General features: G+C 45.4%; 1 protein-coding gene across 1 annotated transcript; it reads left to right on the top strand.

Moving 5' to 3' along the window:
• The first annotated feature begins 355 nt into the window (after window positions 1–355).
• Window positions 356–49885, top strand: MDFI (MyoD family inhibitor). Its single transcript, XM_083509303.1, has 5 exons — window positions 356–868; window positions 1230–1334; window positions 34894–35121; window positions 46283–46555; window positions 48347–49885. Exons 2-5 carry the CDS (start codon window positions 1241–1243, stop codon window positions 48601–48603), a joined length of 852 nt encoding a protein of 283 aa, XP_083365429.1. The 5' UTR covers window positions 356–868; window positions 1230–1240; the 3' UTR covers window positions 48604–49885.
• The last annotated feature ends 10028 nt before the right edge of the window (window positions 49886–59913 follow it).

Raw genomic sequence — 59913 nt, 5'->3', positions numbered from 1 at the left:
CTGTGATTTGGTTTTCGAACGTTTTGGAAGTCAAACGGACTTCCAGAATGGATTCCATTTGACTTCCAAGGTATGGCTGTAATAGTAATAATTGTTATCATTATCAACAGAGGCTTAATTAATACAAGTAAAACACTGGTGTGTAGACAGGGATAAACTGCCCACCTACTTTTTTTAAGGCTGGCAACAGGCCTTTGATATGATTTTAGTCTCACTGTTGCTACTCTTTGAAAAGTTGGGTGTGTAAGCAGACACAAAAATTTACTTTGAAGATCTGCCACATGTAAATTAGGGTTCTGGTACTTCCCTCACAGGAGTGCACAAATCGGCTTCACTTTGCCCCTCCCTCTTCTTTAAAAAAAAAACCAAAAACTTTGCGGAAAGTGGGTTTGTGGAATTGTGTGCGCGCATCTGTTTACTTTTGCTGTTAAAAAACAAAAAAACCCAGCAACAACCACCAGAATCCTTAGCGCCAAGCAACTTATTATAGGTTGCCTGAACTCCAAATATCTCCTGCTTGAAGGAAACTGAGTAATGAAGGCTGAATGCAATTTCCTGTGGAAGAGGCTGGAGGCAGAGCTTACGGGGCGAGGGGGAGAGGCAGAAACTTGTCCATTTGCAACCAAACAGTGCAATAAAGGACAAGCTGCGGAGATAAAGGAGTGAAGCAAAGCGCGCCCCCCCCCCCCATTTCTCATGAAGTGTGTGAAAGACTCTTAATAACGGGGCAGAGAGCCAAAAGTTGTGCTTTGAGTTTGAGCCCAATTTAAAAGGGGCTGAATCGCTGGCAGCGAGAGAGAAACTTGTATGGAGAAGACAGTAAGATGACCCTCGGCTTGTGGGAGCGCCGTTAAACGATTCACCCAAAGTAAGTCCTTTTCCAATTCTCCACCCTTCCCCTATCGATTTATTGGGTGGGGGGCCGTGTTGGAGAGGGGGAGGGAGGGGAAGGTGTTGCTGAATTCCTGCCTGCAGCTAGCAAGGGGCGGAAAGGTGTCCAGAGCAGGCATTTGGGGCTGGGATTTCCTCGCGAAGGGGAATGGCCTTTGGGGCAGGTTGTGGGGCGAGAGGACCGAGGGCGCCTGGGCTGGCGCGGCGCGGTTTCTCCACCTAAACGGCTGATTCATCTCCATGGGAGAAAGAGCGCGCCTTGTGGGCCGGCGGTGGAGGGAGCGTCTTCAATGAGCTTCTCTCTGTGTATCTTTCTCTGCGTGTGGCGTCTCTCGCAGGGCTCAGTCCGATGTCCCAGGTGAGAAGCGAGCCGTCCAGCCGCTCTGACTCGCTCCATGGAGACCCCCAGGTGGATCCGGCGCCCTTCCCATCCCCCAGCGCAGGTAAGCACAGAGAGCGCTTGTTCCCGAAACTTACAAACTGCCTCGATACTTACTTGTAGTTGGGGGGGGGGGGCTTTTAAGCTCTCGTGGATTTTGTGTGTGCGTGCGCGTTTAGCTGTTGGCCTGATTCTAGAATGGTAAACTCCAGGGGGAGAAAAGAGACTTTTTCTTTTTCCCTCCCCCTCCCCCACTTCCCATGTCGAAACTTTGTTAGTAGGTATGAATATTGCAAAAAGCCTCCTGTGATCTGTGCCAGCTGGCCCCCAGTGTGTGTGTATGTGCGCGCACACACATCCGAAGTCTGGCAAGGCAGATTCCACCCCCCGCCCCCCATTACGCTTTGATTTACGCCGCATCCACTAAGGCGCTGGCCCAGCATGTGTGTTTGGGAGACTTATCCTTTTGTGTGCGCGCGCACACACACATACATGCATCGTGCGTGCGTGTGACTTTTCCTCCTCGAAGGCTGCACACAGGGCTGGAGCTGCGCGAGTCTCCCAGCGCCTTGGCTCCGGTTGGATGTGAGCGTCGATCTCTCTCCCCCTCCCCTGCAGAAGCGCAGGGCGTTCACGAGAGCGCGTTTGCTGGGGGCTTGCGTGCCAGAGGGTCTCCTCCTCCTCCTCCTCCCCTCCTCATCCAGCACGAAACCCACCATTTCCTTTTTCTCTCCAAAGCCTCTTTCTCTCGTGCGCCATTCTCTTTTTTGCAGGACTGTAAACACTTCGCAGGCGTTGGGGGCTGGGGTGTGTAGGGACCCGAGCTTCTCACAAGAACTTTTGTCTTCCTTCAGGCATCGCGTGTTGCTGGGCCAGGGGCCAACTCCTTGTGGGATTTGGTCTCCACCACCCCTCCCCTTTCCCCCACTTCGAGTCCTGATCATATTAAATTTAATAACATCCTCTAGACCGAGCTGCAGCCAGGAAAAGAGTTTTCTTCTTTGTTCCATCTAATCCTTTCAACAGATCTAGCTTCGGGCTCTGTAACTGGGGTGGGGGGAGTGGGCTGTGTACACTGAAGTTAGGAGTGTACATTCCAGTATCCCCTGCAGCAGCCTTGGCTGCAGACTTCATTTGAGGGAGCTGGAGAGGATTCAGCGGAAATGCCCCCTTCCTGGCACTGCTGACCTGTTGAGCTGCAACTGATTCACACAACACTGGAAACTCGTCTATACAAACACAATTGGGGGAATGTGGGCAGTGGTTGGGCACATGGGTGAATTTTTGGCTGTGCAGTAAACAAATACCAATTTTTCCAAGATGGCACTGTGGGTTAAACCACAGAGCCCTAGGACTTGCCTATCAGAAGGTTGGCGGTTCAAATCCCTGAGATGGGGTGAGCTATTGGGATGCGGGTGGTGCTGTGGGTTAAACCACAGAGCCTAGGATTTGCTGATCAGAAGGCTGGCAGTTCAAATCCCTGCGACGGAGTGAGCTCCCGTTGTTCGGTCCCTGCTCCTGCCAACCTAGCAGTTCGAAAGCACGCAGTGCAAGTAGATAAATAGGTACCGCTCCGGCGGGAAGGTAAACAATGTTTCTGTGTGCTGCTCTGGTTTGCCAGAAGTGGCTTAGTCATGCTGGCCACATGACCTGGAAGCTGTATGCCGGCTCCCTTGGCCAATAAAGCGAGATGAGCGCCGCAACCCCACAGTCGGTCATGACTGGACCTAATGGTCAGGGGTCCCTTTACCTTTTTTACTGTTTTTTTATTGTACCTGATGGCTGACTGATGGTTAGGTCTCAAAATAATTCATGATTTTAAGGGCATAAGAATTTAGGAAACTGCCTATATGGTTCATCAAGCTCAGCATTGTCTACACTGGCAGCAGCTATCCAGGGTTTCAGATGGGGAACATTCCCAGTCCTGCCTGGTGATTGAACTGGGACCTTCTGCATACAAAGCAGATGCTCTACCACAAAGCTACAGCCCTCCCCTCAAAACCCTCCCTTGAAGTGTTCGTAGCAGTTCATCTACACTTTTTGTTGATAGAGTACCATTGTTGTGCCTATGCTTTGCAGAGGACAAGGGGACAAGTCTCTATCCCAAGAAGTTAACAATCTAAAACCAGATACAGAAGATAAAATAGGCAGAAGAGAGGCTGGGATTAGCACAGAAAGACTATATGGTTACTTGCCTTGTGTGTGCTTTGATTTGGTTGTAACCCTGGTTAGGTAGGTCTGTATCATACATGCCAATTTTGTCCCCCCCCCCAGTGTGTTTTTCAAGGAGGCCTGGCCCTCTCAATATTCAGAGGGGGTCCAGCTCCATCCCCATGCTCCTTGTGATGTTGTGCATGGGATATAGGACGTCACATTGGGCCCCCTCAATCATCTTGAGAAGATGGCACCTCTGGTCTGTAGTATCATCATGTTTGTGTCATTTATATGTTGACATTTTTAATCTTCCAAACATTTCTGTCTTCACATCAACCCTGGGGGGAGATTAGACTGCGAGACTGTGACTGGCCCAAGGTCACCCAGGGAGTGGGGATGTGAATCTGAGTCTCCCCATTCCTAGTATGGAGTCTGAGGGAGAAGCTTGCCTAAGGCCCTTCCATTGAAGTCATGCTGGGTGGGGATCTGAGCTCCACCCAAACTTTGTAGATAATATGTTCTTCAAAAGTGAACCATGAAACCTTCGTAGTGACCTTTAAAAAAAGAAGGTGCGGTAAATTCCCAGCTTGTATTGGGAAATCAGGATGTGGGGTGACGTGATTGCATGACTGCCTCAACCTACATGGATTTCTGCCTGTTTTCATAGGAGGCCAATGCATGAGACCCACCCCCTTTGCCTTGTGTTTGTCCTTGCCCCTTCCATGCTCATGACCAGCGGATTGTAGGAGTCACTGTTTTAAGGTGGCAGCTTTTGCATCCCATGTCAAGTTTGCCGTGAATAGCAAGCACCTCAGGCATACAACGTCCTCCCCAGACTAGAGTCTCAAGTGGCTTCAATCCTCTGATCTGATCAGCACTGGGTGAAGATGTTCTTTTTTATTTCCCTTGGGTTTAAACATACTTTATGATGCCCTGAGATTCTGGAAGTTTTAAGACCTGTGAGAACTGGTAGTCCTGATGTACGTTTGTTATGCTGGTGCTACCTTTTGCCCGTTTTCATATTTTGTAACACAGTCGTACCTTGGTTTTCGAGCAACTTAGTTCACAAACAACTTGGAACTTGAACGCCGCAAACTAGATGTTCCGGTTTGTGAACTTTGCCTCCTGCAAAGGACGCTCCTGCAGCCAATTGAAAGCTACACCTTGGTTTCTGAACATTTCGGAAGTTGAATGAACTTCCAGAACGCATTCAGTTCAAAAACCAAGGTATGATTGTATAACTAAAGGTATTTCCAGCTGTGGATTGGAGGTTTCTTTGTTTTTTCCTCATGAGCCAACACAGTTACCTTTTAAAAAAAATGTTAGGTTATTGCCTTCACCTTTTAATTCCTAATTCTTCCCTTTTTGCCATCCAGATAACCTTTTTGTTGTTGAGCAGCAGGCAAATACAGTAAACAAATAAATAAGCCGTGGAGGGTTGGAGAAGAAGGTGTCCTCTCTTGAGCATGGCAATTGTGTGAATTGGCTGTGTTTTCCTTCTTCTCCTCCCTTCTGTCCCCCAAAGAATTAGAACACATCGAAGAATGTTTTCATTTCACGTATATCTTCATGACGTTGTTACAGTTTAGGATTTCAGGAACTTCTTTGTACCTTCTGGTTTGGTCCTTTAAGCTAAAAGTGCAGCAAACCCCCATCCCTGAAACTGAGCAGGGATGGTGTGGCATATGAAAAGGTGTTCCACCCTCCCTCTGGGGAACAGGCAGTCATAGCTTAATAGTAGAGCATCAGCTTTGTATGCAGAAGTTCCTGGGTTCGACCCCCAGTATCTCCTGGTAGATCTAGGAATGCCCCCTATCTGCAACCCAGAAGAAATGTTGTAGTTGGTGAGCTAGATTATCTAATGGTCTTGCTTAGCATAAGGCCATGATGTGTGGCTTCTATATTCCAGAGTGACTTGGGTAGGTTATGCTGGCACAGTGATCATTACCATCCACCGACAGTTCATGCAGGTGAGCAGTGTAGACAAAAGCCCTCCAGTATTCTTGTATGTCCTAACAGGATCAGGTGTACTGGAAGAGAGTACATGAGATCTCCAGGGAATCACTTCACAAAGCCGCCAAATGAATTTAGTAACTAAGGAGTAGTTTTAAACCTATAACTCCCCAGTTAAGTACTTGCATGTTATCTTCTGGCCCCACTTTCAACACTCATTCAGGGATTATTCTATATCACAAACCATTCCTAACCAAAATGAGTGGCAGCAGGCAGGTCGGAGCAAATAAGTGTACGCATATCAAAATCCTGTGCAAGAATAACCCAAATCCTGTAACACAAAGAGCAGAATTCTGTAACTTTGTCTCAATTATGCAAATTGAGCACATTTGCATTTTTCATATGTCTATTAGTCTTTAGAAGGGGTAAAAAACCCCAAACCCCTATACAGGAAACTAAGACTTGGCCTCCGACTACTGGAAAATATTCAGCAACTCCTCTGGCTTCTGAGATTTCACCAGGTGTTACTTACATACTTTTAAGCATATATCTTCAGTCACAAGAAATCTATGAGAAAGTTGCTTTAGAACACAAGAGCAAGCAGAATGGTTTGGGAAACAGAATTCCGGTCGGAGCACCAATTGTGGATAGCAATTCTGAAAAGATAATGACAGTCTCCTGAGTTCATGTATGTGTTAAATATACCGTATTTTTCGCCCCATAAGACGCACCGGCCCATAAGACGCACCTAGATTTTTGGGGGGGAAATAAAGGAAAAAAAATTTATTTCCCCCCCAGGTGCGCTGCGCTACACCAGGAGCTTGGGGCGTGCGGAGCTTAGTTGTCTGCAAGCCTCGCGCACCCGGCAGGAGGTCCCACCGGGTGCGCGAGGCTTGGGGCGGCAGCGGACTTCTAGCTTCTAGGTGCGCGCAAGCAGTCCGCTGCCGCCCCAAGCCTGGCGCACCCGGCAGGAGGTCCCACCGGGTGCGCCAGGCTTGGGGCGGCAGCGGACTGCTAGCTTCTAGGTGCGCGCAAGCAGTCCGCTGCCGCCCCAAGCCTGGCGCACCCGGCAGGAGGTCCCACCGGGTGCGCCAGGCTTGGGGCGGCAGCGGACTGCTAGCTTCCAGGTGCGCGCAAGCAGTCCGCTGCCGCCCCAAGCCTGGCGCACCCGGCAGGAGGTCCCACCGGGTGCGCCAGGCTTGGGGCGGCAGCGGACTGCTAGCTTCCAGGTGCGCGCAAGCAGTCCGCTGCCGCCCCAAGCCTGGCGCACCCGGCAGGGGGTACCCGAGGCTTGGGGCGGCAGCGGACTGCTTGCGCGCACCTAGAAGCTAGCAGTCCGCTGCCGCCCCAAGCCTGGCGCACCCGCAGGAGGTCCCACCGGGTGCGCCAGGCTTGGGGCGGCAGCGGACTTCTAGCTTCTAGGTGCGCGCAAGCAGTCCGCTGCCGCCCCAAGCCTGGCGCACCCGGCAGGAGGTCCCACCGGGTGCGCCAGGCTTGGGGCGGCAGCGGACTGCTAGCTTCCAGGTGCGCGCAAGCAGTCCGCTGCCGCCCCAAGCCTCGCGCACCCGGCAGGGGGTGCGCGAGGCTTGGGGCGGCAGCGGACTGCTTGCGCACACCTAGAAGCTAGCAGTCCGCTGCCGCCCCAAGCCTGGCGCACCCGCAGGAGGTCCCACCGGGTGCGCCAGGCTTGGGGCGGCAGCGGACTTGTAGCTTCTAGGTGCGCGCAAGCAGTCCGCTGCCGCCCCAAGCCTGGCGCACCCGCAGGAGGTCCCACCGGGTGCGCCAGGCTTGGGGCGGCAGCGGACTGCTAGCTTCTAGGTGCGCGCAAGCAGTCCGCTGCCGCCCCAAGCCTGGCGCACCCGGTGGGACCTCCTGCCGGGTGCGCGAGGCTTGCAGACACTCGCCCGAAGCAGGGGGAGCCCTCCCGAGGGCTCCCCGTGCTTCGGGCGACAGGCTGCCGCCCCAAGCCTCGCGCACCCGGTGGGACCTCCTGCCGAGGGCGCGAGGCTTGCAGGCATTCGCCCCATAAGACGCACCCCCGATTTCCTCTTCATTTTTGGAGAGGAAAAAGTGCGTCTTATGGGGCGAAAAATACGGTATACACTAAGGACCAAATCTACTCTTACACTATTTTTTTAAGCAAGAAAATTTGCTTTTGGGGGCTGGTAATTGGTACTGGAGAAGAGCTGGGGAAAAGGTGAAGCACCTATTTCTCTTCACCACCCCTGGCCCCCTGCACCAGCTTTCCTGTCTAAGGAGTTCTAAATGAGTGTTTTCCTCCATTTGAAACTCTGAGCTGCAAGTGAGGAGCTGACAAACAAGCAGGGGGTAAGCTGGAAGGTTTAAGAAAAGCCTAAGCACCTCCCTACTCCAAAGTGGCTTTTGCTTCTTAAAAAAGAACCATTCAGGTACAGTCACACATGCCTGTGCATAACATCTAATTTGGCCATAATGCAATATCGCAGACACTTACCAGAAAGAGAGCAAACCTTATTGAGCAAAATGTGTAGGTGTAGCCTTGGGGTGCAAGGCTGCATTACTACATAGGCTTACTCTCAAGCAAGTCTTAGAAGTAAGTCACTACAGTGGGACTTTCTGCAATGGCAGCCCTGGTCTAGCATTGTGTGTGAGACAGAAATCCTGAAAAGTCTAAAAGAAGACAAATAATAGCCATACTCTTAGCTATTCTGCATTCGTTAGTGCAGATGAAGTGGGAGTCATGGGATTGTATTGCAATAGATTCAGCCTGTCTCTTCCTTCGTAATCATTGTGTGGATGGACCTTCAACTTCTGCACTGCCTGGTCCTTCTTTTATTCAAGTCATTAGCTTCAAGCACTTAGTCTTGAATATACAAGGCTCTCTATCAAGCCACCAGTAGGATGGTAGTGTGAGAAGCAGCAAAGGGAGCTGAAAGTTGGAAAGCACTAAATTCTCCCAACAGCAGTGCTGGGGAACCTGTGGCTCTCCAGATGTTGTTGAACTACAACTCCCATCAGTCCCAGAAAGCATGGCCAATGGTTAGGGATGATGGACGTTGTAGTACAACAACATCTGACGGGCCTGTGTTTCCTCAGTCCTGTCCTATGCTGTGCTTTTCTTCACTCTAACAAGTTTAGTACAGATAAACTTTGCCTTAATTTCCAACAACTCTGTTTAGGAAAACTCTGGAAACCAGTCAAAAGTGCTTCACTAAACAGTTCAGCTGCCCACTTCAAAGTAGCTGATCTGTTATTGAGCTTTTTAGTCACTTTGTGTTTTAACTGACTTTCACAGAACTTTTATGTATTATGTTTATGTACTATTATTGTAGAATCATAGAATCACAGAACTGTAGAGTTGGAAGGGATCCCGAGGGTCATCTAGTCCAACCGCCTGCAATGTAGGAATCTCAACTAGATCATACATGACAGACGGCAAGCCAACCTCTGCTTAAAAACCTCCAAGGAAGGAGAGTCCACCACTTTTCACAGGAGTCTGTTCTACTGCCGAACACCTCTTACTGTCAGAAAGGTCTTCCTGATGTTTAGTCAGAGTGGCTGGGGAAACCCAGCCAGATGGGCAGGGTATAAATGTTGTTGTTGTTGTTGCTGCTGCTGCTGTTGTTGTTGTCAGAATCTCCTTTCTTGTGACTTCAATCCATTGGTTCTGGTCCTAGCCTCTGGAGCCAGAAGAAACAAGCTTTTTCATCTTCCATGTGACAGCTCTTTAGATATTTGTAGGCTGCTTATATTCTAAACTTCTTTGAGCACAAACATGTTCTTGTTTGAAATGCATTGACTATGGCTAATAAATAATGTCTAGACAACATTTGGACATTTCCTTGGTAGATGATGGCATTCACAGAAACATGTGAAGGCTGGAGGTTCCTTGTTGGAATCTCTGGTAACCTGTAAATACCTTTTATCTCTAGCATGCAAGATCCAAGCTTTGTGTATTATGTGTGAACGTAAAGGTGGTAGTCATCTAAGGCCTCATCTGCAGTATACATTCAAAGCAGTATCATGCCGCTTTAAACAATCATGACTTCCCTCAAGGAATTATTGAAACTATCGTTTGTTAAGGGTGCTGAGAGTTGTGAGGTTGTCCTATTTCCCTCACAGAGCTAGCTACACTTTTTAGAGTGGCTTAAAAGGTCTCTCTCTCTTCCTGGGTAACTCCCTCAGGATTCTTTGGGTGAAGGCACGACTGTTTATTGTGACATGAGACTGCTTAAAATATATAGTGCAGAAGATGGAGCTGTAGTAACCTGTAGATGGCCCAACTGAAATGGGAACTCACTGGATTTTGCATTTATGGGGGTATATCTGCTGTAAATAAGAGACTAGAGGTGAATGACAGGTTACTCAACACCAAGGTAGAAAACTTCAGATAGTGTTGAACTCTCCACTTCCATCAGTCCCAGTGAGTCTGGCGGTTCCCTAACTGTGCGAGAAGTGAAGTTACAGGGAACCAGGCAGAGGGCCTTCTCGGTAGTGGTGCCTGTCAAGGAAATAAACAACTATCTGACTTTTAGAAGACATCTGAAGGCAGCCCTGTTTTGGGAAGTTTTTAATGTCTGATGTTTTATTGTGCTTTTAATTCTGTTGGGAGCCGCCCAGAGTGGCTGGGGAAAGCCAGCCAGATGGGTGGGGGTATAAATAAATTATTATTATTAGGTATTATAAGAGTCAGTCTCTCATGATGTCTGGATGGCTACTCCTATTCTACACATACTGTATATGCCTCCGTTGGATGGATGCCTGGTCCTAGCTGTTAGTTTGTTTATTTATTGGAAATACCACTTTTCCTCACATAGGCTTGGATCCTCCTCACTAGGTTTTCTGTGATGGTTCCAGCTCTGGAGTGGAGTTCTGCTCATGGGATGCTCCTGCTAGTAGAAGTGGGAGAGATGCAGTATTCATCTCTGCAGACCTGCATGGATGCAGGGCTGTCAATCACACGGAAAGCCTGTGTCTGCAACACTGTTATCTGTGTAGGCTCCTGTTTCAAATATTCTGCTGAATGATACATGCTAACTGGGGCTGATGGAAGTTGGAGTCCAAAATGTCTAGAGGTCAACAGGTTGGGGAAGGCTGGTCCAAATTGTGATATGCACACATTTCCCCAGGAAACAATACACCTTCCTTCGGTCCACAGAAGTTTGTTTCATGGCTAGCTTCCTGCTCTTGCATCCCTCTTGGTGCCCGATCTAATGGCTCTGTGGCTTCCCACTTCTGCATTAGCAGGGGGGTGGGGCAGTGAGCACTAACTTCTTGTGGGCATAAACAGCAGCTTTCTGATCATTCCTGGCAAATTTGCCCTGAGGCATCATGCTGGTTTGAAAGCCATTCTGTCCAGATCCTAACTTAGCTGGACTGCCCATCCCCTTGGGTAGTCGTAAACAATGCATCTTTCACAAGAGTGCTCCACTGATACTTTGCTCGGAGTTCAGCTGGCCCAGCCAAGCAGAGTGCTGATGTGGCCTCCATTCAGTTCATTGTTCTGCCTAAAATGCACAACCCTCTGCACATGGAGATCCTTCCTTGATATATTAAATCCATAATTTCATGTGTCGGCTACTTGGCTCTGCCCAGCATTTAGTGGCAGGTGAAAACAGGAAAATGTAAGGCAAGTCGAGTGATTGTGCGGCAAAGGAGGAGCTGAGTTCATTCTTTCCCTTTGACCGAGATTGTTCTTGTCATCGTGGGATATGTTTTTCCTTGTCTTATTGAAGATGGAACCTTCCAGGCAGCATCTGGTTGAGCGTGTTGTGCCAGTGCAAACGGACATTGTCTCTCTGAAGGAAAGGCTGAGTGCTGGAATGGGGATGTCAATAACTGCTGGCTGCTGATGGGGAGTGAGGGAGAGGGGGAAAGAAAAATCTCAGCATAAAAAAATTCTGATCACACATGTCTGCAGTCAGAATACTGTCTGAGAGCAGGGAGAGGCAATGCAACTTGGTGACAGAGCGTATGTTCTTCATGAAGAAGCTCCCAAAGTCTAGCCTTCGACCTCCAGAGAAACTGTAAAGCAGCTGCCAGGCATATTGGGTTTGATCAGCCTTGCCTGGACTGGTGCCTCCCCAACATTGTGCTGTTGAACTTCAACTTCCATCATTCCTGATCATAGTCCAATTCTGCTTTTCTAAATTGGGCTAAATTCTGCTGATGCAGCCACAGATGTTGTCAATAGTTGCATGCCACAGTGCATTCCTAGGCAGGCTTACTTAGAAGTAAGTCCTCTGTTGCTTAAGTGGGCCTTACTCCCAGGTAGGTGATTGCCCCTTGATGTGAGAGGTCAACAGATTAGACTAATCTGTTGCTTAACTTTCTCAATACAGATGTGACTTGTAATGCACGCAGAATTGAATTTATTTTGGGCCAGCATTTATTTAAATCTGTGAGAGCTTTGATTGAAGGTTGGCTTATTGAAGTTTGTGTTTCCAAGTCCCAGTAGGAGAAAATATGCTTTAATCAGAGTTAAACTAATCCATGTGAAAATCCTAGTGAAGATTAGGCTGTTGTAATGATATCCATGTATGTATCCATGTATGCTGGTCAAAATGAATTCTACATAGAAACCTGGAATTTCATTGACTTATTAATGTGGGGCAGCCTCCCCCCCCCCACTTTTTTTTGGCAACTGCAGATTTAAACCTCCTCAAATAAACCCACTCATACCCATAAACTGTACAAAATTGTATCAAAAGACAAACCATTTTTAAAAATCACATATTGGCCTTGACATTTTTATTTTGCACTAAAAGAAAGTAGGGTTCTCCCCCCACTTTAATCTTGCATTGTTTCAGCGCTTCTCCATATATTTTAAGTGGGTTATAAGACAAAATACATAAAGCACTAAATAATCATAATTTTAAAACTTAACTGAAGCCTTTGTGCCAGAAAGCATCTATTCTGACCCACCCCCTTTTGCCTAATTGAGTCATTCCTAAAAAGGATATCTATCTCAGAAAAATTCCAGCTTGCAGGAAAAAGAAGTTATCAATAATTTGATTGGTAAGAGTATCTGTTAAACTTCATCATAAGTGGATTCATTTCAATTTACAATGAGATTCGAGGGAAACAGTGATTATATGAAATGGTTTTCAAACTATTGTTATTCTAATAGCTTTTTTACTTTGCTTACAGCATAATCCTATATATGTCTACCCAGAAGTATATCCCATTGAGTTCAACTGGGTTTACTCCTGTGTAAATGGGTATGGGATTGCAGCCTTAAACTTTTTATTTTTGTCACGAGATCCTGCCATATATTTAATTATAATACAAGGTGTCTGAAAAGACTTTTTTAACCATTATACTGATTGAGGACCTTCCAATGGTATTCTGTTTCTATTCCTTGTATACTTTTATTTCTTATTACTTAATTGGTCACCATTTCTTGATGTTCCATTTGCCTCAAGTCTTCTATAAACCCAAGCAAAAGTCAAATTGGAGACCTAGGTAATGATTATAAAGATTTATTTCTAATACTTTCTGTTCCTTTGTCCTAAATGATCTCTCCCCTCCACTGCATATGCACGTCATTGGCAGTGCATCTTGAATACGGCCAGTGTGCTGTCTGGCGTTCCCATATTGAACTTGCTTATCTTAACAAGGGGTAAGATGCCATTTCTTATGCTGTTTTTATTCGCTTATCTCATTAGCAAAGGAGGCGTTTCACTTTTCATGAGTTTTCTCCCCCTACGTATTGCTCCATTTAAGTTTAACCTTTGAATTTTTTAACGGTCACCTCCTCATGTAATAAACTATGCACTATTGAGAAAAGTCAATAAAAAAACTTTTCAAAGTTCCTTGGCAGCCCATCCTCACATATGTGCTACAGTGCCTTTTGAGGAAACAATGAAATAACAAACATCTGTTGTTACTTTCCATACAATCACAGATATTACCATTTCGAATTCTCCCCCCTTTCAAAAAGATGCCTTCCGTAATATTGGTACCACGGCACAGTTCCCGTAATTACAAACTCTCTATTAGTATCCTTACTCTTCATTGAAGAAGACTGGTATTGTAGGTAATGTATCTAAAATCAATTTACATTTTGACTGTTTCCCAGTTTGATAATAATATTTTCACCAATATAGATATGTTGTATCCAGCTTTTCCATTCATACCTTTGACATGACATTTAATGGCACATATTTATCATCAGCAGGGGCAGATCTACTATGAAACTCATGAAGCTTAAGCCTCAGGGCCCCTAATCTCAGAGGAGCCCCAGAAGTGAGTTTAATTCATATTGCTTAAAAATATATATGGGTCTAGTAGATCCAGTTTGAGTTGTGCAACCGCCCCCATACCAGAATTTTCTTTCATGAGTTGCCATCCCTATTCTTCAGCTTTCATTACAACTTGTGACATATCTGCATATGTTTAAAATAATAATAAACTGAAAGACTCAGAGGAGAAACAATAAGCAGCTTTTTGCCCTTTTCAAGGGTTCCAATTTTAAAGCAAAACAAATAAATTCCCCTTCTGGGATTTGTTCTTTGCTGCTTAAGCGTTGCATTCTTGCACTAATTTCTAATTGGATTTCCTTTGAAATTGCCTGACTAGATTCTATTAGTTGCAGAAACCAAACAGCATCCCATTGGGGTAATGTTGAGTTTCATATTCTTATATTCTCATTCTTTCCCAGAACTGTAAAACCACATGCATGCTAGGTTCCAGGCTGTGCTCTTTCCACCCAAAGGCTCCCTGGCTTGATCTGTGTTGATAGGCCTGAACCAAAGATGGGTTATTAAGTGCTGTAAAAGGGACCTTGCTTATTTTGTGTTTGTTTTCCTCTGGCATGATTTGTCACAGCCCAGACTAAACTAAAGCAGACGAGTAAACCAGTTATAAAATGTTTAAGATAGAGTCTGCGATAATTGTCATGAGCAGGTTCTGAAGGAACTTGTCAATTTTAATACCACTACCACCACACCACTACTACTACTACTACTACTACTACTACTAATAATAATAATAATAATACAGTATTTGTGTGGTGCCTTCCTGTGTTCAAAGCACTACACTTGCATTTTCTGGTTGCCTGGGAAAGAGACTTATTACGAGGCAATGTAATTGCCACCTTCAAATATTGGAAGGGCGGGCTGCCTCATAGATGATGCAGCACATTTGTTTTCTGTGGCTCCAGAGAGGGGAGCCTGAACCACCAGAGGGTTCAAATTACAAGAAAGGGATTTCAAGTAAATTCTAGGAAGACCTTCCTGAAAGTGCAAACTATTGGTACTGCCTGGAAAACTGGCACACTCTTCTTCATTGGAGGCTTCTAACCAGAAGCTGGAAGGCCATCTATCAGCGATGCTTTGGTTGCAGTCTTCTTGTGCTATGATGCTATAATTCTTACAAGAGTTCAGTAAGGGTTAGGATATAGGTCAAGTGACTCAGTGAGATGAATGAATGAATGAATGAATGAAGGTAAGGCAGTATTATTGCGGGGGGGGGGGGGCTGACCAAGAGTGGCTGGCCCAAAGCCACCTACTGAGTTAATGGCTTCCTATAGTTCAGTTTCATAGCCACTGCTACACTATGGGCAGATGGGGCTTGTCAACCTGGGTAGGTAGCCCATCTAGGAGAAGGAAAACTCTGATCTGAAACCACCACTGCCTTGCAGGATATCTTTGGGCAAAGAAAAGGCTAAGGAGTAAACCCTACACAGGCAGAGTCCCTAAGACAGTTGGATGGTGCCTCCTTCTGGCAACCAAGCTTGTGCCAAATTTATTGCTCTGTTTTCCTTTGGACTACATCAGTGAGGCTGTCTCTCAAGACAGAGGGATGCCAACTACACTATGCCAGCTCTCTATTTGTTGCATTGTTTTAGGCTTTCCTAATTTAAAAGGCTTAACGTTCAGCACGTTGAGGTTAGGATTTCAATACATTTTTAATACTATGTCTCCAAGAAATATGGTACTAGGGTAAGGAGATGCACTATATGTTACTTACCGCTTGGAAATTTCACTATTTCTAAGCCTCTGGTGTGGCTTCTACAAACTCATAATAATATACTCTCCATTCTAACAACTTGTGGCTTTCTAGTGTCCCATGTTCTGTGTAGATGCTGGTGGGGTGAAGAGGAAAATCATGTACAATGCGGTATGGATTTTTACAATACTCTCCACAATGGAACACTGGTGGGGGTGGTTATGCTTTCCCTTCTCAGGGGTGTGGAACAGAGGTGTGGAACCTGTAGCCCTACAGTAATTGTTGGGCTCAACTCCCAGCTGCCCCAGCAAGCACGGCCAATGATAAGGAGTGATGAGAGTTGCAGGTGTAGACCAACAACATGTATGTGGAGGGCCACAAGTTTCCCACCCCTGCTGTAATATAAGCAATAATAAAACAGGACATCTGATTTCTGATTTCCTTCACCTGTGTTCAAATGTCCAGATACTCCAGATTATTATTTTTTAAAAAATATTCTTGTTATTTTCTGCATGTGACACAAAAAGCCTCCAAAACAAAGACCCTGAATCTAGTTATAAAACAATGAGTGTTCGGGTGGTCCTAACAATAATGGTTAGCAAACATATTATCACTTAGTTGAATTCAGTGGCACTGGCTTTACTTGTAAGGGTCGGAGGCCATTGATGTAAATAGGAACTGCATCTTTTTTTAATTTCAGAAATTTTTCAAAATGTGTTCCATTACATTTTTTTAGTTGGACAAAAGTGGATGCATATCCAGACATGCTCTGATTTCGGACATTTCTGACTTGCAGTAACAATGGGGTAGCCAACGTGGTGCCCTCCAGATCTTATAGACTATAGCCCTCATTAGCTGCAGCCAGCATGGCCTATGTCAGGGATGATGGGGGTTGTAGCCCAAAACATCTAAAAGGCACCATGTTTGAAGGCTGCATATTTGATTGATTGAGATATATATATATATATATATATATATATATATATATATATATATGCTTTCGTAGATTTTCACGGGTACAGGAATGCAGGTTTTGGTGTCTTCGGGTGTCTTCCCGTGTAAGAGTTGGGGTGTCTAGGCGACGTTTCGACGAGGTCTCACTCGTCATCTTCAGGCTGGTGCTTTCGGCTTCTTGTTACTGGAACAGAGCAGGATCTCAGTGTTTGAGTTCCTATAAATACTGTTGAGGGGATGTGGTGTATAGCCTCCAACGTTCTGGGCAGAGAGGAAGTTCCCAGGTTAGTGTGCCTTTTCTTCTTTTGTTCCTTAATTACTTGAGGGATATCTTGAGTGATTTCTTGAGTGATATTCTGAGTACCACTTAGGTGGGTCATTAAGTGTGGATTAGTTGCTAAAGCTTTCGTGTCTTGACCTCTTGAGCTTGTGAAGAGTTTTTCTGAGAAAACTCTTCACAAGCTCAAGAGGTCAAGACACGAAAGCTTTAGCAACTAATCCACACTTAATGACCCACCTAAGTGGTACTCAGAATATCACTCAAGAAATCACTCAAGATATCCCTCAAGTAATTAAGGAACAAAAGAAGAAAAGGCACACTAACCTGGGAACTTCCTCTCTGCCCAGAACGTTGGAGGCTATACACCACACCCCCTCAACAGTATTTATAGGAACTCAAACACTGAGATCCTGCTCTGTTCCAGTAACAAGAAGCCGAAAGCACCAGCCTGAAGATGACGAGTGAGACCTCGTCGAAACGTCGCCTAGACACCCCAACTCTTACACGGGAAGACACCCGAAGACACCAAAACCATATATATATATATATATATATATATATATATATATATATAATGGGTTAGAAAATGATTCTAGGGTGGACAAGAGGAGCGTGCTGGCTTCAAGGCATAACTGTTCTACAGTGCTGGAATATATGGGAGATTACAGAAGCTTAAAAGTCTGGTCAAGGTTCATTCATGCAAAGAAGGGAGGGGTAAAGAATTAGCTAGCTGACCTCTGGCCAGTTCTTAGTAAATTGTCTTTAGATTAGATGACTTTTGTTGGCTTCCATTCCCCTCAAGGTCTGCTTGGTGCACCAGGGACATGTCTTTCCCAACAACAGTGTGTGTTAAGAATTTTTATTGCTGTTTCAGAGAAGATCAACTGACCACATCAGCCAACCTTGTAAATTCCAACTATGACGGGTTGTACAAGGAGGCTCAAGATTAAAGGGCATGTGACATCAGCAGGAGCTGTAGGGTGCAGAACTTTATAGAAGGCTCTAGACCAGGAGTCAGCAACCTTTTTCAGCCGTGGGCTGGTTCACCATCCCTCAGACCATGTGGTGGGCCAGACTATATATTTTTTTGGGGGTGGGAATGAACGAATTCCTATGCCCCACAAATAACCCAGAGATGCATTTTAAATAAAAGGACACATTCTACTAATGTACAAAATGCGCTGATTCCCGGACCATCCGTGGGCCAGAGTGAGAAGGCAATTGGGCCACATCCGGCCCACGGGCCTTAGGTTGCCTACCCCTGCTCTAGACCAGTGTTTCCCAACCTTGGGCCTCCAGCTGTTTTTGGACTACAACTCCCATCATCCCTAGCTAGCAAGACCAGTGGTCAGGGATGATGGGAATTGTAGTTCAAAAACAGCTGGAGGCCCAAGGTTGGGAAACACTGCTCTAGACTATTACGTGAACCTTGATGCATGCATGGACTTAAATGTTTCTGCCTGGGTCCATTTTGGTTTGTCCTAGATCCTTCAAGACTGTGCTGTTTATAAAGCCATCACCCAAGGGCCAGGAGACTTGCTGGGGTATCTGGTTGGCAAACCTGCATGTACTGCAACAAAAGCTTTGACATTGCCACATGTGGTGTTTCTTTGTTGCTAGGGAGGCATTCCTTTTCTCCACGCTAGTAAGATCTGACTTTAACTGGCATCAGGATGGGACTCTGAGGGGGTGGACAGGGAGCCTGATGGGCTCAGAACCAGCGGCCTCTCCTTTCTTTCTAGTCATGTGAGGTCTCTGGACGGCTAAGGTGTGGCCCTCTTAGCAGTGGGATGGGTGCTGCCTCTAGGGCAGTGTTTCCCAACCGGTGTGCCGCGGCACACTACTGTGCCGTGAGACACCGGCTGGTGTGCCGTGGGAGGGAGGCGGGCGAGTCGGGCGGCGAGAGGCGGCGGCGGCGGCGGCGAGGATCCGCGTCGAGCCGGGGGCGGCTCCGCGGTGGTGGTGCCGAGCGGCGGGGCAGCTCGCGCAAAAGGGAGGAGCGCGAGACAGCGGAGGAGGAGGAGGCCGGCATGTCCGGGCAGCAGCAGCAGCAGCAGCAGCAGCAACTCCCGGCGACGGCTCCTCCTCCGCCCGCTATCGCCGCCGCCGCCTCAGCTGCCCTCGCTCTGCTGCCTCCTCCCACCCCGGCAAGGGGAAGGGAAAAAACGTTCACTTTTGTGCGTCCCCCCCCCCCGCGTGACGCTGCGCGCTGACGTCATGGGGCGGGGCTTTAATGGTGGTGTGCCGCGAGATTTTTTTCCGGTAAGCAGGTGTGCCGTTGCCCAAAAACGTTTGGGAAACACTGCTCTAGGGAATATGAGGAAGTCAGTGGGTGGGAATGATTTGCGGGAGGGGATATTCTGAGTCCTGCTAGATACTACAGACAGGATTGGCCTAGAGAGTCCTAAGGGCTAGACAGAGAATCATGGAGAACTGCATTTGGCCCTAGAGCCGAGGTACAGATAATTAATATAAATCTGGGTGGTGTTGGGCTTTTTTTCTTCATTGTCAAAAATGGATCTATTTCACCCAGGACTCAAGACCCTCTGAATTAATACGGTTTTAGATCTGGGTTGGGTCTCCTCAGATGTCAGTGCCAGTCACCATGCCTACAGGCCTTGAAGCCTAATTCAGATTTCACAGTATCAACTAGTATCTCCTGCTTATCTGCTCTGCTTCTGGCGAGTAATGCAAAGTGGCAGTGGGTGGTTTGGGGAAACTGACTTCATGCCCTGAAGGCCACCATCTTAGGGCTTTAAGTACACTAATGTGATTTTTTTTAAAAAAAAAAACACTAATTGAATTTGGTAAAAATTGGCCCATGTTTGACTGAAAGTAATTGATTGAAAGAATCAATGGTGTCTCTGGAACCCATCATTTGTGGTGGCTTACTTAGCAACAGAAGGAATATCGGGTGTGGGAATGCAGTGCTGCTATTTAACAGTTACCTCTCATCAGCTACTCACACTTAGTTGGGAATGGGGAGAAAATTGATTTCAGCTTCCATTTAAGGATGACTCTCTCTGATTCACACTTCCTGAAACATCTGAGAGCAGAAACACAGCCATCCTTCAGAAGTCACACTGCAATGCAGTTCTCCAGCCAAGTAATGGGTACAAAAATGCATATACTGGGGTAATGTGTGCATTAAAATGCATATAGTAGTGCAAGTAACATTGCAAAAATGCATCGTATTGGAGGAAATTGCTATGCAAAAATGTGTAAATTTGGGGAAATTGCATACAAACATGTGTATGTAAGGAGAAATTCACACTATAATACTGATGGACTTTCATGAGGACTTAAAGAAAAAAATCACAAACTGATGTGGGAATGTGGGAAATTGAACTGAAGGTTAGAAAAACAAGAAACAGAAATTGACAAACTCTCAGTACATGAGCATTTTAGAAGTTCCAAGTTCTCAAGACAGCAGGGTGCAAAAAATGTACTTCCGAAATATTCTGCAGCTCACATCTATAGCTGAGGAAGATTCAAAAGCTTTCTTCCAGAAACATAAGCACTAGCTGGCGCTCGTTTATCTGTTTCTCATTTCTGTGGGACCAGCATGCCCTGCTTAAGCTCTCATAGTGTAGTGTCACACATTTTCCATTACACCTCTTATTTATGCAAACATGTACTGTGTTTCAAACCTAGCCATGCTTCACAGTAACTGTGCGGCGGGGGGGGGGGGAGGAAACGAAATGACAGCATCACAACTCTGCTTGTCTTTTTACCAGTGCCTAATTGGTAGTTGTTCTGGGGGGGGGGGAATGCTGTTATTGCCAGAGTATACAATTTTCTTCAGAAGTGCTGGATGTTGGTACATGGTTGGCATAGGTGAAGGCTGAACTGGACTTTACATATCAAACAGGTTTGATTCTGCTGAGCGCTATAAAGTTTGAAAGCGAAAAAATTCTTTATAAAAACATGTGCTGGACACATGCACAGAAACTACAGCCAGTCACTTCTTTCTTGCCAGTATGACTCCTGTATCCAGCTGTGTTTACTTGCACCAGGAGTAGGAGACCTTTGGCCCTCCAGATGTTGCCAAACCATAACTCTCATCAGTCCCAGCAAGTATGGCCAGTAGTCAGGAGTGGTGGGAGTTGCACTTCAGCAACATCTGGAGAGCCAAATGTTCCCCTAACCTGACTTACACACATATCCCCTATATCAGGCATAGGCAAATTTGGTCCTCCAGATGTTTTGAGACTACACTTCCCATCATCCCTGGCCACTGGTCCTGTTAGCTAGAGATGATGGGAGTTATAGTCCCAAAACATCTGGAGGGCCGAGTTGGCCTATGCCTGCCCTATATGCTGAGACATAAGGCTTATCCACACCTCCATTTGCCCCAACTCTCTCTCACACACACCTCAGAAAACCCATGGCTCAGGTGCCCTTGGGTTTTCTGCGGATTGCTGTTTGTTCCGATTCAGCAGTAAAGAGTGTGTTTTCCAGGGGGAAGCTGTGGGACAAATGCAAAACCACTTGGACCCATGCCCAGAAAGCACAGGGACCCTGTGGGACAAGCAGAAATGCGGAGAAGCCCATAGTGTGTGTGCACAGGAACTGCCAGGCAGATCAAGTGCTAATTGGTTTCACGCCTCAAGTCTTGTCTGTCTGTTAAGACACAAAAGTTCAGGTTGCCCTACCGTCAATCCAGCTTGTTTCACAAGCCATCCTGCTTGTTTACCCAGTTTGACAGCTTTAAATTTTAATTGCTAAGCCTTTGTACAAAACCTCCTCAAGAAAGGTTGCATGCAATGGATTGCTACCTTGGTGGACTGTAACTTGCATTGCGCCTTGGTTTTGTGACTGCTAGCCTCATGGAACTGGAATAAGCCTTCTCTTCAAAACTTTGTCATTGGGAAGCCTGTCTCCAGTAATCTTGTGAGGATGTCTGTCTGTTACTGATATGACCCTGTTTTCAAGTTAACTGTTCCCTTTGTACATAGCAGTACAACTACCCTATAAACCTCTGGCCTAGGACCTAAAACAGAAGACATTCAAACAATACAGGGACAGTAGGTCTATAACTACCTGAGGCAGTGGTCTCACTGTAACCAGCAATGTTACAAGGGAGTTTTGAGGCTAGATCTGTACACGGTAGCAAAAGATCAGACTTCCACTATGCATCAACAATTTTACATGGCAAGAACCACAAAATAGAGCAGTTAGCAATTTATTGCATGGAGCTCAATCACATCATGATGACTCAGATTAGGAAGTGTTGCAATCTTGAGTTTGTCTGACATGTATTTTCATACAGGGCATGGTTATGCTTCATTTGTTCCTCAATCTTATCTGGTTTGCTGAGAAACAAATTGAATAAAGCGCTGAGGCTGTCAATGAAGCAGGCCTGGGTCTTGTATGGATGGAAAGCTTACATTGTATTTGCATTGGTACACAAGGTGCGCCTGTGATCCAGAGATGGGTTGGTGTCCTGAACTTGAGAACAGCAATGATGTTAGCTCAAACCATTCAAAACAGACCTGAAGAGTGATGGAGTGGGGAATAGTGGTAAGTGCAGGTAGATTTCATTGCTCCCTGCAGATCAGAATGACTTCTGGATTTCTTCATCTTGCTCTCTGCTTATAACAGACATTAAAAGTGTGGTGGGAGGGACGAATGTGCAAGTATTAATGCAGAGAGTTGAGCTTGGTGACAGGCAGTCTTCTTCGAGCTCTGCTTTATGCACCGGTCTGCTGTGATTATGTTGATGATCCACATCATGCCTCAGTTTTCTGGAATATCAACCTCCTAATTGTGGGGGTTGGCCAAATGTATTCCATAATTGCCTGGCACAAGAACAGAGAAGTTGGTGTGGACTGGAGAACTGAACATCCTGAGAACCTGAGCACACACACTCTCACTCTCAAGACAGCTTTAAAGCTGTGAAGAGAAGTTTGAAAGTGTTGTCGGTAATGCCTGGTAAATATAAGAAGTCTAGGGGGAGCTGAGCAAGATTTCCAGTGCTTAGGTCATGCATTATTCCTTGATGGTCCACAAGCAAATGCAGAATAATATACAAAAAAAATGCCTAATTGCTCATGCAGGTTGCAGAATTTGATCATAACCGGAACAGCATTGGGTGCATATATCCACCATGGTTTATTTATAAACTGTATTGAAAGTGTACTGGTGTTGGAAAAGTGTACTAACAAGTTCATATATAGCCAACTGCTGAGTCATCCTAGCAGAAAGTGGTAGAGCTGGTGCATGATGTTGGCACCTTTTCCTGGATCTACGCATTGCAATGGGCTCAAGCTTTTGCTTAACATGCTGTTTACGTTCTTTGCTAATCCACACCTTGACTGTTGTCAACAAAGGTTGAATCCCAGACTGTTTCAATTTGGCATGCAGAGTCAGTATTAACTGGTGTTAAAGCTGACTCAGAAGTCAGGTAATGTGTACACACCCTTAGATCTCATCTGGGGTTGGGCCTAGGCACTGAGCTCTTGGAAACTTCTATAGATGAGCATTTTGGCATACATATTTCATGGAAAAGCTAATGCAGCATGATCTTGCATAGTCACTGCCTTGGATGATACCATTTTAATAAAACCTGTGCTAAGCGATGAGTTTGATGTGCGACAAAAGAGTTGGATGTGTTCAAATTATAATTCTCATTAATAATGATGTCCACTAGCTCCCATATATCTAATCTTCAATTAACTTCTCAAAAGATCTCTTAACGGGTTAGAGAAGCACAATTTCCCCTTGAAGAACCTGTGCTGGTTTGACCCGAGAAGGTTATACAATTACTGTACCAGCATGTCCTTAATTAGACTCTCCATAATTTTCCTTGGCATGACGATCTGTGTGAAAGGTCTGCAGTTTCCAAAACCTCTCGAAGGTGATCTGTACCATATTTATCTTTCTCCCAGCCTTCAAGCTCATCTCTGCATTTGCACAGAAATCAAATGAATGGTGGGAATGTACCACATCTCCATTTTTTCGATGCGCTATTTGTGTCCTTAAAAATAGGTAACTTTGAATAAGGACTACTGCTTTCAGCCAAATTTAAAATAAAAGCATTTTAAAGTTGCACTGCAAAGACCTCTTTCAATATAGTAAATTAAGATCGGATGCTGTGCAATGTGGGGTCTACAGAAGCTTTTTGCTAATGTAAGAGGAGAGATGATTTTTCTGGTTCTGTCTTCCTGCTGCAATTCCCTGCACTTATAAAAAACCCATTCTAGATTGTTGGGGGGGGGGTCTCTCCAAAAGCATGGAAAATACAGGGGGATGCAGCAGGAAAGAAGAACTGATTAACAAAAAAAAACCCTTCTCTTACAGTAGCAGATGCTTCCATTAGATCAGAAATCCAGCACCAGGTTTTACCCATAGGGAACTTGGCAAACTGCATGTCTTTCACAGTCTGTCTTTCAGTATGCCAGTACAACCCTACCTTTTGGACTCCTCAGCCACCACTTCCCTTTCTCCAAAGAGCTTTGAATCTGAAATGCTCTAGTGCTTTCATTTCAGACTGAATGTAAATAAGCTGTTTGGAGAACAAACTCATAAACTAGAATGGTAAGTATTGTTTTTGTTAAATTTCTATACCGCCCTTCATCCAAGGATCACAGGGCGGTTTACAATATAAACACACAAAAATACATAACATATGAACAAAGACAATAACCTGTTGCTTGTGTGACTATGCTGTGGTGTGTTGATTTAACTAGCAAGTGTGTGAGAAGCAAATTTTGTGCAAATAAGCAGCCCATCTGGAAGTACCTCACATGTTTGGTTAATCCCATTCCCCATGTAGACAAAAACCTGATGCAACACATCTTGCTCAGGCCAGTATGTATCAAGGCTTCTTTTCATGGACTTAGCAAGCAGGGGGAGAAACATTTACTTTGTTGCTTGTGTCGCTGTGGCCAACTGGCAGAAGAAGGACGTATACAGTATCTCACTGCCCCATTTGTGGCAAAATAAACTATTGCACCAGACTTCACAATCGTTGACATATATGCATTCTCCTAACACAGTGCTGAGCGGAGCCTTCTGTCACTTGAAAATAATGGGACATTGGCATGTGTAAATTTCATGCAGGATTGCAGCTATCGACCTCATGAAACCACAGCTTTGACCTCCCTATTATAAGGCTCAAGTGTCTGCCCACAAGCATTATAGCTTTGAAGACAATTCACAGAACTCAGCTGCCACCAAAACACATCCTCCCATTTGTGGGTTTCTGTCTGCAACCAAAGTTATTTATATGTGCCTTTCTCTGAGAGAATGATGCAAAATCTCAATGAACTGGGGGAAGGTTCATTGGCAGCATATCCAAAAGGTCCCTGCTTACAAACGCAAATGATTGACTGCTTTCTTTTCTTTGCCATGCAGCCCTTTCCCTCCTACACATTCAAAAGTGTGAATGCAGAAATTGTGCTAAGTTTCAGAATTGCTAACACTCAGTGCTTCTACTACAGCATTGCCTTGAGGTGTCCACTGCATTTGAGGTCCACATTATGCAAACATGGAATAAATGACTCATTTTGCAATGCATCCTGAGGTGGCATGCCTAAGGACATTTACTAGAGAAGAAGTTTAGTTGAACTCACTGGGATTTGTTTCTGAATAAACATGCTTAGGATTACAATGTGCATCTGGCACAGAAATCTGGAAATGGGCACATATAAAATCATATTGCCAGCAAAGTATTGAATAACCTTGCAAGTATCAAAGCTTCTTTGATGTGACTGAGCTTGTACTCAGAGGCTCTCTCTCTCTCTCTCTCTCTCTCTCTCTCTCTCTCTCTCTCTCACACACACACACACACACACACATATTAGAGTTGGACTTGTTGAGGTGTATCTTGGCTTTTATTCTTTAAATGAGTTTCTAGACCTCATGACTAAAAAGTAAACCTGAATGTAAGTAGACTACACCTGGTTCATCCTGGAATTCTAAAGTAAACCAAACCCTATTTAAGGCAGTGGAAATAATCCCTGAGTAGAAATGGATAGGACTTAAATATAAAATCTCAGGATCCAGAAAGGGGCTTGTTATGATTTTATGTGGAAATGAGGTCTAATGCTTTGCATAGTAGTAGTAGTAATGTCTGATATAAAACCTGTTCTTTTACACTGATGTACTCAGAGTGACCAGTAGTATAGGTGAAAAAAGGAAGTTGTTGTGTAATACAAATCATCACCAAAAACAGTGAGATAAAACAAATGGCACTGACATAGTAGGCATCACAGTTTCCTGTTACATTTATTTAAAGTATTTTTACCCTGCTCTTCAGCTGAAAAAAGACTCCCTGAATGGCAAGACTAGCAACAGAATAAATTATGCAAAATAGGCAAATATATGCAGGTGTACTTAAGTTGCATTTTGCATATATTGAGTGAGAATTCAGTTCTTCATGCAGAATTTATGTTACCTTGGTTTTCAGTTATATCACAGTGAGTAGAAGAAGAAGAGTTTGGATTTGACAGCCCACTTTATCACTACCCTGAGTCTCAAAGCAGCTAACAATCTCCTTTCCCTTCCTCCCCCACAAGAAACACTCTGTGAGGTGAGTGAGGCTGAGAGACTTCAGAGAAGTGTGACTAGCCCAAGGTCACCCAGCAGCTGCATGTGGAGGAGCGGAGATGCAAACCCGGTTCACCAGATTACGAGTCTACAGAGTATGCACAGCTCTGTTGATGTCTGAGTTTGTAGGAACTTTCCTCCCTGTTTTCATCACTTTTACAGCACCCAACTGAAGACGCCCTCTAGTCTATCTGTCTTCAACCTTTTCAGGCCCAGACCCACATCTAATCCAAACATGTTGTAGTGGTGGTGGGACTATTAATCTTTTTTAACATATACGTTTGGTGGTAGGTAATGTTGTTGTTATCCAACTAAGACCAGGTTGCAACCGAGTTATAGATCCTGACCCACCAGTTTAAGACCAATGCTTTAGTCCACCAAACCTACTCCATGATAAATCTATTAGTGTTAAAGATGCTAAAATACAGTGTTTTGTTGAAACTAACGCATAATTCAGATTCCATGATCTGCCGGAATGCTAAATGCCAGAATGCTTGTGGTGCATAATTAGTCAGGCAGCAGCACTGTTCAGAGACATCTAGGTTTTGTGGGTAATAATGAACATGAAAGAAATGTGATGTTGTAGCATAAACAGAACCCAAAAAGGACATTCTCTGTCATAAGACTTAATTACATCAAAGATTTGGAGACTCAATTCAGACTCTCCTTAAAACTATGATTGAGTGAATTTGGAAATAAGCTGCAGGCCCACAAACTTCCTTCTATTGCACATGATGGAAGAGTGTGTTTGGAAACATCAGGAGTGGGGAGATTACTCCCCTTTCTTTGACGTTTGGGGAAAACTGTTTTTGTGTGTGCGTGTGTGGGAAAAATGTGTTCGGGTTTTATGTTTTTTTGTTAAAAGGTGTCATTGGGATAGATTACTAGCTAGCTAGCTATTTATCTATCATTATCATCTATAATTTTTATTAGATCTTCTGTTTTACAATTTTAAATACTCATTTAAACATTCGTACAATATCAATGACTTCCCTTCTCCTTTTTCCATGGTTCATTTTGTATACCATAAATCATTGCATATTTTACATAAACTAAACCATTCAGTATTCCATTATTACATCCATCAAAACTTATTTACACTGTTGAATTTATCTTAATGCTGCCAGCGTTTTCAGATTGCTATCTTCAACCTTCATATACTGTATTTCACTTTATAGTTTGAATTTTGTATTTGTGTTAACCTTTGAGAGCCACCTTGGGGATCTTTTTGGCTGAAAGGTGGCATAGATATGAACTGTAACTAACTTTTCATTTTCCTGTTGAATGCTAGCCATAATTTGCAAAGGCATCTAAACTGGCAAACTGTGGCAAGTGCTTGTCCCAACAAATGGGGGAACCCACTTCAAATCATGGTTCCTTCTTTGCTTTGAAGGGCAAGTGTTAACCATGGTTTGCCAATTAAGATGGTTATATAATCTACGGGGTTTTTTTGTTTTTATCCTGCTCTTTCTCCCACAGGAATCCAGGACAGATAATAATAATAATAATAAAATACAACACATAGAAAAATTTAATTACTGTTTTATTATCTATCTCAACAATTAAAACTTAGGCAACAGGCAATAATTTTTTATTAAGTTAGTTGCATCCTAAACACCTGACCAAAGAAATGTTTTTAATTTATACTTGGATGGTGTCATTGTGGAAGACAGCTGATCCCAGTAGCATAAAAATTAACAAGTTAAAGCAAAATGGATCAGATAAAAAAGCAGCAATTAACAGATAATCATAAAACTGCCCATAAAGCTGCAGAACATTTTCCTCTTAAACTAAGTAACTAGCACCCACCAATGCCTTGGGAAATATAGATGTTCTAAGCTGGTACCAGAATGAAACAAGAGTCTCTGCCAACCAGATCTCATATTATAAGTTCAGTCTCTGCTGTGGCTTCAAACTGGCTAGACAGCATCTTCATTAGAGATGCCATTGAAGTTTGGAATTAATGGTTTCGGAATGCAACGTTTCCCTGTTTATAATGCCCAAATGTATTAAAGGAATGTCCTTGCCTCATAATGTAAAATGAGACTATTAAGATCCCCCCCTTCTGTGCAGTCTATATTCATCAGACAAAGGTGCTGTATATCAGTCAGTTTAACCCCTTGAAACCACCCTTCTCTGCAACTGACCAGAAGTTTTTAACATGAGACTATAAGTTACAGGACAGTACCTTGGCTTCTGAGCAATCCCTTGGGACTGGGAATGTCAAAATTTCAAGAGGTTTATGTACCAAAGGCATTCAGTATGAAATGTGACCTTCGAAGCAATTCATGAGTCTAACTAGGGGTGGTTTTAAACACACACATGCACAATCACTTGCCAGGATCTGTCTCCACTTGCATCTGCAAAGGAGTAGGAAAAAATGAAGTCTGACCATAGCAACAGACATTTCTCTTGGGTGGCATCTCCTGCCTGTCTGGTGAGTGGGTGATAGCACCATCACCACTGCTGCTGGAGTTGCCTCCCCACTCTTCTACTCTTTAGTTACCAAGGAGCACTCCAAGGATGCGCTTGTGTTCCAGAATAGTAACATGCATGCGCAAAAAACATATACATCAGTTCAGAACATTCAAAATAAAATTGGATTTTCCCAGAGCCTTCTGCAATGATATTTACAATTGCTGATTAGAGTCCAAACTGAACGGAGAAAAGTTGACCTATCACTAGCTTATAATGCCACAGGCATAGAAGCTTGCCAAGGTGAAATATTTGGGCCCATCACATTAAAATACAGCAGTTGTCATGCTTTGTGTTGAGGCAATGGGGGTTACTTTTGAGTAAATTGCATGGTTTGTGGTATTTCTTTGGGGGGGGGGTGTACCTAAGGAAAAGCGTAGCTCATTTTGCATGTTCGAAAAATCCCAATGACATCTCTTCAAATCCTTTGCAGCTTTATGACAGGTATTCCAGCAAGATTCTTCATTAAAAAAAAACGTTTCAGTGATGCAACCAAATTCTTCCAGTCAAGAGTCATGGTCTGTGACTCTTTTCTATCCTGCTGCACCTCTGCATTCCCTTCTAGCAGGAAGTAATTTGCAGGTCTTGGTGTCAGAATTACTAATGAGCATTCAAAAATAATTTTGTTTTTACATATATATATATATATATATATATATATATATATATATATATATATATATATAATGTACTCTTGGAATAATAAAACTGTTTTGGATAATGTTTTGGACCTTTCTACATTTGTTTGAAATCGTAGCTTTGCTGATAAAAGCGTCTCCAGAAAGAGAGCTTGTCTTAAAATAATTCCAATACCAAGGAGGAAAAAAACTGGTACGCCAAACCAATATTTGTCTTCCTGTTTTTGGACACAAGGCTGTGTGTGTCTCTGAGAGCGCTTTCAGAGAGCCCCTTCTTCTCATATGGGCTAATCTGACAGGCAGACTGTGGAGAAACCATCCACGTAAAGTTCCCTGGAGTGGGGCTCAATGAGCACAGCTGAACCAGGTCAGGAAAAGTGCAATGCACTTTTAATGCTTATATATTCCATGGAAAGTATGAGCCTGCATGGTCTTTTCCTTAGCTGCAAGGGTTTTAGGCTCCTTGACATTTCTCTTTTTCTTTAGGCTTTTTTTCTGGAGATTAAGAGTTGTTACTTTGGGGTTTTTGAAAGACATTCAAGCAGTGATCTTAACTGCATCAAATTTTGTGTGGTGAATATGTTGCTTGAATCTTCTTTTTCAGGGGTCAGCAAACTTTTTCAGCAGGGGGCCAGTCCACTGTCCCTCAGACCTTGTGGGGGGCCAGACTATATTTTTTTGGGGGGGGGGGGATGAATGAATTCCTAGGCCCACAAATAACCAGAGATGCATTTTAAATAAAAGGACACATTCTACTCATGTAAAACCACGCTGATTCCCAGACCATTCATGGGCTGGATTTAGAGGGCGATTGGGCCAGATCCGGCCCCCCAGGGCCTTAGTTTGCCTACCCATGTTCTTTCTTGTGATGAGAGGGGGAATTTACCACATTAAAGCGACTCCCCCTCACTTTTTAATGACTTACTTAGTAAGTTCTAACTCTCATTGTATGAAGGTTCATTCGGTGAATATATTCACAATGGCAACCTTTTGGTTATCATCAGGCAAGCCGTGGTTACTACTAATTACAAGTTGCCTCCAAATCAGAGTTGTGAAGTTGGTGGTTTCCAGTTCAGATGATCGCAATAACATTTCCGAAACACCTCAGTCACCAAAACTCCAGCGTATCCTTCCTGCCTAAAATAAAATAAAATAAAATAAAATAAAATAATTTGCTCCCCCTGCTCCTCAGTGCCAAAAAAGAGCAGAAGTAGCCCTACTCTCTAAAGGTTCCCAGCAGTTAACCCTCATTTTCCAGGTCCAGGCAACCTGTAGTTTGTGTGAAACAAGAACCATAGTGGGGAATCAGAAGTGTTTGAGGACAGGAGGGAACAAGTGTGTGTGTGGCCAAACACAGTGGTTTGGTGATGTCATCTACACTGATCCAGTGTGAAAATGATGCAATTAATAACCTGTCATTACGACTGCAACATCTGCAAGTGAGCTATGACTCATCCCTAATAATCACATAAGAAACCAGCTGCAGAACTTGCTGTGTTGATGACTGTTCAAGTGACTGTTTTACTCTAGGTACATACCACAGAAAGCAGCAACATGAAAGGTTGCATTTATGCCAATATGTGCTTCTGGAATAGAAAACACGAAGCAATAATTTGAAAAAAGGCCTCTGAACACGAGCGAGATGCCTCATCCTTTTCAATCAATTAAAGTTCCCATATGCTTAAACAACTTATGAGCACGTGTTCTGTGGAGACCATGTTTTGAGTGCCATAGTCTTCATCAGCTAAGCTACACACTTCCTTAAACTTAGGATCCAAGCTTGTGTGTTTAGCACATCTTGCTGCTGTGACACTAACCCCAACTCTGGCAAGCCTTTTGGTTGATGTGAAGCCTTCCGATGCCTATAGAAAGTAGCCTGTTAACTGTAATGGCCTGAGGATCCAGCCCTTTCTCTTTCACGCAGGGCTCCGTGATGCAGTCACTATAATTATGTGCATGTGCAGTCTGCCTCCTTTCCTCCCTGTCTGCCTGCATGTAGGACCTCTTGTTATATTGAGTATAATAACGGGTCCAAGGGCCTCTTGCTTCCTGCCCTCAGCCCCCTGCCTGGCTGAGAGTAGGTCTTGTTGTTACCGTCAGTGTAATTATGGGTGTTTGGCCTCTCTCGCTGCGCCTAAGGTGTAATTTACTTTATATAAAGTGTGGTTCCACCCCTCCAAAGCTGTTGCACTCCAGCTGCTTGTCTTGTGTGTAAATTGTTGCTATTCTGAGTGCCAGGAGGGAGCAGAAAGGGGCTCTGAGGGCGGGGGGAGTGAACAGGTCTGTGGTTGAACCGGGAAGGGGGGAGGGATGCTAAAAAGAGGGAGAGGAAGGATTTGCAGGTCCAATCCCCACCACCAGCACCCTGAGTCCCGGTGTGATTTCAGTGAATCTATGCTCTGGTCATTTGTGTGTGATTATTCCATTTCCTTACAACAGGCCCCTTTTCACCTGATAAAATTCCTCCATTGTAGCAAGTGGTTTGCTGAGATATGGCAGGTTTCCTTTTGCATACTTTGCTACTGTACTATACAACTGGCTACACACAGGAGCGCCAACATGGTTTTATTGGGCTCATCGCACTGTGTGTGGATTGGATCTAGGGGTGGGGGGAGAAATTTGGTTCAGTTCTCAATTAAAGGCAAACCTAGCTAATTCAGCACTACTGAAACATAGCCATCCTTCAAAGCTCACACTTCGAAGAATTTTGCTAAGCAATCTCTCAGCTCAATTAAAGCATACAAAAATGCATCTACTAAAGTGTGCATAAAGATGCATATCTATTAGTGAAAATAACACATATGCATTGTATGTTAGAGGAAATTGCTTTGCAAAAAAGTGTATATTGGGCAAAATTACGTACAGAAATGCATATTCAGAGAAAAATGCACTAAATTGCTGATGAATTTTCATGAGGAATAGATAGATAGATAGATAGATAGATAGATAGATAGATAGATGAGGAAACTCGGAAACTGATGTGGAAAATGGAGCTTAAGACCTGAAAAACAAGAAATGGAGAGGAACCAAAACTGACAAAGTCCTAATTGGACCCTCCACTTCACCCACAATCTGTGGCCTATTTACCTATTCTATGGGCTGTGATTTATTCACCTATATCCTTCTGTTGTCCCAGCCCCATACTTTCTCTCATGGAAGGAGGATAGGGGGTATGCAGAGCAGCAAAACAGCAGGGAGGGGGAAAGAGGAAGGTCCTAGGAGGCCTACTCCCCCTCCCAAGAGGTGATGCGTGGCCAGCTAGGGGCCTGAGCATACTCTATGCCCTGTGAAGCAGGTTAAGTTTGGCAAAAAAACCAACAAGCCGCTGTGTATAGGAATGCTGAAGCTGCAGTTAGTATCTATGGGGAAAACCCATGTTCTCATGCATACAAACAAGATAAATACCATTAGAGGTGACCTGCAGCATACACAGAGCACATGAGATCTCACAAGACTTTAGCAAGATATTGCAAGATCTCACCAGAAGTAAGTGCCGCTGCTGGCACATTGTGGACACTGTTGCACTACACAGGTAAGAGAGGCATGGTGCTGGCTGTGAGGAGGTAGCAAGGGGGCAGCAGGGACAGTGGCTCGTTCCCACTTTGCCTCAAGTAGTGAAGCAGAATGTGCTTCCCCTGAGTGCGCAATAAGCAAATTTCATGGGCCTGGCCAAAATCAACAACTCCTAGATGTTGCTTGCTTTTTAAGTATTGCCTTTTGGCCTTCCATCTGTCCACTAGTCAAGATCTCAGACACAGGGCTTCCACCTTCTTTCTGGCAAGGTTCCTGTGCCTTCAACAGGTGTGTATTGGGCAAGAAATCCAGCAGGAGCAGCTTTCCCCAACACAGAGGGCCCACAGCTGCATCTGTTGCGCCAAAAGGCACCGTGTGCCAACAGGAAAGTGGCATCGATAATTGGGGTTTGTGCATGAGATAAATTTAATTCTGAATGCCAGTGGCATCCTGGTGTAAACACCCCAGTGTCTCTCATCCACATTTCTGGCTCTTTCCTGATGGAATAAATGAGAGATCAGTATTGAGCACAACTGGTTTAGCGTAAGTGACCGTGCTTTGGCATTAATGGCAAGGAGATTCTGACATCGGAGCTCTTTCTTCCGTTTGAGGCCAACTTCAGGCCGACAGAAGGGTTTATTGCAAATTAGCTTAAGAGGGCAATTGGTCAACAGACCATATATGGCCTACGAAGCTCTCATAAGGTCAGACTCCCCGCATTTCGTAATTCACAGCTGGGGAACCTGTGGCCTTTCAGATGTTGCTGAACCACAAGTCCCATTATCCCTGACCGTTGGCCATGCTGGTGTGGGTGGAGTATGACAATATCTGGAGGGCCACAAGTTCCCCTTTCCCAACTTAACAATGCAGGAAAAGTATCGCCCCTTATTTCTTCTTTCACAGTCCCTGTTACAAATGCATTTGTACAGTTAAACTATTCTCTTCGTTGCACAGTGCTTAATACGCATTTGAGTCGCCCTTTTGTCCTTCCCACCAGGGTACTAAAAATATGGTAATGGAATACATTTTACTTATACTTTTAATGCATCACAGCTCTGTGGCCTGGCTTAAACATAGATATATTGGCTTATTAAGTAGATATATGCACGAGCCTTGCACCTGCACGCTCCAACCTCATACCACTCCTTTCTTCTTTTCTGCATGCTGCAGCCCAGCACTTCTGGGGTTAATTAATTCTAGTTTTCCATTAGACCTGAAGATACTAGGTTCTTGGAATCACAGGTGGGCAGAGGCCCTTGTGCTCATGTCCTGTTTGTGGGCTTCCCAAAGCCATCTGCTTCTCTAGTGCAAAAATAGGATGCTGGGCTAGAAGGCCTGTTGACCTCATCCCAGCCAGCTCTTCCTATGTCTGAATGGGGAAATCTTGGTTAGTAGGAGTGGAGCAAGTCAGGATCTTGAACCAGAGTTTGAAGATCCTAGTTTGTTCCTAACCTGGTAATCAGTTTCCCACTTTGGATATAATAAGTAATCAAAGTGGGACAGGCAAGGAAGTGGAATGGTTTTGAAGGAATGGGGATTCCTTTTTGATTCCAGGCTCAGTTATGTCCACTAGAAAAGAAGTATGGTAGTTACAGGTCTGTCTGAAAAGAAATGACATGGCATCCCATTGTACCTCTCTTCAGACCTTGGGGGTGAGAGGAAACCATGGTTAATAAACATAAGTAACATTGGATGTATTGCAATAAAGGGGTGCCACAGGGCGCACATAAGTGCTGCACTGAAAAATTGCTCTAGTGTTTTGTTCTGTGGCCATGTTGCAACAATAAAATAGGCTCAGTCCTGTGCCTGCTGCAATGCTAAAGCATCCTGCAAATTAGTCAGAAAAATAACCCTCTTTTGCAGGGGAAGAAAACTTTGGAGGACAGGTTTTAGCACAACAGTACCTTGTAGGTATCTCTGCTTAGTAAACTGAGATTTGTAGGTCTGAACGGATAAGTGAAGTGTGTGTGTGTGTGTGTGTGTGTGTGTGTGAGAGAGAGAGAGAGAGAGAGAGAGAGAGAGAGAGAGAATGAACTTTAGTGAGCTATCCATCCTCTCTAATCAGGTGGGAGCTGTTGTGAGGACACCTCCTTTTCAGGACGTCAGGCATCAGGTGAGCCTGCTGTCATCAGCATAAAGCAACACTTATGCTGGAACTACCTCATGTCTTTCAGGCCAAGATACAAACACGTGCCCTTCCTCCATGCCGAATTCAGCGGTAGCACCAACTACTCCAAACGTGCCAACCTCAGCTCCTCATTCTCATAATCAGACCACAGATGTGAAGGAAGAAAACCCATCACAAGAACACTCAGCATCTTGCAGGTCCCTGGTGAATGGAACAGCGCCTTCCAAGAGGAAATCTGAGGACGACTCTGGAGTAGCGAGAGAAGCTATAACACGTATGTCTATTACCCCTGTCTCTAACTGATAGCAAGGTCTCCTGTTTCATGAAACATTTGTCAGTCCCACCTTTAAAAGTTACCAAAATCCTTCCCCCAAAGTTCACTTACCTTTGATAGGGCAATGAATTTGGGGTAGCATTCTTTTTTAGAAAGACAAAATCAGATTATCTTAAATAAAGAAGAATCTGGTGCAAGTAACGAAACTGTAAAAAATAAATTACATATTCTATTATAAACAAGATTGCTTTGCTTTCAGTAAATAAAAGGTCACCAACTCTTTACATATTGGTTCTCTGTCTACTACCTATTCGGATGACATTTTTTACTCCCTATTTGCAAACGCTCCTATTTGCAAACGGAGCTGTTTGCAAAACCCTGGTCAATTACTCTTTAAATGATGGGCCTTTTCTGTTTTTAGCAGTATCTAGGAATAATCTTTTTTATGCTGTTAGTAAAGATACTGTACTGTTAATACAAATTCATTTTGAAGTGAAATTTTTAAAAAGGTTAAAGGTATGTTTATAGTTTATCATCCTGTTGATTTCCTTCACCATTTCCATCCAGAACTGTTGCACAGCTGGGCGTGAGTCCGCAAATGTGCAAGAAATAAGCAAAGGTAACATTATATTTCCTCCCATTTTCAGAGATCTTCAAGTTGTCTAGAGATGAATACACCAGTTTTGTAAGGGACCCAATGGTCATCTAGTTCAACCCCCTGTGATGCAGGAATCTCAGCTAAAGCATCCATGACAGTTGGCCATCCAACCTCTCCTTTAAAACCAACAAGATTGGAGAGTCCACAACTTCCCAATGGAGACCGTTCCACTGTTAAACACTGTTAAACTTTGACTTTGCTCCCTGCTAAGAAAATGTCTTTCAAATATTAGTCAATGACTGAGGCACGTATGTAGCCCATAAAACTCTCCTGCTTCCAAATCTTTCCTGATTATAAGATGGTAATATTTTAAATAATAAATCCTTTGTTTCTCTAGTGGTAGGAACTTATTTCTGGATCTTCATGCAATGTTGTTAATAATAATAATAATAATAAATTTTATTTATATCCCGCCCTCCCAAGCCGAAGCCGGGCTCAGGGCGGCTAACAACACTAAAATAGTGCAACATTATAAAACATCATAAGAATTAATTAAAATCAAAATTGATGGCAACCATAAACTAAATGTTCTTAAATGTCTGTTTCTAATTCCAATAGATACATGATTCCTTAACTGGAAATACAAAAACTAATTATTGCCCACTTTCTGATTCCCCCACTCCCTTTCTTGCACTCACTTGTGGCTGCATAGAAAAAAATTGAAGTGCGACCAGGATACAACAGCTGTCGTTTAGAAATCTGAAGAACAGCCAGTACAGAGTAATCCACAGAAATTTGGGGTGGACATGCACAATCTCCTTCTATTGAGAGATTAAACTTTGATTTATACCATTCTCAGGGATGTGAAGTCCACCCTGTAGAACTAGGTGATTACATGTGAGGTTGTCGCCATCAAGAGAATAACTTCTTTGCATGGAGGCTGTTGAGCCAGGAAGTGCAGATGCTCGCCCACAATGCACAGCTCCCTTCAGCAGTCAGTGCAAGCACACACTGACTTGTGTGAAAGTTACTTGATATACTGGTGCACAAAGCTATTTTGGCCTAACCTATCTCTATTACTGCCATCTATTGATGCTATTTTTAGGTAGGGAAGCCCTCCAGCTAAATCAGGTATAGGTAGGCATTCAGACTAAATGCCCAAGAAACAGATCTAGAATCTAGAAGCATCATTTCAAAGTGGTGATGCCATGGGTCTTGGGACACAGATCTGTGTCGATATAAAGTAGCACCAGAAGCTACTTTGAGGGCCAGACTGAACATTACAGGTTAACACATGTCATGGTAGCCTGATAACCCATTTCCCCCCTGGAAGCTTTGAGAGGGTGCTATTACGACCATAGTGGCAGAGGCTAGCACCCATCGCCTCGCTTTTCTGCTCCCAATGGCACCTTCCATAAGTAGACAACAGGAAAACAAGGAAAGGGAGATTGCCCTACCCTAAAAAGACTGATCCCTTCTGGGCACTAACATGCCCTTTCATCCCTCAAAGGCTTTTCCTCATTTAGGAAAATACTTTGGGTGAGTTCTGCAAATCATTTGTTGCGCAGGCATATATATAGAACAAAAGGTTACTGGGGAAAGGGTACTAGAAACACTGTCGTAATGAAACCGTGCAATTCTGAAGCCACATGCTTGCTTGCTTGCTTGCTTGCGAGCATCTGGTGCTGGGCTGCTTGCCTGTTGACATTCTGCATTCATGAGTCACTCTGCAGTCATGCTGCACCCTCTGCAGAGAGGGAGCTTTCAGCAGCTATGCTCCCAGATGTTGCGCCTCTGCTGTAGGTTTTTACACACACACACATCGCCACTGGCCCTCAAACCGCTCCCTGAGGTGTCTTCCTCGAACGAAAATTCCTTGAAGGAGAGATCTTTCTCCTTAGGAGAAGCTTTTGATTTTGCAAGCATGCTATAAATTGTGCTTTTCCCCTCCGCCACAAAGAACATTACTGAGAGCAAGGTTTTTGCTCCACCATGATCTGACCTAATGTGCATCTCCATATTCAAGTGGAATTGTTTGTGAATCATTTGTCACAGTATCATCATAGCTAGGTCATCCGAAGTAGACCTCTCATCTTTAACTGGCAATGCCAGTGTTGGTCTTCTGCTTCCATTTAAGCCACTCCAACTTAACACCATTTGGGATCCCATTTTGCATTCTTCCGAGCTAGCAGAGTGGGGGTTACTGAGAATAAAACCATCTAGACAAAATAGGTTTATCTAGAGCAATAATGGGGAACTTGTGACTTGCAGACCTAATTAGACCTGCCAGGCCTCCCTGTTTGCTCTGTAATGCCATTTTGGCCAAGCTATCACGAATGTCATCAAGTTTGGGGCAGGTAAAGGTGAGGCTGGGCTGAAGGGAGTTTGCAGGTCCCATGGAACAACTGATCTGCAAAGCCTGGGTGTACAGTACTTTGCAAGCACAGCTGATCAGCTGGTCATTGATGCCTGAAAAGTACAGTGCTTCTGAAGCTCCAGTGATCAGCTGATCATCAGGGCTTCCATGCACAGCGCTATACAAAAATATGCATCACTGGATGTCACTGCGACATCAACTGTTTGTCAGACTTGGTCCCTGGAGTGGGGGGGGGGGGAGATAAAGACCCAGTTTCCCATCCCTGATCTAGAACAAGTCCTAGCTACCTTACAAAAGTACAGTGGTACCTTGGGTTAAGTACTTAATTCTTAACCTAAAACTGTTCTTAACCTGAAGCACCACTTTAGCTAATGGGGCCTTCTGCTGCTGCTGCGCCGCTGGAGCACAATTGCTTCTCATCCTGTACACCCAGGCTTTGCAGATCAGCTGTTCATCCTGAAGCAAAGTACTTAACCTGAGGTACTATTTCTGGGTTGCCGGAGTCTGTAACCTGAAGCGTATGTAACCCGAGGTACCACTGTATGACTAGAGTGACCAGATCAAAGGAATACTCATGGCGTTAATGCATCCACCGGATTACAACACTTCTGTTAGTTCTGGAACTTGAGTCGGAACTTTTTGCTGTGCTTACATAGCAGGTAGGATCATCACTCTTTAGTTGGTATTGGTTAGGGAGAAGCCAAGATGTTGCATTTATTTCATTACTGTACAAACATTCCCTTAGGAACCTAGGAAGCTGCTTTGCAGTGTGTCAGACATTTGGGCTGCCTAGTTCAGTACTGTATACAGTACATTGACTGGTAGTGGCTTTCAGTCAGGAGTTTCTCCCAGCCCTACATGAAGAAGCCATTGTAGATTTGACCTGGGACCGTCTGTTCTATTGTTAAACTACATCTCAAAAGCGATGGTCCTGAAAAACAAAACCGAGTCTACTCCAAATTGAAAGAACAAACATGTTTCTAGTGATGCAAGGCTCCATTTTTACTATACTTGGGGCTGTGTGCCAGTCGTGGATGTGGCCAAAAGTAGATGTGGCCAGTCAGCACCTTTTCACACACAGGCCCCCTCCTCTGCTGATCTGTGCAAATTATTTCCTCTTCCCTATCTCTCAAATGATGAGGGGCAATTTTGCAGCCCTAGCTTGAACCTCTCAGCCCACCTCAGTGCTGTGTCCATTTGATTATTTTTTTGCTGCCACCGCAGCTGGAGGAGGAGAAAAGTGCAGAGGGTGAAGAAAGAGCTGCGAGTGGAGGGGGGCATTTCCCCATCCTTTGGACCCCATGGGAAACTCAACAAACCTGCTGCACCTGGAACTGGGTGTGAAAAGTGCAGCTGAATGGGACCCAGCTGTGGGTAGCCTGAGGAAGTAACATCCACCTTGAGCCTGACCATAAAGAACAAATCTGGAGTGTGAGACTAGGGTGATGTCTGCTGTTTCCAGGATCTCTTCTCATTGTGAGACTTTTGTGGGTCAGCTGAGAGTTTGTTCAGACCCTGGGTGAGAACCCAGAGGCTGTGGGGGGGAAATGAATTGATACCGAATTATATATATTAGTAACCTTGCATCAATGTAACATTTTTATATGTAATTGCATGCTATAATATTTTTGTTTAACTTGTCTGTTGTTGCTTCAGTTTTCTGTACACTGCTTAGAGATATTTTAAATATAGAAATTGAGTCATCATTATTGCCAAAATCAATGGGGTTGGGTGTGTTGTTGCTTTTTTGGCAGAGCAGAAAAATCTGCTTGGAGGGGGGTCAGATCAGATGTCGGTCACCCTGGCTTTAAATAAATAAATAAGCTTGGCTTAATCCCTCCCCCCCATATTTTTTTCCTTCAGAAAACAGGACCAAAGGATTATGAATAGAATATGTGTGCAGCCCCTGTTCACTTTGGTGAGCTTGCATAAGGGAAGCTCCCTGTGGATTGTATCAAATGGGTCTTCAGGCTACTTGCCCTTTATTCACCCCTGGAACAGAGAAAGCTTTTGAAACGGTCCAGGTTGCTAATGGTGAATTGGGTGTTGGCCTGGTTTGAGAAAGGAGACTGTGTTGAAAAGCCAGGGGGAAAAAACTATAATAAATGGCTGGGAATGAAATTCTTATCATCAGTGGAATTCCCACCTGTAATTATCTGATTAGGGGATTCACCACTCTATAATTTCATCCCCGAAATAATGATGATTATAATGGTTCACTCATGCCACTGCAGTTAAGGTCATGTCAGTGTGTGAACCCATATTCTCATGGGCTCTATTTGAACTCAGCTGGTGAAATTCATTCCTAGCCTTAAGCTGAAACTGAAAACGAGGCAGATGTGCATATAGCAAGGAGCCTCTCCCTCTTAGAAAAGTTTTAACTAACGATAAAGCTTTTGCTCCCGTCACGTTGCAGATAAGGAGCTATAGGTGTGCTTGGATACTGCAACCATTAGCATTGAGCAAGAGACTTGTGCAGTCACTGATTGTCCTGCTGCCATTAGCATGCTAATGTGCGGTTTCTGAGGTCAAAAGGTAGGGGAGAAACCTTACAACTGGCATTCTGTCAGAATGAAAACCTCAGCACAATGTGTTTTCAAAATGCTGATCCTTGCATACCCAGGTCATGGATAGGTCAAAACCTTTATTTAACAGACGGTTGAATTCGAAAAGGCTTTGTGCTGGCAAGGGCTATGTGTATGCAAAGGGAACTTCTGCTGGTAGGATAGTGCCTCACCATGTCACAATATGAATGAGACAAGTGTGGTGTCGGGAGTGGGACATTGGATTTGGGCAGAGGACAGCAAGGTTCAAGTCCTCTTCTTAAGCCCCATCCAGCCATTTTCCTGCACACCACAAGAGCAGGTAGGGAGAGCAGGCTTTGCTCAGTGACCCTGTCCCTCACATTATGGTTGTGATGACCTGTCCCTTCAGCTCTCCATTCCTTTGGGCTGAATTTCTGCTCTGGGGAGTCTTCTCTATTCATGATTTTTCAAGGTTCTGATTCATGTGGGAGCTTCCACAAGTATAGGAAGCTTTCCCTTTGCAGGCCATCACCCTGGAACATGCATGATGTGATGGGGATGGGGGCAGAGATAAGTGTGTGGGTGGGTGCTCTTCCCTCCCAACCTGCCCTCTTCAGCACACCTGATTAAGAGCTCTTGTCTCTTTGCCATCCCTAATCCTATAATGATCCTCCCTCCCTCCCTCCCTCCCTCCAGGTACAGTTGTCAGTGACTATGCTTGGCACTGAAAATGATCTTGGCAACTATAAACAGTGACAGTAACTGCCACCTGTCCATCCAATGTCCTTTGGGAATATTGACTGAAAAGTGGTATAGTCATTTCATAAGTAAATAAAAAATAGAGAGTGATTATTCATAATCATGATTGCACTCATTGGCCAGCAGTTTCCCTCTCCTGAGCATGAACTCTCCAGCAGAAACATAACCCTTCCTGCGAGCCTGGCCCTACCATTCCAGTTCTATGCAAAACCACAAGATAAGATAACTAGTATATCCATGCTCATTTTATGATACCTTTATTAACTACCAATAGCTCTGGTTCACTGAAGAATCCTTTCTTGCTTAGCCTCATGTACAGGTGTGGTATGTATGGGAAGAAGAAACACTTTGTTTTACGCAGGTCTCTGTAATATTTGTAATATTTCCCTACAAGCCTTTAATTAGTCAACTTTCCTATATAATGTCTGTCATTTGTCTCTTAACGTGAGTGACTTCACAAGCTTCCTGAGCAGTGGAACAAATAATAATTGAAGATAACTAGGTGGCCATTCTGGTGCTTTGCCATTCTAAAATGTTGGCTTCTGATCCAGAGATGCCCTCTTACCACCATCAAACTAATATTGGCATCCTACTGTATCTGGCAGATGACTCTATTGGCAGAGCCAAGCTCAGATCCAGGAAATGGCAGCTGTGTTTCTTGGTGCCTACAATTCCACCTCTTTTCTCCTTGAGTCCATGTGTGTCAAAATAGAATCCTGTGTCAACTTAACACCCTCTGGTAGAGAAACCAAGATTGCCTTTTTGCCACCTACTGTGCATTGCTCTGCTCCCCCACTATCAGGAGACAAGAAACATCTTGTGCTGGAAGGTTGTGCATGATGCTTTCAGTATGACTCAGTCCTGGCCCTTTTCATCCCAGAAATTCAGGAGTCCTGTCCAGCTGACACCCCAAAGAGAATGCAGCGTCTGTTCCCTGGATTGGCTCAAGATAATTTCTGCTCTCAAGCCTTTCTGCTGAATCACCCCGTGTTTACAGATCAGAGAGGAGAGAGAAATGTAAAGTCTAGCAGAGGGAAAAAACAAGCCCTAGCTTGGAGGGAGAGGGATGAGGTGAATGTGTGGCGAGTTATTTGTTTGGGGGCCAATCACGTCATTTTCCTTAACCCTATCCTGATCTGGATAGCTGGTTTATAAACTGAAAATCAGAAGCGTACGCAAGAGGTTGCAGGTTCCAATGGTGCGTGCATATCCCCAAATATATTTCTTGGCTAAAGCCATTCAAATGATTATTTCCATGACTTGGCCACTGCCAAACTGCAATTTGCAAGCTCTTGCACTTAGTAGTTTACACACTTTACATTCATGACTGTCGCTTTGGTAATGCTAGAATTAAGGGGGAGACCTGAATTCCTTCACTCCTTTTTTTAAAAAAATGTGTACGGTTGGAGAGAATTGGGAGAGGTGGATTTTGGGAATTTCATAATTTTATTTTTTCCTATTTAATGGTGGCTTTGGGCAAGTTACTCACATCTTTGTGTCACTTCCCAATTTCTCTTTAAACTGATTTTCTGTACATTTACATTTCAAGTAAGAATGCCACAACATTGTTAAGTGATGCCTCCAAAAATTAGTAGAGCGCCGCCACTTAGATCTGAGCAAGTACTGCTTCCCACTGGGCTGGTGTATGTGCCTTGAAACCTTCCAGTGCTGCATACATGGCAGAGCAGTGGGAGGTCTGTATTGTACACAGGCCTCCCCCTGTCTTACTGCCGCCGCCATGCATACTGTGAAACCTCTCCTAAAGTCAACGGAGCTACTTTGACACAACTGGACAATGGTCTGTAATCACAATTGTTCTTCATTCTTGAACAGTTTGTGGTTGAGGCTCGGAGGGGGTGGGGGATCCCAGGCCAGCAGATGCATGCCATTCATAGCAGAGGTTTGGCTGGCTCTGCCCAGAGAGGAGACTGCAGCTTCATAAAAGGAAAAGGTCCATGTCCCAAGGCTCCAAATGTAGGCTGAAGATCCCAAAGAAGTTCTGCTCTCCTCCCCGCCACCAAGGAAGAGCAAAAATTGATTTTAGGAGTCTAGAATGTCTCTGTTGTCCAGCATGGTTTCCCTTTTGTTTTCTGCTGTGATCCTGTGCTTGTGTTTGTGGGAGATGGTGTTACTGGTTTGTTTCTGTTTTATTACATATTTTGTGTTCTCGTTTTGCATTTTTATGTATTTTTGTGAACCGCCCTGTGATCTTCACATGAAGGGTGGTGGTGGTTGTTGTTGTTTAGTCGTTTAGTCGTGTCTGACTCTTCGTGACCCCATGGACCAGAGCATGCCAGGCACTCCTGTCTTCCACTGCCTCCCGCAGTTTGGTCAAACTCATGCTGGTAGCTTTGAGAACACTGTCCAACCATCTTGTCCTCTGTCGTCCCCTTCTCCTTGTGCCCTCCATCTTTCCCAACATCAGGGTCTTTTCCAGGGAGTCTTCTCTTCTCATGAGGTGGCCAAAGTATTGGAGCCTCAGCTTCACGATCTGTCCTTCCAGGGCTGATTTCCTTAAGAATGAATAGGTTTGTTCTTCTTGCAGTCCAGCACCATAATTCAAAGCATCAATTCTTTGGCGATCAGCCTTCTTTATAGTCCAGCTGAAGGGTGGTATAATGATTAAATAAAATAAGTACAATTCCACATAAATAGCCCTTTAAATCCCCATTGTCATTTGGAGACTTGAATGAGCCATTGGGACCAAACATTTATTTTCTAGGGAAGAGACACACAGCTAACTCTTGACTTGCCATTGCATACATTCAATTTTCACATGTGTTACCATTCAGTACAATAATAGCCTGTATTTCGGAAGTCGCAGCTTATTTTGCCTCTTGGTTACTGTGGATATGTGAATGTTTAAGAATGTACAGTATGTGATGTTAACCACATTTCCACTTGATAGCTAGTATAATTTTTGTTTGTTTTTCAGAACTCATTGAAGTAAAAACGGTGTGGGAGGGGGGAAGAATAATCAGTTAAAACTACTATCCCCTGAGGAAAATATTTGGTTTACTTTATTTCACATTTTGTATGGATTTGTGTAATACACAGGTAAGAGCTCCTATAATCTCCCTCCCCCCCCCCACATTTCTACACACACTTATTAAAAAGCAATGCCAAGGCGCACAAAGACATCTTTTAACCACAGGGAATGGTCAGTACAGAAAACAAAAGGTTCAAAGTCAACAGCATTCCCAAAAGGCCTCAGACATTTTAGAATGGAAGTCACTTGGGGGTTTGGTATTATTAAAATATTTATAATCCACTTTCCTGTCCTAAAGAATAACCAAGGTGACTGGCAAAAAACAAAAACAAAACCCCAACAAGAAAGAATTCATTCCGTAACATTTTTTTTAACCCATGAATGAGAGAAACTCCACAGCAGAAGCAGATATCTTGCAGAAGGTACCTTCTTCCAGAGATCAGCATACTTTGGATCTCAAAAACCAGGCCAGGGAGTGTGTGTTTTTACACTGTAGGAAATAGAATGCAACCTGCATGTACATCAGGGGTGGGGAACCTGTGGCCCTCCAGATGATGGACTACAACCCACATCAACTCCTATTTGCTTGGCTGGCTGGTTCTGAGCTACAGGTCCCCATCCATGCTTACATCATCACATTTAGTGATTCTACATGCAGTGAAAGATGCTTGCATGATCATCAGACCTGATAATCTATGCATGGATTGCTAAACTATCTCCCATACAGAAATGTCTTCAATATATTGTTTATTATTTATTGAACTCTCCTAATATGACCAGTTGATATCCTCCATTACTTTATTAGTTATTCATCTTTCTTGCCACATCATTGTTGCACATTCCTTTGGACAAATTTACTGCATACATTTAAAACTGTTTAACTCAGTTTAGCCTTTACTATATTTGGCTGTTTGATTTTTTCCTACATCCAGTACTTATAGCCTCTAAGAGCCAACTAAGTGAGAATTCAAAGCAATAAAATGGGCAAAAACTATAAAAAGGAAACTTCTAATCAACAGTGTAGAGGACCTGTGAGCAAACATCACAAAAGGATCTGTATTCCTGGTGCAGAACTGATTCCAGCAATCTCATTCTCTTTCAAACTTGTACCAAAACTGCACAGCACTGGCCCTGTAGATTAGATTTCAGGAGGATAGCTCACTGCTGTGTATGACCATTACTGAATTCGGACCAAAGTCTATTCTAGGACCAGCCCCCACCCCTCCGCCTAGCTAGTCTTCTGGACAAATACAATACTTTCTGCAAACTGTAGGTACAAAGCTTTTAATTGTGTAGCTTTCATAATGGTTATTCAGCTGAAAAAGAAATAGCTTACAGCCTGAAATCACAAAACTCAATTTGGATTTTGTTCAGGGAGCTGTGGAGGTGGTGGTGTTTGCTTGGAAGAGGGATACAGTGGTACCTTGGGTTAAGCACTTAATTCGTTCCGGAGGTCCGTACTTAACCTGAAACTGTTCTTAACCTGAAGACCACTTTAGCTAATGGGGCCTCCCGCTGCTGCCACGCCGCCAGAGTACGATTTCTGTTCTCATCCTGAAGCAAAGTTCTTAACCTGAGGTAATATTTCTGAGTTAGCGGAGTCTGTAACCTGAAGCGTATGTAACCTGAAATGTATGTAACCTGAGGTACCACTGTATTGTAAACGTTCTGAAATACTTTAGGTTTATCGTTTTGCAAATTATTTTTAAGATTATGAAAAGAAAGGTGGGTTGAGGGGAACTAAAAGCAAAATGTGAAGGGACAAACTGTTGCAAAGCCAAGTATTCCCCCCCCCAACATAACGGAGTCCACAATTTCTCAGTGCTTCTGAGGGCAGTGTGGAATCCTAGATATATTTCTGTCAGAACTGCATAGGCATTATGTTCAATAATCTTTCTCTTCTTCCCTAACAGGTCAGCCCCAAAGCCGAGTAACTGTCCGGACTCCTCCAACCTCGACTTTGATTCCCCTGCTGCAGAATGGTGCTGGGCATGTGTCAGACCTCAGTGCTTCTAACGGCGAAGCTGGGAATGGTGCCTTGTGCTCTGAACGCAGCTCACTGTCAGGCTCCCAGAAGCCTCATCGGAAGCTGCAATCTCATCATTCCATCAACAGCCAGATCAGTAAAAAGAGCAAAGGCAGCTCCAAATCAGCATCATCTCAGATACCTACTGAAGCACAGGAAGGTACCTCTCCCCATACCTTAATATTCTTCAGCTAGTGCTAGAGTTTATTCGGTCCTTCGTTCATCGGGAGGAGAGTAGAAAGCACCACCACACCAGTGACTGGATGGTAGAGAATGTGAAGGTGGAAACACTGATGCTCCTGATTACTACTTTTTAGTATATACGCTACCTGTTTTGTTTCCAGACACATGGAGTGGGTCAATGCCTGCATTAAGATGCATGTCTTATCCATAGAAGATATTCTATCCCGAGTTCCAGTTCATGCAATTACAAAGCCAATGATTCATTAGACAGACATGACTGGACTCCAGCCAGCCAGCAAGCCAGCCAGGGTCCACAGAGTCTCAGTGGCAGGACTGGAGAATGGTCAGCTTCCATGCAACAGAGGGCAGATTCAGTGGAAGGATGCAGGCAGCAAGTGGAAGCCGGGACAAGATCAGGGGCAGTTCAACAGGCCTGAAGAAATTGGCCAGATAGAGAAGAAAGCAAAATTATGGAGATGGATTTAAGAGTTGCTATTCTCACAACTCTTTTTCAGTGTCTGAAACAATTTGATTACATGCACATGTTCATTTGCATTAGCTTTTGAACCTGTATGCCTTCCCTCTTTCAGGATTTAGTTACTTTAGCTACCATAGCAGCTGTTGGTTCTTCCTTTTGGGACTTGTTGATCCTGATTCTTCATCTAAGTCGTATGGCAATTGCAGAGAAATGCAGCCTTCACAAGGGAGGTGGACATATCATCCTTTGGGGGGCTAGTGGCGGTACAGTCTCCTATACTTTCCACTGCGCACTAAAGCACAATGCAGGAGTGGGAAATGTTTCATGGGGAGTTGTCCCCTGGATCCCTTTACTATGAAGCTGCTGAGTGGCCCTTGCTTGAGAACTGGAGAGTATTATCTGCACTGTGGCATTGTGTGGCGTGCTGAATTACTGACAGAGCAATTTTGCCCTGCAGTTGTTGGTGCGAATTGCTATAACCATTTCTGCCTATGGGCACTCACCACTGGCCAAACATCTGGAGGCTGTATGCCAGTAGTGGGTGTGGCCCAAAGTAAACATGGCCACTTCAAGGGCCAGATCAGGCTCCTAAACTAGGGGTTGGCACCCTGGGTGGGTGGGTGGGTGGGTGGAGAAAAAAGAGAGACTGTGTGGGGTGGGGGAATGCTCCAAATCAGACCTTGCAGTTCCACGTCATTATTTTTGCAGCTGCAAGAGGCCGGCCACTGTTTCTCGGCAAGAGACCTCAAGGGACTGTTGATGCCAGCGAGCCAGTAGATGAACTCTCACTATCTGTTCTCCCTTTCAACCAGTTGTGGGGCACCTGGCTTATGATGGGATCTTCTCTGGAAGAGAGAGGATTTATAGTTACGTATGTTCAAAAGGAAGGTTCGGGCCTTAATTCATGTCACTGTACACAGTGTTGATGTTAACTTTCCCAAGCTGGCCAGGCTCTCAATCGCATGACCACTGAAGAGATTCCTAGGTGATTTCTCCTTAGCCATAGCACCCTAGATAATTACTGACTCTCATCCAAGTGTCTGCAGCATCTTCTTTCACCAGACTGGCCCCAGATGCCTTGATATACTGAAATGCAACATTTATGCTTTTCTTAGCATCGGTAGATTTTTGGAGCAATGCCTTTGCAGAATGCTATGCACAATGGTATCTTCTGTTTCTTCCTGTCTTCTGGCTCTGGTGCAATCACTTCTTTCCATGCCTGGTTTCAGCTTCCCACACTTGGCTCTCTTTTGCTTGCTTTTTGATATTCTCTTTTCTTTCTGCTTCCAGATTGCTGTGTCCACTGCATCCTCTCCTGCCTCTTCTGTGAGTTCCTGACCCTCTGCAACATCATGCTGGACTGTGCCACTTGTGGCTCCTGCAGCTCCGAGGATTCTTGCATCTGCTGCTGCTGCTGCGGCTCTGGGGAATGCGCCGATTGCGACCTGCCATGTGACATGGACTGCGGCATTATCGATGCATGCTGTGAGTCAGCTGACTGCCTTGAGATCTGCATGGAGTGCTGTGGCCTGTGCTTCTCCTCCTGAGACATGCAGCCAGATCTCATGCCCTGAATAGAAACTGAATGTGCGGGAAACCTTGTCAATGAGGTCTCTCCACTGTTCTCCCCCGCCATCCAATAATCTGAATCCAAAGAAGCTAAGTTTGAAACAGCAGATGAGCCCTGCGGAGGGGACCCAAATTCTGGGCTGCAGAACTGCTTGGGAACAAGATGTGCAGGATTCTTGAAGGACAAGTGGTGGGCGTGCTTGCTTTATCTCTCCCCTCCCACCAGATTCCTCCCAATGGCAGCTGGGGGAGAGGAGTGTTCCTGCTGCCTGAGCCAAGAGCAGACAAAGATTAGCTGCACATCCAGCTATGTTGCTTGGCCGGGATCTGGAGCAGTCACACGGAGCCCAGAGATGGGCATGATGTGCTGCCTGGGTCTAGCGTGCCAGTAAGCTGTGCCACCTACTGGCCGTCGGGTCCTGCTGCTGTTCGACTCCTGGGTATTTCTCCCCTTAGTTCTGGTGCTTTTCATTTGGCAAAAGTGCCTTAAGTGTACTGATGTCAACTAGCTGGCAGCCTTGCTCTCTCCTGGCTGGCCACTGAACATCTCCGGCGCCCAAGAGGATGGCAGCTAGCCTAGTGTGCCAAGATGGAATGTTTTCATGCAGCTGCTCTGGGCTGATTCCTGGCCCTGTAGCAGAATTCTTCCAGTGGCAGAAAGGAAGGAAGCCAAAGCCTCAGAGCAGCCCCTAATCCCATGAGAAAGTGACTTGTGAGCAGCCCCTCCACAACTGTCAGCAGCCAGGAGCTGACCTGTTCTGTGAACTTTTAAGAGGACTCGTATCTCACCCCTAACTCCCCTACCCAAATCCTTTCGTCAACTTTTTGCAGTGGACATATCGGTGCTGAGATTAGACAGTCCCATCCAGTCATCTCCATACACATTCAAGGATCTCGATGACATATCTGGTGTTTGAATGCAATACTTTTAAAGGAGCTTTTTCCTGAGGAGGAGGATGTACTTCGTAGGTGTGGAAGGGGATAACAGGAGCCTCATTTCTGTGCCTTTTCCCTGCAGCAGGCAAACACTAGGCTTAATGCAAAGGCAGCAATCCATTTGATACTGGACACTGACATGACAGCCTTCCAAGAGAGCCATCCAAAATGATAGCCTGTTTTGGGACCATAAAGGGGAACAACAGATGCCGCTCCAAATGTAGACATCCTTGCCGTGGGAGTCCTCAAATCCCTTTCAGTGATGGGTTTATATTTTGTCTTTTCATTGTTATTTGTTACTGTAAATAAAACGTTAAAAAATCACTTTGAGCCAGAGAATACTTCAGTGTTGTGTACTGGCTTTAGGGGTGAAACTACCACACACTGATAAGCAGACACCTTTCCTGGGGTCATTTTACCCCAGTACAAATCGCACACACCACATATTAAGTGCATGAAGCATTAGCTGCCATAGTGTGTTTAAGAAAACCATGCCAGTGGTGATTAATTAATAAGCCCATACACATCTTGTATTTGGGTTGTCATATCTAAGCACAAAATGTTTTGTTTCAAATAGCCTAAATTTATAAATGGAGGACCTTTTTGGGAAGGCATTCTTTAAGACGGAGACAGGCAGGGAGTAAATTCCCAGATCAGAGCATCTGAAATGGGACTCACTAGATATATCCCTCCCCCAAAAAATGACTGGAAAGAGCTGAATGAAGAATTGCAGGGGCGTTACGCTGGAATGAGTGGTTCTGACTTTTGGAGCCTTTGCACATCTCTTAATTCCTTAGCATTTAATGATGAACACTGTTTGGAGAACAATGTCGTTTTGGGTTTGATTATACTGCATCCAGGAAAAAAGGTCTAGTAGCCAGACTGCTCCATTTTTTATGGAAGTGTTCAAAACTCTCTGGGTTGTGCTCCAGACTGTCGGCGAAGGCTTTGCATGATAGAATGCTCTCTGTATAAGCCCCCTTAACATGGTGCTCTCGTGAACTGGTGACACAGGTAACTAAGTCGCTGTGGGATGATGGCACCTTTACCCCCATGCTTTGAGATCTGCTAGGAGAGGTGGGGGTGGGGAGCAGCCAGGCTCATGCTTCGGTGGTGACACTGGATAGGACATCCTTGTTTGTGGAACTCCCTGTGGAGGTACAGCTCTCCCCTAGTCAGCTTTTTGACGTCAACTGAAAACTATCTTTTCCTTTGGGCTTTTGGGAGATAAACATGTGGAGCCCAACAGTTATTATTTTGTCTGCTGCTGTCATTCCTTATTATTGTAATATGTTTGGATAAGGAGGTCAAATTCTGCTCTGTGGTATTTTATCTGACGTTTATGTAAACCGCCCTGGGATCCTATGGGGTGAAGGACAGTTTAACAATTAAAAATGATTATGGACGATGACGATTTTAGCCCTGTCCCTGACATTGCTGGGCTGTTCTCAACCCTTTGCATTTTGGGGAATAAGCTTCGGAAGTGGAGAGCTTCTTCTGCCTTTGTAGGTTCCTCACATTTTATATTTCAATCATCTAACATATAATGGGTCTGGGAAGAGCTTTGAGTTAGGACTAAATGGGCAGCCCCTGTGGGTGGTATTCAGTGAAGTTTTACTCAGAGCAGATCAACTGAAATTAATGAGTATGACTAAGTTAGGTCCCTTAATTTCAGTAGGTCTACTCTTGAGTAAAACAGGCACATATTTGGCATCTTCAAAGAAGAATCCATCCCCACTAGAACATCTGGGCTGAGACATGGTAGAACCCTTGGCTGACCCAGGTCTGCTGACCAGGCCCTTCCAATCACCCTATTTTCCTGTGGGAAAGTTTTCTCTTGTGCTTATGGGAGGGGTGCATTTATTCACCACCAAGTCCTTGCAAATTATCACGGGCCACCCTCCCTCCATATTGATGGCCATCTTGTTAAGAAAGAATAAATAGCATAAACGCTCTTCAAAATGTGAAATATGTTGGCTAATTAATTACACACATGCTAACATGTTCCTAATTAGCTTTTGTGGACATCTTATTTCCTAAAAATACCATGGCAAATAATTCGATATTAAATACCACAAAGGGGGCAAGGGAACACATTCGCAAAATATAATATTAAGCAGCTGGTTTTCAAGGGCTTGCTGAGACAACAATCCCTAAATTTCTAGACAAAAATGCCTGCAAGAAGTTTTAGAGGCCTCGCAAACAGATCACAGATTTAAATGACTTGAAAGATAATCAGAAGCTCTTGGGTCCTTTGCTGAATGATGGGTAAGCATTGCTAGGGGTCCTGAAGATCATGTCTATGGCTTTAAAATGGGAATGGGGAACCTGGGACCTTCCAACTGTAGGACTCCCAACCCCCAGCAGCCCCATCAAGCATGGCCTGCGGACTCTAGGATGATGGGAGTTGTAGTTCAACAACATTCCAGGGATTAATAGGTTCTCCATCCCTGCTAAAGCAGCAATAGAGGTTGAGCTGTCACTGGAGCTACTCTCTTACTGTACTACCGGTGCCAGCATCTCCCTTCTCTCCTGCCTCCATGAAAAAGCAGCAGCAGGATTTCACTTTCTCCCCGCGCAAACAAGGTAGGAGAATTGAGCTGGTGATGTGGGAAGAACAATGGCTCCATCCTTGGCTGCTTTGGACATTTTAAATATACACCCAACAACTGTGGGTGGAGTGGGCAGAGGAATGCCAGGTCACATCTGTTTACTTAAGTTTAAAATTCTGTGCCTCCCTCCATCATTGATTCCAGGGCAGTGCATGGCATGGTTTAAAACAAATAAAACACAACATGCAGTAATAACATATCATACGGCATGAAACAATGGCAGCAACAGCAGGAGACCCACCTCTCAAAAGTACTTTATATACTTTAAAGGCCTGGGGAAATAAATAAATGTCTCTTGGTTGCCAAAGACAACAAGGCATGCCGTAGGTGAACTTCCCTGGGGAAGGTCCTCCATAGATGGGACATCACTGCTGAAAATGTCCTTTTCCTGGTTACCACTTGCTTCCCCTATGAGGGAACCTGTTTAATAAACCTGTTTTGTTCCCAGCTCTTTTGTGGGACCTGAATCAGTAGTTGAAGTCCAATGCACATTCATCTCTCAGCTCCCTCCTTTCTTTGTCAGTCTCTTGCTTTTACTCTGTTTCTGCCTACCCCCCCACCTGATCACTGATTTCAGCAACATGAACAGTGCATGAGGTTCTCACTCAGCAAATCGCAGACTAATCATAATCATAATAATTTTATTATTTATCTGCTGCCCTTCTGACTGGGTTGACCCAGCTACTCTGGGCAGCTCCCAACAAAATATGAAAAGCACAATAAAAGATCAACCATTAAAAACTTCCCTGAACAGGGCTAAGGGAGTCTTGACTGCAAGCTGGGCTGCAGCAGCCTGGGAAACTATTGCTAACTCCCTACATGCCTGTGAATCCAGGGAGAGGGGAATGTCAGCTAAATTGTAGGCATTTCCCAAGGACCCCACTCTTGATGACCTTTGGGCAGGCCTAGGCTACACCAGCAACATGAGATCATATGGCAGCAGCACTACTGTGTCCTGAACCACTAGGGTACCATGAGCAATCCCACCCCAATTGCAGAAACCTGTGCTGGACATTAGGCCAATGCTGGACTGCTGGTTCTCAACCTGTGGGTCCCCAGATGTTGTTGGACCACAACTCCCATCATCCCTGAGCTCTGGCCTTGCTAGCTAGGGGTGATGGGAGTTGTAGTTGAACAACATCTGGGGACCCACAGGTTGAGAAAGGCTGGCCGTTACAAGCTACAATATCAGCTCCTTTTCTTTCTTGGCCTTGGGCGCCTCACATTACCCTGGCCAGAAGCCTATCACTTAGTCATTTTCAGTTCCCAGACAGCTAGTTAGTAAATGCACCAATGACAATCCTGTCTGTCTGGTCTGCTTAGGTATATGTGCACTTTTTGCCCCCTTTTTCTTGTTTGCTTAGCCTCCCCAATCCCTTTTCTGTGCTTCTTCCACACTCTTCCTCAGTTGCTCCCCCTCCATCCCCTGCAATCCAAATTCCTTCTTTCTACATATTCCCATTCCCTTCAGAGCATCTGCTCCTTAGTGAGGCTTACTCTTAACCTCTAAACGCAGAAGTTTGTTTTGATTGGTTCCTTACATGCTTCGCCTTTCCTCTTAGCCCCTGTCCATGCAGCTTATCAGATTGAAGTGCAAAGGTTGCTGGCTGGACAAAGGATTCCCATTAAACTGGAATGTGTGGCCTGCAGCAGTATTTTTTTTTAATTCTGTTGCTCAAAAGCCTTCAAGCAGCACCATGGACCTAATGCATGGGAAGGGCTTGGTGGAGCGGGGTGGGATATAATGTGGCTGCCTTGATCTCTTCCACCTTTGGAGCATAACATCACTCTAGCCCAATTAAGAATGGACTAGTGGTACTAACCCAAAAAAAACCCTGCTCTGCTTTTATGCCTTTAGCTGCAGTTTGGTCTGTGTAAATCAATCATAAAGCTTTTCCCAGTATGTCAATAAACATTAGGATGCACAGACATTCCCCCATCCCGTGCACACTGCTGGTCACATTCCCAAATGTTATGCAGCTTCTTGCCATCTCCACCCTTGTAGGCTGTGTGCATTCGAAACTCATGAGACAGGCCCATTTGCACTTAGGGCTCCTGCTTGCAACCAGGAAGCCCAATTGTGCAGGATTCCCAGGTGGAGAGGCATAGATGGTCATCTCTCCTTAACTCAGTGTGCCTGCTAGAGGGGCTTGTGTGACAGTGGACTTTCCCACATTCAGGTGGAACTTTAAAATGCAATTGTCGGAAATTTTTATTATAAACAATGATGGGAAGTCATTAGTACTGTAGAACTGGATATATCTGTTGAGTGACAAAATGTCACCCTTTAGCTCAAAATAAAATAAAATACTTTTATTTTATTTTAAATAAATAAAATATATTTAAATTTAACCCTATAATCCACTTTAATACTTGAAAAATAATGACTGCATGGCAATGAAAAGAAAGGAACTCTGAACTTGTTCAAGTACATATATACCCATGGTTTTTTGGGGGGACTCATATTTACAGAAAAATAAACACAAGTAGTTTCTACACTGAATTGTTCAACCACCCCCCATGTTTAGGGAGCTTTTCTGAATGGGGTTATTCCTGTCTGTGGATTCTTAAGGATGCAAAAATCTTCTTCCTCATTGGGAGGAATTCCTATTGACTGAAGCCAGTATCTCCCCCACCCCTCATTTATTTATAAGTTTTGCCACTACATAAGAGAATTTGACCAATCTGCAGGAGGCAGTAGAAGACAGGAGTGCCTGGCATGCTCTGGTCCATGGGGTCACGAAGGGTCGAACACGACTAAATGACTAAACAACAACAGGAGAATTTTAGCAGGTGCCGCTTGCCAGGATACAGTAATGCAGAGGCAAGGAAAGCCACATTTGTTGAAATGCCCCTTTTGTACAATGCTCCCTACCTCCTCTATCCCATCTGAGCAACTTACCCCTGCCCAAAAAAGCCACCTATGTACCAAACATAGACTGCAGAAATTTTTGTAGGACGGAGGGGTTTGCAAGCTTTGAAACCTGCAGGCAGTGGGCAAAGGAAGAGTTAACCATGCTTCGGGGAATTAATTAACAACAGATGTCTTCAGTTTCAATTAATTAATCTCCTGCCACGCTTGGTTTTTACAGTTCCCTTGGAAGTCTCTCCAAAACGAAGAGCTGTCCAGATGCCAAGGCAAGTCCTATGCCTACAGGCCTGGAGGGTCACGTGGGACTTGAGTAGCCTGACTGGGCAGGGGCAGTGAGTAAATGGGTTTGTTGTTCTCCCATTTGCGCAGCGCCAGCTGGCCAGACAGGCACACTTCCCCTGACGTTGGCAGCAGTGACGCATTGAGCATCATGCTTCTCAGACTATTTCCCAAGGGGCTGCGGGTCATTGGCCAGCAATTACTGCCACCTGGCCCTGTGTGTTCAGGGGGGACTCTGAAAATCAGTCCAGATTAGGTAAATATATGAATTTAGAGCCCTTAAATCAGGATCAGTTTTCACTTAAAACTGTATGGCGAGCACATATGCATAATTTTAGATGAGATTTTTAAAAAAATCAGATGGGCTATTTATCTCTTCAATTGAAGACAAAATGATGGTTTCTAAGTGGCAATCTGTGCTACATAACTGCTGAGGAGGTTGTCCTTGCAGACCCCTGGGAAGACTTCTGCACTTTTAACCCTTGAGGATTATTCATGCTGGCTGGTGCTGATGGGAGATGTTATGTACTGAATTGAATAGGATCCAAACTGCAGCAGTCTGATTGGTCCTAGAACAATAGGATCCAAATTGCAGCAGTCTGATTGGTCCTAGAACAATAGGATTCAGAATGCAGCAGTCTGATTGGTCCTAGAACAATGCAGCAGTATGATTGGTTGGCAGGAACCACCCAATCATGCTCCAGATATAAGTGAATCCACAACCTGATTGGCTTACAGTAGAATTCCGGGATTAGCCAATCATGTGCAGCCCATTGTGTAAATAGTGTATATAAAGCAGATACTGTGAGGGGACTTTCATTCATTCCTCCTCACCACTATGAGCTGAATAAAGAGCATGAAATCACTTTGCGACTCTGAGTATATTTCACTGGCGACGAGGATGGGATCCCGCTGAGCTGACTGCCACACACAGCACCGCAGCACCGCCACCTGCCGCACCGCTGCCTCGCACCGTGTATCCAGGCTTCAGCTCCGGGACAGAAGGAACTCAGAATGGCAGCCAACAGCAGCTTCTCGCCATTCAATCCAGCATCTGGAGACTGGGAAGCATACGCCTCCCGTTTCACCTTCCTCCTAGAAGCCCAAGGGGTCACCGATGAAGAAGACGCCAAGAAGAGGGCGATATTCTTCAGCGTCTGCGGAGAGGAGACGTTTGAAGTCGCCCGGGCTCTCCTTGCGCCTGAAGACGTTGCTACTGTTCCATACAAAACAATAATGGAACAGCTGAAGGGGCACTTTTCGCCGCAGCCCTCAGTGGTGGCTCGTCGAAATACCTTCTACGCAAAGCGGCAAGCCCCTGGGGAAACCATAACTGGGTTTGTGACCTCTCTCCGCCAAGCCGCCCGGTTCTGCAACTTCTCAGAGCTGGAGAACATGCTGCGTGACCGCCTCGTCGGTGGCCTGAAGGATGAGAAGCTGCAACGACGCCTCTACGCTAAGAAGGACCTAACGTTCCAGGTCGCTCTGGAGGAGGCCCTGGCAACGGAAGCTGCCGAGAGGTCGACGCAAGAGGCACGGCCGAGCCTGCCATCCCAACCGAGGGTCCACCACGAAGACCTCACCGACGACTCAGGATCTGACAGGGAGGAGGTGCACCGAGTACAGTAGCGCACTCAAGCAGCGCACAGACCACAGCTGCCTCGACGAGAAGGAGGAAACTGTGCAAGCTGCGGGGAGAGTCACGAGAGGAGGACCTGCCGTTTCCGCAACGCAGAGTGCAGGCAGTGCAGAAAATTGGGACACATCGCCCGGGTGTGTCGGGCTCGGCCCACCCGACACCAGGCATCAGATGACCAATCCAAGAGCCCCAGGTCCCGGGGCCCAACGCACCAAGGCAACTCGACGGAGCTCACGGACTGCCAGGTATACCAGTTGCCCCACCCCAATGTAGAGAAAATTTATGTAGAGGTACAGATAGAGGGGGTCCCATGCCGCATGGGTTCAACTCTATCCATAATCTCGGCAAGGACCTTAAGGAAACTGTGTCCTACTGGGGGTCCCAAACTCAGGCCAGCCCCATTCACCCTACGGGACTTCCAGAAACGTAAGGTCCCCACAATGGGGGTGGGGACCTTCAGGGTGCAATACCGAGGGCGGACGCGGCAACTGGACTTGCTTGTGGTCAAGGGCCCCTACATTAGCTTACTGGGATTGGCATGGTTTGGACCACTGGGGCTAGCTGTCACCGGGGTGAACCACACTACCTTACAAGTGGACGTGGACGCCATATGCAAGGAATTTCCAGGGGTTTTCGACGGGAAATTGGGACAGTATACGGCCCCCCCCATTGCGCTACAGCTTGACCCTGCAGTACGACCGGTCAGGCTCAAGGCCCGCCGGGTCCCGTTCGCCTTGAAACCCCGTATAGACGAGGAATTGGACCGACTCGTGGAGCAAGGAGTGCTGGAGCCGGTGCCTAATGCCCCCTGGGAAACCCCAATCGTCACACCCGTCAAGCCTAATGGTTCGGTCCGCATCTGCGCAGACTACAAATGTACCATAAACAAGGCCCTCACGGCCCACGCATACCCAGTGCCAGTGGTCAGCCATGTCCTTGCCACCCTGGCTGGGTCGAAAATTTTTGGCAAGCTGGACTTGGCCCAAGCATATCAACAGCTGCCAGTAGATGAGGCCACAGCAGAGGCACAGACGATTGTGACGCACAGAGGAGCGTTCAGGGTAAAGCGGCTGCAATTCGGGGTCAGTGTGGCACCAGGCATATTCCAGAATCTAATGGACTCTCTCCTTAAAGGGATTCCTGGCGTCACCCCCTTCTTCGATGATGTGTTGATTGCCGGGCCCACACCAGAGGAGTTTGAGGACCGCCTCCGCACCGTTCTGCACCGTTTCCAGACGGCAGGTCTCAAGGTGAAGCGGGAAAAATGTCTACTAGGAGTGCCTCAGGTGGACTTTCTGGGATTTATGGTGGACGCAGAAGGGGTCCACCCGACTGGGGACAAGGTACGGGCCATTTGTGATGCCCCAGCGCCCAAGAGCAAGACTGAACTTCAGGCCTTCTTGGGACTATTGAACTTTTACCATTCCTTCCTTCCCCACAAGGCGGCGGTAGCGGAGCCCCTACACAGACTCCTGGACAAGAGGGCCCCTTGGGTGTGGGGCCAGCGCCAGGAGGCCGCATTCCAGGCAGTCAAGGACTTGCTTGTCTCAAACTCGGTCTTGGCACACTTCGACGAGAGGCTGCCGGTGGTGCTAGCATGCGACGCCTCACCCTATGGCATTGGCGCTGTCCTGGGGCACCAACTCCCAGATGGAAGAGAGGTACCGGTGGCCTACTTTTCCCAGACACTCAACGCAACCGAGCGGAACTACTCGCAAATAGACAAGGAGGGTCTGGCAATCGTGAAGGGAGTAAAAAAATTTCATGATTTCTTGTACGGGCGGCCCTTCACCGTGGTGACTGACCACAAGCCGTTGCTTGGCTTGTTTGCCCCCGAAAAGCAGACCCCCCAAGTGCTGTCTCCTCGCGTCCTCAGGTGGTCAATTTTCCTTGCCAGCTACCAGTATGCACTGATTCACCGACCTGGGAAGGCGATGGGCCATGCGGACGCCCTCAGCAGGCTACCACTACCGGAAACAGGCCCTGACCCAGCACCTGCACAAGAGGTTATGAGCCTGGAGCTGCTTCCCGACCGCCCCATTCAGGCACAAGAAGTTGCACACCATTCCAAGAAAGATAGGGTCATCTCCCGGGTCCTGGACTGGGTGTGGAGGGGATGGCCCAGCAGCAGCCCCGGGCCAGAATTCGCTGGCTACACAACCCGCAAACATGAACTGTCGGCCCACAAGGGGTGCCTGTTATGGGGAAGCAGAGTCGTTGTTCCCCAGCCCCTCCGCAAAAGGGTCCTCACAGCCCTACACGAGACACATCCAGGGGTAGTAAGAATGAAGGCCCTTGCCAGGAGTTATGTGTGGTGGCCGGGGATCGATGGAGAGATAGAGGCCTGGGTCAAACACTGCCAGGCCTGCCAAGAATCCCGCCCAGATCCCCCAAGGGCCCCAGTCCAGTCCTGGGAGTCCGCCCGAGCACCATGGTCACGCCTGCATGTGGATTTCGCTGGCCCCTTTCAGGGGAAAACATTCTTCATAGTGGTGGACTCCTACAGCAAATGGCTGGAAGTCGCACTGGTACCGTCCACTTCCACGTCCGCAGCCATCCGGGTTCTACGCAGGCTGTTTGCAACCCACGGGCTCCCTGACACTCTCGTCTCAGACAACGGGACTGCATTTACATCAGGAGAATTCCAAACCTTCACGGTGCAGAACGCCATCCGCCACATCCGTTCGGCGCCGTTCCACCCTGCCACCAATGGCCAAGCAGAATGCATGGTGCGGACCACCAAGGACACCCTTCGCCGCATGACGCATGGGGACTGGGAGTACCGCCTTGCCACATTCCTTCTAGCACAGCACAGCACCCCCAGCTCAACGACTGGCCGGAGCCCCGCTGAACTACTAATGGGTCGGCGCCTTGCAATCAGATTGGACCGCCTTCACCCCGATAGAGCTCAGGATGAGGTAGTGGTGGGGGAAGGCAGGAACCCCCGGAC

This window comes from Podarcis liolepis, assembly GCF_965112155.1.
Source record: "Podarcis liolepis genome assembly, chromosome: 6".
Classification (NCBI taxonomy): domain Eukaryota; kingdom Metazoa; phylum Chordata; class Lepidosauria; order Squamata; family Lacertidae; genus Podarcis; species Podarcis liolepis.
Note: the sequence above shows the minus strand (reverse complement) of the source record. Positions and strands in the feature narration are given on the sequence as shown.

What these genes read in the sequence shown, in the direction of transcription:
- MDFI (XM_083509303.1), top strand. Translation starts at nt 1,241, where the DNA reads ATGTCCCAGGTGAGAAGCGAGCCGTCCAGCCGCTCTGACTCGCTCCAT. An exon ending in AGCGAGAGAAGCTATAACAC is followed by an intron (nt 35,122 to 46,282) that starts GTATGTCTATTA and finishes CTTCCCTAACAG; the next exon opens with GTCAGCCCCAAAGCCGAGTA. An exon ending in ACCTACTGAAGCACAGGAAG is followed by an intron (nt 46,556 to 48,346) that starts GTACCTCTCCCC and finishes TTCTGCTTCCAG; the next exon opens with ATTGCTGTGTCCACTGCATC.